The sequence below is a fragment of the Solanum pennellii genome, chromosome 7 (genome assembly GCF_001406875.1).
Source record: "Solanum pennellii chromosome 7, SPENNV200".
In the NCBI taxonomy this organism is placed as follows: domain Eukaryota; kingdom Viridiplantae; phylum Streptophyta; class Magnoliopsida; order Solanales; family Solanaceae; genus Solanum; species Solanum pennellii.
The window spans coordinates 42698083-42770171 of record NC_028643.1 but is presented as its reverse complement, the minus strand read 5'-3'; the positions used below and the strand labels follow the sequence as shown (position 1 = coordinate 42770171).

The 72089-nt window shown below is 35.1% G+C and overlaps 2 protein-coding genes across 4 annotated transcripts in view; one reads left to right on the top strand and one right to left on the bottom strand.

The window, feature by feature from the left end:
* Positions 1-8813, bottom strand: part of LOC107025014 (zinc finger BED domain-containing protein RICESLEEPER 2-like) — a 14345-nt gene extending 5532 nt beyond the window's left edge. Inside the window, exons 1-2 of the mRNA XM_015225898.1 lie at positions 8622-8813; positions 8172-8240 (exon numbers count right to left, since the gene is read on the bottom strand). Coding sequence (XP_015081384.1) covers positions 8172-8240; positions 8622-8813 — 261 coding nt within the window. The remainder of the gene's footprint in view (positions 1-8171; positions 8241-8621) is intronic.
* A 37850-nt stretch (positions 8814-46663) lies between these two features.
* Positions 46664-66951, top strand: LOC107024166. Of its 3 annotated transcripts, none has more exons than XM_015225079.2 (7): positions 46664-46813; positions 48994-51033; positions 51119-51173; positions 51463-51611; positions 57628-57714; positions 65051-65179; positions 66665-66951. In XM_015225079.2, the coding sequence occupies exons 1-7, from the start codon at positions 46745-46747 to the stop codon at positions 66755-66757; spliced, it is 2622 nt and encodes an 873-aa protein (XP_015080565.1). In that variant the 5' UTR covers positions 46664-46744; the 3' UTR covers positions 66758-66951. The 3 variants fall into 3 exon arrangements, with proteins under 3 accessions (XP_015080565.1, XP_027774487.1, XP_027774488.1); XM_027918686.1 differs by lacking the exon at positions 66665-66951 and adding an exon at positions 65864-66384; XM_027918687.1 differs by lacking the exon at positions 65051-65179.
* Positions 66952-72089: the final 5138 nt, after the last annotated feature.

The window sequence follows — 72089 nt, the reverse complement described above, 5'->3', positions numbered from 1 at the left end:
GACTTCATTTGTTACAGGTTATGAATATGAATCACTCTTTTTTTAAGTATGTTAGTTATGGATGACATAAAAGTAAGATATGTATGATGTCGGTGACCAAAATACGATACTTAGAATTGGTTAGGGTTATAGGATCTTACCTTTGCATTGCAGTAGTATGGCTATAGAATGCTAATATATTGGTTTGACTTATGTTTCTCTATGCATGTGAATAATGGATTTTAAACTTTATAAATGTGTGATTTCAACTGAATGTCCCATTTATGCATGTTTTAAAGATTTTATGCATGGCTTCCATACTTAGTACATTATTTGTGCTAACCCATATTTTCTACATTCTATGAGTGTAGGTTCCGATCGTTGATACGTACTACTTCCTCAAGTGAATCTTGGGTTGACTATTCCCTAGGCTTGGTGAGTCCTCAAGTTCAAGGAAAAAATGTTAATATTTCTAGTTTCAATTGTACTTCCCACGTTGAGACTTTGTTGATGTAAAAGGACTTTTGACCCTATTTGTACTCTATATTGTATAAGAGGTTAATGATACAAGTGTAGACTCTTATGTTCGTTTATGAAAAAAAGTTGACTTTGATTGTAAAAGTTTTTAATTTTTCCGCATTATTATATGTCTTGATATTATGATTATGTTGAGGGATTGTATGAGACCCCTTCGGGCTCAGGTACTCCATGTTACTCCTAGGGGATAACCCCGGGTCGTGACACTCAATAAGTGGGAACTCAACATCAATATCTATATATGAGCCAAATATGTGAAAAACCCTGCCCCACCAGTTTCCTAGTCAGGATGAAAGATATGATCTTAGTTGTCTTAGGTTTGTTTAGCCCTTACCACTCTAAGGTTTCCCTACTCGAGATCTCTAGAGTCACAGTCTTAGAACTACAATTAAGCACAACATAATAGGCGGACAACTAAGTCTTGTATAAGATTACATCTAAGTTAGTCATATCCAAAATAACATAAATCAGTCCAAATCTGAAAACCCATAATGAAGACAGAACAAGCACTATATATAAGGGTGAGTATGAAAAACTCCCCAACTACGTAGAACCATGGATGGGGGAATCAAGCACATCACAAACTATATCAAATCCCAAGGCAAATTTTACTAACACATAATATCAAGTAAAACCATAACAAGAAAATAGTAGCCATCCGGAAATAGAAAATAATAGTACCTATGATCACTGTATCATATGCCTCAGCCTCGAACTTTCCCCGAAAGGCATAAAATTGAGCCATGTCATCCAGACACGCAACATCATTGCACAACTCCCCTACCAACATTACTATTTCCCTAGTTTCCTATAGTTTGTGGATAGACTTTCTATCAGAAGTCTCATGTGTGTGTTATTTTTCATCTTACATACTAATTTTGGGGGTTTTATGGGTGTGTGCAATCATGACCTCTACTTTTAGGTCATGACAAATTAGTTCGGACCTCTAGCTCGCCGGTTCTATAAATTAAACAGTAGGATGTATAGTAGAGTCTAACTGATAGGTATGTAAACATTCTTAGTTAACTTTCAGAGGTTATAATGTACTTAGTAGGAGAAATTCCTTTTCTTTCATTCTTTTTATATGTGTTGCTCATACCAAGTGTTGCATACCTCAAAACTATTCTCTCTATATAGATGTCGAGTACTTGAGCCAGTACTTCATAGGGCAAGGTTGTATCAACTACTAGATCCCAGTTGGTGGCTGATGTAGAGTTAGGGTTTGTAGCCAACCAAGAGGGAAAACATGTGCATGAGGAAAATCTAGAGAGGTATAATTTGAGCTCATACTAGAACATGTTGATGTTATTGAGCAACAAATTGAGGTGAAGGGACCACCCCAACCTCTTTTGGTTCTAGACTGTAGTTCGATGATTCGTAAATTAATCATCAGGTTATTGGATCGATTGGATAGTGTCTTTCATTCTGGTATTCTTCGGGGTACTTCCTGTTCTCTTATTACAGTTGATGCTACTCCTCAAGTTATGGGCCTAGTGTGGGATTCCAGACTCCTAGTTCAACTTCAGCACCTTCCTTCGCACCTCTGAGATTTGCAGTACTAACTATTTATACTAGTGTATCCATGTCTATTGATGAGCAGACGAGTTTTGAAAGATTTGTTAGATTGGAACCCCAGGTGCGAAGACACAATTGGAGAGAAAGTTAATGATTTCTTGACTAAGTGCCAGGATAGGTTTTTAGCCTAAGTATTCTATAGGCTCATAAGGTGACTTATACTTCTTATAAGTTATCAGGAGTGGAAAAGGAGTAGCGGATGTCACTTTTTGCTCGTAGAACAGTTGATTCTCCAGCTATGGATGGGAGCAGTTCACTGAGGTGTTCGATAAGTTGGAGTAGGGCGCTTTATCAGAATTTGAGTATGAGGCTCCTTTCCATGAGTTTTCCCCCTATGCCATGTCTAGCATCCCCAAAAATTTTTAGTGAATTCATAAGTTAGTAAAGGGATTCACCAGTTATCTTCACGAAGGCACAATATAACTCGTATTATCAGGTGGTACGTTCAAGAGTATTATTCATAATACAAAGATGATTGAGAGTTTTTGGCATGCTAGGAAGGATAGTGGTTCCAAGAGGTTCCTCTGCAAGGTCACATTAGCGGCCACTCATCCAGAGGTAGAGATTATTCAGAGTAGGGCTTATAAGGTTATCATGGTAGACCAGTGTAGGCCTCCATTAAGAGTTCAGATAGTTTAGTGGGTCTCGGCCTTGTCAGACTGATAAGGGTATGCACAGTGGATCCTCAAGATAAAGAGGGCTTGTAGAATCTTTTGGTTACACTCACAAAGGTACTGGTCCCCGAGGTTTTTTTTTTTTTTTTGAGGATTTTGGGCTTAAGGGAAATGATTTCCCTACACGTGCTTCATGTATTATCTAGTTAGGGTCATATGCTACTTATACTACACTAGCTACAGTGGAACGAGGTACTTCATTGATTTCTAGGGGCAGTGCCAAGGGCACTATGGGTGGAGCTTTAGTAGCTCGAGGAAGTGCTCGTACTAGCCCTAAGACTAATCGTGACTGCAGTCAGTTCTATGTAATACTGGGTAGATCCAAGGTAGAGTCTTTTGAGAGTTTTACATACTCAAATTCACTTCCAAAATTCCTTACGAATTCCTTAACTTCTTAGCTACTATAAAATATGATACGAGTGATACGCTAAAATTACACCTCCCTAAAGAACCATAAGTTATCGTTATTAAGTAAAGAACCCAACTTGGAGGTTGAGGTCGATCTCACAAGGAATATGGCTTAGACTTAACTTTAACCCACGATCATATCCGTTTAGTCAAGGTATTTCTGAAACAAGTAACTTAAAAAGGGGGCATTGTGAAATAAATTCCTTCAATTATGTGACTATCAAGTGAACAAAATTTAACTTCGGTTGTTACCAAGATGAGAAAAAAAACTAGGGTAAATGTGTTCCCCACAAGCTCATAATGCGATAATACTATTAATAGCAATCCCTTCCTAATGTATTACATGCAAAGTGATAAGTTATGTATCTCTAAATCCTTGGTCCGGCATCTAGAGAATTTCACCCCTCACCTTCGTCTAGCTACGTGTGTATAATTAACTAACCCTTACCTTTATCTCACATAACCCTTACCTTTCTCTCACATTAGACGTCGCATTGATGTATGTCTTAGTTTTCACCCTCGCACCACTCGACACTAGACTATTAGGTATTATCAAACTAAATCTATATTGATAATTCTTTTTTTATTAACTACCTCAGCAACAGGGTAAGGTTTAACGCGTACACTCATTAAAAAGACTTCTAAACGGAAGAATTATTAATGCATGCACAACACTATTCAAAGATTGCTTCATTACTATTCATACGTTGTTAATCCCTCATGATCCCTACAACCTTAGTTCTGGTTTTAATTACCCATGCTAGCAAGAATACAATTCATGTTTTTAGAGGAATTAAATTTTATACGCTCAAATTACACCTCCCTACAGAAGCATAAGTGATTGTTCTCAAATAAAGAACCCAACTTGTAGGTTGACGTTGAACCCACGAGAAATATGGTTTAGACTTATCTTTAACCCACAATCATATCCATTTAGTCAAGGTATTTTTGAAACAAGTAAGTAAAAAGGGGGATTTGTGAAACAAATTCCTTTAATTATGTGATTATCAAGTGAACAAAATTTAACTTCGGTTGTTATCAAGATGAGAGAATAATTAGGGTATTTTGTGTTGCCCAAAAGCTAGTAACGCGGTAATCCTAGTAATAGAAATCCCTTCCTAGTGTATAACATGAAAATTGATAAGTTATGTATCTCTAAATTCTTGGTCTGACATCTGGAGAATTTCACCCCGCACCTTGGTCTGCCTACGTGTGTATAATTTACCAATCTTTACCTTTATCTCATATTAGACGTTGCATCGATGTATGGCTTAGTTTTCACCTTCTCACCACTCGACACTAGACTATTAGATAGTATAACACTAAATCTATGTTGATACTTTTTTTATTACTAACTACCTCCTTGGTCCGACAAGTGGAAACAAGGTGAGTTCTAACGCGTGCACACATTAAAAGGAATTAAAGAATTATCAATGTATACAAAACACTATACAAAGATTGCTTAATTACTCTTCATACATTCTTAATCATTCATGGTTCCCACAAACCTAGTTGTGGATTTAGTTACCCAGACTAGCAAGAACACATTTCATGTTTTTAGACGAAGAAATCATGTACTTACGTATTAAGATGATAAACCCAGAAGTCAACTTGAATTGCAAAACCGAAATCTTCAAACCAACTTAAAAAATTAACAACTGCTAAAGTTGCAAGTTAATCCCCCAAGAAAAGAACTTAAAACAATGTAATAGTATCTAACCCCCCCCCCTCCCAAAAAAAATGAGGTTTCCATCCTCTATTTATAGAAACCAAATCCTACGATAGAAGGGAAATAAAATAAGGAAATAAATTGCAGGTTGTGTCTTCATTCTACGGGGTTGACCTACGGTCCATAGGTACCTTCCACGGCTCCATACTTAGCCAATTTTCCATCATCAAAAATCTCAACTTCTCAGTCAGCTTCTAAAGTCCAATAGTACGGACCATCATTGAGACGACGGTCAGTAAGAGCCTCCGTCACTCTATACCACTTCTCAAATCACTTGTACAGAGCTGCAGTACAAACCGTAAGTCATTCGAGGATCCGTAAGTCACCCTCGTAGTTCCACACTTAGTCAGATTTCCTTGAGCATCCACATTGCCTTTGCATGATCCTCCCACGATCATCACCTAAAGGTCGTAACTCATTCCACTACCCATAAGGTGTTTCTAATTAAACAATAGTATGCACTCATGGACGATACAACACCCATGGTCAATACCCACTCCCGATTTCCAAAGAATTTAACTATGAACCAAAATTCAAGTTTTCAAGAGGAAATCAGTTCCCTTACACGAGACAAGGAGTGGTGTGAATGTCCAGCAATACTAAGACTTCAATTAAGCAAGCACAAATTCGCCAAACCCAGACACCAGAGTAATATGTAAAAGTAGGTTAGAATATTTCAGCATCATGCACTAGAACCACTTCTCAGATCAATTCTACGTAGCTGCAGTATGGACCGTAAGTAATTCGATGGTACGTATGTCACCCTCTTGGTTCCACACTTAGTCAGATTTCCCTGATCTTCCACACTGTCTTAGCCTAATCCTCTCACGATCATCACCTACGGGTTGTAACTCATTCCAGTACTCGTAAGTGCCTCCGTAGGTGACTCTTTTCTGCAATTTCTTCAACAATCTCTTCAAATATCTGCGCCTGAGTTTGTTTTTTGAATCACAACAAAACACATAAAACTAACACAAAATGACCCTCAGACATGCACAAATCATGAGTGAAAAGTTTTAATAGTACCGTAAACTCACGGTACATCAACACCCTCATCTCAAAATCGTTATTTGTCCTCAAGCAACATACTTTGACTCTAAATGGCACTTGTATAGAATCAAGCACTTTAAACCCACGTAATCACATGGCTCTCCATCCTAACTCTTATTTTGGGTGCATCTTTGTTCTCTTAGATTCAAACAAGCTAATTTGTGCGGATACAAACATGACACATTAGACCAATTAACACACCAATATACTATTATTTTATCCCTAGAGTATCAACTTTCTTACAATATTACCAGTGCCCTTACTTCAACAAATAACCCCTTTTTCACACAATGTCAACGATGTTTTGAGTATAGGGATTCATTCAACTCTAACTCTCAGAAATAATTATCAAGTACAGATACTGCTTAATAACATAGGCTTTCCCTTATTATCATTGCCTAGACTCTCCAAACTAGACTTTAGGATCACTATAGGACTTTATTAGATTGTAACGTAGGCTCAGGGTCAGGTGTGGTACATTCGGGTACATTTAGTGACTTTCCACCCTCCTCGACATTATATTTAGGCCTTCAACCTCTTTTTCCCTATTTTCGACGTCCTACTTCTTTTTCTCTTCTTTCTTTTGATTCCTTTCAACCCTAGATGTGACTTCCACTTTTGTATCTCTTTCATTTTGTTCACTCTCTTTCTTCTTCATGCAATTCAGTCTTTCGGTAAGTCACATCCTCTTTTTCACTTATTCTTTACTTTTCTTTTCAGCACTCAACTCTTTTCACAACCATTTTTCTTTAGATTTTCTCTTACATAGCCACCCTCAACTAATGGTTTATTCGTGAGTCAAGGTGAACAATACCCAATGTTGGGTCAGGGCCAAGAACGAGGTCTTTTTGAATTAGTCACCCTCAACTTAGGCTTTTGGCCTAAGTCGAGGTGCACATGTCCAAGGAGGTACCGGGGCCAAAACATTAAATTTTGGAAGTGAGTTAGTTAGTTAGTTAGAAAGAATTGGTCTCTTTTAGGCTCAAAGCATTTGGACCAAAGGGAAAGTTTATTTCATTTGGTCAGACACTTTTTAGGCTATTTGTGGACTAGTCAGAAAAGGGCCTCTGATCAATTCCTAGCCTCTAGAGTAGATTATCTTAGAAGGTCTAATCGGGGAAGTTCTAGATTGGCACCACACTATTTTGATTCATCTACAATTTTCACACACTTGGCACCTAGTTTCATCATTAGATCGTTAGATCACTCCATTTAAGTTGTAGCTTAAGTCATGCAATCAAATCAGTTTTTTTATGTCATACCCAGATCTAGCACATTCAGCTTATTCTAAATCCATACTTTCAGCATATATACACAAAATTTTGGATGGTATCATTTTTGTGTTAACAAGTTCATGCCATCATGATTTCTTTTTATTCGTGCTTCTCACATACTAAATATGTCGATTCAACAGAAATCAAACAGTCTCTTGGGGAGAAAGAACAGAGGAAAGAAAACCCCAAGAGGAGATTATGAGTTGGGTTACTCAAACTTCACCCTATCACTCACAATCCATTTACCACACACCCTACAAAATAAGTGTAACTTTCCCCAATGAACAAAAATTTGGAAACATTAATGGATTCGGGTGAAGCAAACATATGGTGCATCTCGCCCAAGAATCATCAACAAGTGGGTGCGTCTGGTTTCCCAGATACCACTACAGTACTTGGGTCACTATCAGTAGTACCCTCATTAGTAATCAATGCACCAGGAGTGGGTTGTGTCACTACGGTCCGTAAGGAGACTTACGGTCTGTAGATGGGGTCTCATAGGTTAGGTATGAGATAGGGCCAAGTTGTGTCATGCTTTATTGACCAAAATTTTGAAACACTTAAGCACATGTCCTATCCTAAGCACGTATTTCAACAATCAACCATGGGAATTAATCATCCAAAAGCTTCCAAGTACTCGATTTTAACTTTGTACAGACACATTATGGAACCCTAAGTCCAAACTCGCACATAAATCATATAGTTCTTTTATGGTATGACCACACTAACACTCTCAATCGTCCCAAAGGTGTTTCTAATTAAACAATAGCATGCATTCATGGACGATACAACACCCAAGATCAAGACCCACTCTCGATTTCTAAATAATTTAACTATGACCAAAATTCAAGTTTTCAAGACCCCGCTTACGGTCCTAAGTCGAGTTACGATCCATAAGTCTGGACCATAACAACTATGATACTTATAAAAAATTCAAGGACATACCTGGGATCTATGGGCACCATCTACTGTCCAAAGAAGGAACAACGGACCATCAATGGTGTCTGTAGACCACTGCAGCAAAACACTTTTTGTAGATTTTTGACATCGCACACCTGCACATATAGCAAACCTTAGACCATTATTTTTGTATTTTTTGTACACTTTTTAGACACGGACCCTATGTTATATCTAGCCAACACTAAAACCAAAAGTTAACAATTAACTACTTTGATACAAGAAATCAAATAAACAAAAGGGAACGACTTGATCGGAATTGTAAACCTATAATTAGATAGATTTACACCTTAGGTTTCCTCCCAAGCAGCGCTTGATTTAACATCGCGGCATGATGCAGGCTTCTTGAATACTCAGACGTCACAAAGATAGTCGGCCTCGATCAATTGTTGCACTCTGCTCATTCTCCAGATAAAGCTTGATCCTATGCCTATTCACCTTGAACTTTGTTCCTTCACTATTCTCAAGCTCCAGCGCTCCATGTGAAAACACTTGCTTGTTTAAAAATTGTTTGGACCACATGGACATGAGCTTGCCCAGAAATAAGCACAACCTAGAGTTGAATAGAAGTGCAAGATCTCCAACTGCAAATTCTCGCTTTTCAATCCTTTGATCATGGTACTTCTTCATCTTCTATTTATACAAGGAAATACTTTCATAGTCTTTAAGTCAAAACTCATCGAAAAAATTCAAGTCGTTCTCCCTTTGAGTTTATGTAGCGCCCCAATGCAAGTTAAGCTTCTTCATCGCCCACATGGCTCTATGCTCTATCTCTACCGGCAAATGGCAAGACCTCTTATAAACCAGGTTGTATGGAGACATACTTATGGGGTCTTGTATGCGGTGTGATAGGCCTTTAGAGCATCATCAAGCTTTCTTAACCAATCTATTATGTTGTCATTCACAGTCTTTGCTAAGATTTTCTTTATGTATTTGTTGAAAACTTCGACTAGCCCACTAGTCTGAGGATGGTACGGGGTAACTACCTTGTGGCGAACCCCATACTTCTCAAGCAATGTATTAATCAACTTATTACGAAAGTGGGAACCTCCATTGATAATAATTGCCCTTGGGGTTCCAAATCTGGAGAAGATATTTTTCTTCAAGACTGCAGTAAAAGTCGTGCCTTCATTGTTGGGGAGTGCAATTGCTTCTATCCATTTCGATACTTAATCATCCGCAATAAGAATATATTCCATCCCCATATGAACTCACAAATGGCCACATACATCAAAAACTTGATTAACATGATTGGGTTCATAATAAGCTCTAACCTCTTTGAAATCCCACCCTCTCTTTGGCAACATTCACAAGACTTGGCAAAATCATAAAAGTCTTGGTGGATTGTTTGCCAATAGTATCCACAGTCCAAAATTTGTGCGCATTCCGAAAACCACTATGGTTGTCACGACCCGCACCTATACCATAGAAGTTAGGATATTCTTGGATCGTGGCACGGCGTACTTGACCTTCAGAGGTCTTGTAAAAGCCCTTTCGTATCGTTCATCGTATATATGCATATGAAAATTAGTGTGGAATTAAATTTTTCGCAACATTCAAATAGTATTTAAAATCTCTTTCATATAAAATCCATAGGAAATACTAAGTCTCATTTCATCAAATCTTAGATACAAGAGTACTTGGGACACTGCCCATACAATAGAAATATAGTACTATTAAGTCTATTACAATACTTCAATAAGAGAAATAAAAGACGTCTCTATCCTCGAGTCAAATGAGGACATACTTCAACTTGCTTGAAAGATCCTATAATCCAAGCTTTAGCTCACAAAAGCACTTTCACCTATGAATCACTTTAGAGATAGAAAAAATAATGGAATTAGTACAAATACATGTACTAAGTATGGCTTAATGCATAAATCATGAAAACAAACATTTAATGGAAATATGCATCTTTTGATTTAAATATCATATTATAAGCATAAGAACAACATTTAACACCTTAGAAACACAGAAGAAGACACTTAAGCAATTTATCCCATTTTTAAGAACAACTTTACAGTAACCAAGTTCACTGTTACAGTGAACTCCTTCACTATTACACTGATGTCTATCAACTTCACATAGAACATTTTGTAGCATGTAATTCCCTCACTAAAGTTATCCTAAGACTCACTTAAGTAAGACAAAGAGAGACCACCCATACCCCGTCTCTAGGCACACCTAAATGATCCTTAAGATCACCTATAATGAGATATACACACTTATTATACATCAATCACATAACATGAGATCCTCCTTCCAAAGGTGATTCTGAGGTTCACTTGAGTGAGTTGTGAAGTGACCGGCCATAAAATATCTTTCACACACACCTAAGAGATCCTTTAGACTACCTAGGATAATATCATTTTCACTTAACACAATAGCATTCATAGAATATGACATTCTCCTCACAAAGGTCACCAGAAGCCTTACTCAAGTAAATCAATAAGAGAATATCCATACTTGACCTCCTCAAGATTACCTAAGTAATCTTTAATACTACCTAAGTTTGGATCATGCCTACATAATAAACCAACTTCCCTAACTAGAGTCATTCTTAAACTTATCTAGGTTAGATACGAAGTGACCATTCTGATGTTCTCTTCACACCTTAACTAGACAACCCTTAATTATTAAAGATAAGTATTTATTCATTTAACATTTTTCTTAACTTAAGTCATGACATTCATTGTTTAATTTAAGACTCATTCATCACATAAGGACATTCAAGTAATTGTCTTGGAGAAGACCTAGGGATTATCACTTACATCTTCAAAGCCTATTGTGCAATGTCTAGATAGCATCTCATACCACCACCTAAACTTCATAGAACTTCTACAATACTAGTAGGTATCCCATATGATGAGAATAGGAAATAACAGACATAGACCATGGTATAAAAGCATGGATTTCGGAGTTGTAACCTACTCTGATTGAGGGTATTCTACTTGCCAATGGTAGAACTTGGAAACATCCCATGTAGGAATATGGTTAAGGAATATGAAGGGTTTTCTTTGTACTCTAGTCTCATTCTTCACTAGAGCTACTCCCCAAGAAATACTCGCTCGGTGCTAGATTTTATTCTCATAGAGTAATTTACATTAAAGGATCATACGAAGGGGATCCATATCTAGTTCATAACCCAATCACATTCACCGTACCAAGAAGGTCCCCTAGGGCTCCATTACAATGGAAATGAAGATAGATTAATGACTTTTGAAAGGATGATATGATGTCGTTCCAGCCAACAAACCTTAAGTCCATCATTCATACAAGAAGGATACCATTACGGCTTTCCACTTCAAAATTCATAACTTCACCACTAGGTTAAAGGTTCCACATAAATGACCTTCTTAACATCATTAAAGATCTCATGTCATTTATACATACAAAACTAAGAGGTTTTAGCATCCTAAGTCAAGACATCTCAGATTCACATTCATACATGTATCAAGTAAGGCACACAAGTCAACCACACAAGACACCAATACTTTACTTTAGCACATATTGCATATCATTCTAGAAGCACATAGGAATAACCATTATCATTAAGTCACGCTATACGCTACTATATCATCATCAATATAGCCATCAAAGACTCATATAGTCGAGTAGGAATAATCATGCATTAACTCTAAGATTACACACATAAGGACATAGTCATAGTCTAACATGATCACCTAATAACAATAGAAGAAACACATACTTTCACATTACTCAAATGTAGATAGATATGATCATACATCGCATAAATCACAACACAAAGCATCATAGTATATCAAGTAATTTGCTAACAAGGCCATGATCATCATAAAACATAAAGTAACGCCGATAAGGCCACATCATTCACGCAGCACTGCCACCATAAGTGGAACATTCCAATCACAACATAATTCAAGATCTACATTACATAAAATAAGGAGAAACAGGTCATCTTACAACCAATTCATGTTCGAAAGGTTTGCCTGGAAACGACCTTATGTGTCTAAGCATGTTTCATCGAGTTTTATGTGTACGTTTTGGATGAAATTCATGTGATAGGTGCTAAACTCGTATACGAGTATGTTTGGGTTTGAAATGTACGAGCAAACATCCCCAAGGAACATCCAATGGTCCTTGACGAAGGACCCAAAAAGTGGTGCCAAGACTGTCCAAGGTAGCCCCAAACGATTGAGGCAATCGACGGCTCATGGACCAGTCGATGCCCCGTCGATGGGTACCGTTGGTGGAGACTTGGTCTTGGGATATAATAGACCCATATTGAGTCTGAACTCAACGACAGAAGGATAGGATGGTCTGTTTGTGGACAAATGGTCCATCGACTGCCAACCATCGATGGGGTCTGTCACCTGTGCAGGTTCACTGTAAGTTAAGGGGTGAATTTGTAATTTCACACCACTTCAAAATAAGAGGTTTTGCGGTTCCTTAAGGTTATTTTTTGTATTTTAAGTGTGTACATAAGTCTTTAACACTTATAATATTTCATTCTTCCAAATCAATACCCCAAATCCCTTAGAATTCTCTCTAGAACTCCATTGGAGTCAAAACTCAAGGAAGGGCTTGGATTGGAGAATTGAGTAGAGATTCTTAATCAAAGTGAAGAATTATATTTATAAAGGTATGGTTTTGAACCTTGAAACTCTCATCATCAAGGAGCCCAAATTCAAAGATATTTCTAAAGTTTTCAAAGTAGAATTGTCCAATCTTATGATCTATTCCATGGCTCTTGCATTAATGATTTCTAAACATTGAATAATGATTGAATTGTTATTGTATTGATGATTTTAACCTAAAACAACCTATGAACCCATTAATTGGATGAACCCTAGTTTTTGACTAAGTTATGGGTTACTTGATATTGATCTAATGTTGATGAATTCTAATGTAGTTTTATGTAGGCTATTAATTGATGTAATAATTTTAGTAAATTGATATCTGGGTTGTATTGGATTAATGAATATGTAGTAATTTGACCTAGTTTCATGAATTTTATTATAATCATGTTGAATTGTTGGTTTTGGCCATGGGTAAGGGCCTTGTGATATCGAATGTGGTGATTTGGCATTGGATTGAGGTGTTGAGGATGATGTGGTGGTAAGCTGCAATATTTACTTTATTTTTTGTTGATTGGACTTCAATTAAATTTTGATTGTTATGGTCCACTGATGGTGGTGGTGCTATGTGCTTTACTTGCAATTGATGTGGCCTTGTCAGCGTTATTTTAAGTAATATGATGATCATGGTCGTCGGCAATCTACTTGAAGTAATGTGGTTATTTGTGTAGCTGATTATGTGAAGTATGATGATATATATCTACATGTTAAGTAATGTGAAAGTATATGTGTTTTTCTATTGATGTTATGTAGTTGATCATGTTAGACTATGAATGTGGCTTTGTGTGCATAGTCTTAGGGTTGATGTACATTTATTACTACTTGAATATATGAGTCTATATTGGTCATATTGATGATTATATGATAGTATATTGGATGACTTGAAGATATTAAGGGTTACTTTTATGTGCTTCCGGCATGACATGTATTATGAGTTAAAGTGAAGTATGTGGTGTCTTGTCTTGGTTGACTTGTTTCCCTTGCTTGATGTATGTATGAATGTGAATATGTGATGTTTTGACTTAGGATTTTATGAGTTAAAGTGAAGTATGTGTTGTCTTGTCTTGGTTGACTTGTTTCCCTTGCTTGATGTATTATGAATGTGAATATGTGATGTTTTGACTTAGGATGTTAAAGTCTCTTAGTCTTGAATGTATGAATAACATGTGATCTTAAATGAAGTTAAGAGGGTACTTTATGTGAAACCTTGAACCTAGTGGTAAGGTTATGAATGTTGAAGTCGTAAGTCGTGTTGGTATCCTTCAAAGTAAATAATGATAGACTTAAGGTTAATTGGCTTGAACGGCATCATATTAATCCTTAGGAAATTCATGATGAGCTTTTTGTCGCCATTGTGAGGTAGCCCTAGTGGACCTTTCTTTGGTAGGGTAAATGTGATTGGGTTTTGAACTTGATATGGAACCCTTTGATATGAACCTTAAGTGTAAATTACTCTGTGAGAAAGAAGGATAGCACTATGTGAGTACGGTAAGGGAAGTAGTCCTACTTAAAGAATGAGACTAGATTACAAAGCATGACCTTCATATTACTTAACCATGTACCTACATGGGATGTGTCTAGGTTCTACCATGGGCAAGTAAAACACCCTCATCGGAGTAGGTTAGAACTTCAGATTCCATGTCTTGATACCATGGTCTATGTCGGTTATTGCCTATTCTCATCATATGGAATACCTATTAGCATTAGAAAAGTTCTATGAAGTTTAGGTGGTGGTATGGGCCGCTATCTAGAAATTGCACAATATGCTTTGAAGGTGTTAGTTGGAGTTCCTAGGTCTTGTCCAAGACCATTACTTAAATATCCTTTATGTGTTGAATGTATCCTAAATGAACTAGTGAAAGTAATGACTTATGTTAAGAAAGTATGTTAATTGAATAAGTACTTATCTAGAGTAGTTAAGGGTTGTCTAGTTAAGGTGTGAAGGGGGCATAGGAATGGTCACTTCGTGTCTTACCTAGATGAGTCTTAAGAATGACTCTAGCAAAGGAAATTGGTTGATTATTTGGTAAGAGAATGCAATATTATCTATATGTTGATGTGTTTGATGTCTTGTAAGTATGTATGTGTCTTGTTTTAAATATTCTTGAGGGTCATTTAGGTATTCTTAGAGGGGTTGTATGGGTGGTCTTTATTTTTGTTGCTTAAGTGGGTCTTAGGATAGCTTTTAGTGTAAAGAATACATGCTAGACAGTTTCTAAGGAAGAAGTAGACAACTTCATTGTACAGTGAGTTGAGCTTACTATTAAGTTAGCTCAAAATGTGTTAAATTGTTTAGATGTTATCTTGTGTGTTTCTAAGTTGTTAAATGTTGCTCGTATGATTATAATATGATTTTTCAATGAAAAGATGCATACTTCTAATAAATGTCCATTTTCATTATTTTCATGCATTTGTCATACTTAGTACATGTGTGTACCAATCTATGCTTTTATCTATCTCTATAGTTGTTGGTAGGTGATGAGCATTTGGGAAGGAAGACTTGGATCGTAGCATCATTCAAGTGAAGTCAAAGTATGTCCTCATTTGATTCGAGGGCATAGATTGTCTTTTATGTTTCTTTTCAAAGTATTGTAATAGACTAAGTAATTCAATATTTTGAAGTATGGGTCAAGTCCCAAAAGTATTATCGTGTCTTTAGTTTGATGAGATTGAGACTTAGTATTTCCTATGACTTTATATGAAAGAGTTTATAAAGATTATGAAATGTTTTGTGAAAATTTTTAATTCTGCACTACTTTTCATTATGTATATGTGATGAATGATATATAAGGGCTTGTACAAGACCTCCGAGAGGTCAAGTACGCGGGTTGCAATCCGAGATTACCCCTAACTACTAGGGTGTGGTTTCGGGATGTGACAATAGGGTGAAGTATTTTATCACACCTTTTCCTTAAACCACGCCAAGTGCCACCCCACTAGCATCACATATGACTTCAAATGGTTCTCCCCAATCTAGAGCAATAATAATGGGGGGATAGACCAACTTATTTTTTAACTTTTCAAATGCTATTAGACAAGCCTCATCAAAGTAAAATTTACTCTCCTTTTCCAGCAGCTTGCACAATGGATGAGCAATTTTTGAGGAATCTTTTATACACCTTTGATTAAATCTGGTATGCCCAAGAGAACTTCGAACACCCTTTAAGGATATCGGTGGTGGAAGCCTTTCAATTACCTCAACTTTGGCCCTATCAACCTCAATACCCTTTCTCCCAATTTAGCACCAAATTGCAATTTTTGCATCTTTTGAGGTCCTATTACCCCCTTGAAATTATTTTATTAATAATTTCTACCCCTTGTTGGCCTACGTGACACTATCTTGGGGTTCCAACGTTGGTTGACTTTTTTCAAGGTAGTGTCACGTAGGCTTAAAAGGGGCAGAAAATTACTTATGAAATAAGTTTAGGGGGGTAATAGGACCTTAGTATTGTATAAGTGTGTTTCTGAAATTTCGGGCATAGGTTGAGGGGGTACTTGTGCATTTTCCCTTTAAGAAACTGTGATTCCTTTTATATATTCAGATGTAGAGAATTTTAAGTTTTGATATATTCACTTAGAGAATGAACGTGACACCTACATTCATATATATTAAAATTATAATTTTATTTTTTTGGCTAATTATTTAGGTCTCAAAGCAATGATAATTCAAAAAGTCGTCAAACCTTTAAAACTATGTTGAAGGAAGCTATGTCGAGCAGGTATCAATTATTTACTTTTTTATGTAAATAAGTTTGTTTAGATTTCCCCAAAAACTATTTTGTTTACATGTTCAAATATTTATTTATTTGAAATTCTTCTTGTAGAAAATTTATTATATTATTTTAATATGAATTATTTTATTCAGAGATACTATACATTATATTGTATATTAAATGGGAATATCATACATATCACTTCCAACATGTTTGCTTTTTAGAACTTAGACTGAATTCGGGATATTTTTATTATTATATAGTTTTTTACTTGATTATATTATTTATTTGTTTTAACAAATCAAGACAAGTTTGTTGTTTTCATTCAATACTAGTTTTATTATTGAATAACTACATAAAGTAATAATAGTAAAATTTAAAAAATTTGAAACATAATCATAAGATTAGTTTGATAAAATATTTTTTTCAATTAGATTAAATAATGGATTCTATTAAATATTTTTTTATAAGTGTTGTTGCATTAGACGAGACACTATAAAATTGTCAACACATATAAGCATTATTTTTTTAAAAAAAAGTATTAGTTCATGCTAATTTGCGCAACTTGAAAATAAGAAAATTCTTCTTTCGGCTATACCTCGTAGGTAATAGCTCCGATCAACAAAATTATGAAACAAAATAGTAAAAAGTTATTTGTTTTAAATAGTTATTATTAGGCACCTGCACAACAAGTGGTGTATTTTACTAGCTTGGATATACATGGAAAAGTTATAGTATATATATGTCATAATGTACTGTGTAGATTTCTGTCAACTAAAAGTGTAAGGGATACTTTTTAATAGATTATTATTTATAATTTAAAATATAGATTAAACGTTCAAAACTTAATTAATATCAAAGTGTTATGTTAATTCATATTTATTTTCTGGCCTAAATGAAAAATTAGAAATAATATGTTAATATTTTCATTTATATATAGATTGAGTTATTAATTATAATATTTTTCAGTTTTTACTTGTTTTTTGCTATTTACAGTCTAATTAAATAGTTTGTTCTTAGGTATGAGCTTATTGAACTTTCAAAAGGTATATTTATTTGACTTTTTTAATATTTTTATTTTATAACTTTTTTTTAACCATCATTTATTTTTTATATATAGGAAAAGAATGTGAACCTCACTAAGGATTTTGATCGTCAAGTGCCAAAAAGTTCAAAATGTAATAAACAAAGGGTATGTGATGATAAATTATTATTATTATTATTATTATTACTGTTATTATTATTATTATTATTATTGTTATTATTATTATCATCATCATCATCATCATCATCATCATCATCATCATCATCATCATCATCATCATCATCATCATCATCATCATCATTATTATTATTATCATTATTATTATTATAATTATTAGTAGTAGTAGTAGTACTACTACTACTTCTACGTAAATAAATGCAGGATAGCTACCATACAGTGGAATGCCAATAATACATTCTTGTTCTAATGTAAGTGTATATTTTATCCCTGATTTATTTTTAGTATTTTAAATGGGCTTATATTTAAATAAAATTAATTTTCAATAGATTTGTATATAATGTTTCTAAATTGATATAATTGTATATTATTTTCAATTCAAATGAAATTATTATAGAGATAAAATGTTCAGAAAGAAAATGGACATCGAAAGAGGGAGCATCCATGGTTGACCAGGTAATAGTCCTCTTTTTGGTAAATTTTTTTTTTTAAAAAATGTTTCTTAAGATTTAAAATCAATTTATTTATTTTTTGAAATAAATTTTCCAATAATATACTTGAATCTTACATAAATATGTCTTTCTTAGTAATTATTTGGCAACTTATGAAACAAATTGCTTAAAAAATAAATTATCTCATGAATCAAATTTGTAAGACACATAAATACAATATTGCATTTGTGAAAATACTAATAATTTCATCCAAGCTTTGTTGTCAAAGGTCTACCAATGGACCCTCACTTGTATATGCTTAAGGAGAATCCGGACTTTAGTAAGTTAAATTTTTAAATATAATTATAAACAAAATTATTATCATACGGTTATGTATTATATTTATTTTTTATTCTTACCAATTAAAATTGCAAGCAAGTCTTGAGGCTGATAGTAAAAACAAAGTGGTGTTGGATTTGAACAATTGAGAAATATTGTGCTGGTGTTGGACGCTTATCTTAATAGTGCAAATTATGCTATTAAATAAATCATCCGAAAATATTGTGGAGCATTCTGAATATTCTTAGTGTTGTCTTTTCATTAAGTCCTTTCAGTTTCATACGTAGAGAAGTGTAACACCCCCGAAGTTCAATAAATTATACTAGAGCCTCATGTACTGAATAATGATGATTCATGACTTAAAATAATGTATTTAACTTGATTAGGAAGTATCAAAGTCTAGACGTAAAGGGACGACCACGACGTCCGGGGATTTGTGAAAATGACCTAGTTGCCTTAAGGTATTTCAAGGGCTTTGAAGAGTCGTGTAAAAGTCATACTTAAAGAAAACTCTTACAGTACACCTTAGAGTGTATTTAGGGTCTAAAAGTCTGGGTACGAATCCCCAAGGACCACCCTAAGGGCCATCGAGGAGTACCCTAACATTTGATCCTAAAAGCAATCAAAAGGCAGTGTGCATCCACGAGAGGAACGACGAGTCATCAATTGAACAACGCTCCGTCGTTGATGGTCGTTGGTCCACACTTATCCATTTTCCCATGGACTTCAAAAATGAGGTCTCTGTCCCAAACCATGTTTGACCAGTATGGTCCGTGGTTTGGTTGACGGGTCGTCGACCGGATCTCGTCAATGGACCACTGTCTTACTGCCACTACACTGATCAACTAGGGGAGGTTAGGTTATTAAGTAATTAATTAATTAACACTTAGTAACGGTTATAGTTAGTTATTATAGGACTATAAAAGGTTTCTAAGTCATTAAACTGACCTAACACTTCATAAATCCCAAAACCCAAATAACTCTCACTTCTCTCTAGTTTCTCTCACTACTCCAAAGACCCCATTAAAGAACAAGTTCAAGCTTCACTATGGCTTCAAGATCAAGGCTTTATTCTACATTTATTAAAGAATTAACAAGTTATGGAAGCTATTCACTGTTGGGACTCCTATCCCCAAGAGGTTCTTCAAAGTTTGGTTTCCAATGTTCTTGAAAAGTCTAGTTTTCATCCGATTTCGTGATTCTACTTTCTAACTTGAATTTTTTAGTATTAATTCGATTGTTAGTGATGATTTATTTATGTTTATGTCTGGATTGATGTAACCCTTAAATCTTTGACATAAATTTCTATAAAGACCCATAAATACTCATTTTCTCCCAACCCTAACTTGTGAATTAGATTGATTGATGATTAGGGATTATGTAATTTGATGTATTACTGTTTAATTTACTATTATATGATGATGATTATTGGATTGATGGACAAATATGGTGAAATTGGGGTTGAATTCTTGAAGGATTGGTAAGACTTTATTGGTTATGAACGCTTTATTGATTTAATGTTGGTCTATTATTAATAATGTTGTTAAATTGAAGTATGATGGATAAAGTTATGGATGTATTATTATGACATGAACATGATGGATGTGAGATAATGATAGGTGTGTTGTATAAGAGATTGGAGGTGATTTATCATGTGCATTCCATTGCTATGATTATTATATGATGTTTTTGCATGATGACGGTTTAGTAATGAAAGGATTTTCTTATCCTAGACCTTATGAGCTATTGACATGATTATATGAGGTCATAAACTCCTAAGACCTATATCAAGATTGATGATTAATAAATACTAAATGAGATTTCAGAAAGGGAATTTAGCTTAGCACCGAGCGAACTAGTTTATGAGAGGTGTCCCTTCCCAAGAGGTAATATAGGTTTACTAATATTCTCATGAGATGGAAACTACAACGCGAATTAGCATAAAGAGAGATTCTAGTAACAATCTCCTAGTTCTTTAACTATGTTCCCTAGGAAGACTAACTAGTGGATCAACCTAGATGCTACGATTATTGTATAAGTTCTACCTTGGAAAGTAGAACACCTTCTTTTGGTATAGGGTTTCATGACACCAATATTCATGTTTATATCACATGGTCTATTTTTGGTTATGGCGAATGTTCCTGAAAGTAAAAGAATGAACGGAAGTAATAATATGGATAGTAGCTAGGATGACTTAAGGGGTACTACTTAGTATAGGTAAGGGTATGGGACTTTACCTATGCATTGCACAAGTAGGCCTTGAGTGGAGTCCTAGGAGGAGTTCTTATGTACATATGTTATGAATGAAATGCATAATGTTGGTTCTATATAATGTTTATCTTATATGATGTTGGTTTCATTTAATGAACATGATATTGTTCTAAATTGCTATGCATGATGATTACACATGATCTGATTTTATATGAGGTAAAGGCATTACTTATGGTCTCTTTACTAGTTTACTTGGTTCATGTGGGGTTATGGGGCTTCACATGAGCATTGCACTGATTGGCTTGGATTGGGATTGTGAGTGAAAGTCTTGTAATGCTTTGATGAAATGAACTCTAGAACATGAAATGTTGAGATGACTTTATCATGATGTTACTCTTGTGATTTTGTGGCTATGACCGTGTATATGCTAATGGAATGTGCATGAAAGATTTTAAAATTAATTTAGCATGATTATATACAAAATGTCTCTTTGTGCATATTTTCAAAGGTTTTACTTGCATATGTTTTCATAATTAGTACATGTTGTTTGTAGTAACCCATATCTCTTCTATTTATACAATAATGTAGGTTCGGGTTATTGAAGAGCTTCAAGGACATTTTCAAGGAAGACTTGGATAGTTCCTAAGTTGTTGGTGAGTCCTCAGTCCGAGGATGAAGCCTACCATTCTAGCTTTCCTATTTGATTAGTCTAAAGACTTTTTTCTGTTTCCTATCTTGTAAAAACTATGTTCTATTGTCTTATGAGACTTTATTGAAATGTAGTAAGGTTTATGTCCCAAATCTTGTACTCCCATGATAGATTGTTTTGTGTGACACAATTGTAGACTATTTTCGATATATGATAAGTCTATGTAAACTTCATATGTAAAGTTTTAAATTTTCCGCATTTTTCTCTACCTATGATATGCAATGATGTATGCTAAGGGCTAGTCTAAGACCTCTTCGAGGATGAAGACGCCGGTTACGTCTAGGAAGTGCTCCTCGATCGTGACAAGAAGTGTTGAACTTCTTTATTCAAGTTTGACTTTTGCAGTATTAATTTGTAGTCAATTTAAAGTAATTAATAAGCTATATTTCTAGGTGAAACTCCCTCCATGTCTAAGTACAAACATCATATTTCTTATTTTGAACATCATATGTTATGATTTAATTTATTATCTAGAAGTGTTTCCTCCGTCTTAATCCACATGTCATGATATTACTCTCTTAGTTTCAGTTTGTTTATTATTAACTTGACACGATATAAATAAGTAAAATGAATTTATGAATCTTGTGATGTTAAATGATATGTAGAATGTATCGAAATGCAATTTAATTTCATGATCTCCAAAATGTCATGTGAAAAGTTAAATTTGAAAATTGTAAAAAAAGAAAAAATCATGCATTTGAAGTAGGGTGGTATGATTGTAGTTGTTTATGAGGCTAAGTTCCATGTCTTGTCCAGATATGCTACACAGTTGATGACTACAAAAAAATAGAGGATCTTTTTTTTCATCAAGGGATTGAATCTCGAGTTGCAGGTATTATTTCTTCACATGGCCACTGTAGGTAAAAGCTTTAATGAAGTGACAAACTTTGTGAATAAGGTAGAAGGAGTTCACTAAACGGCCAGGCCAAGGCGTTGGCTTGGAAGCCTAAGAATACATCTAACTTTATTTTCTCCTACTCCAGAGGTTGGCCGTCTATTGAAGCCAACCAATTGAGTCAGCCATGTCCCTAGATTTGTTCCTGATGAAATAAACTATTTTAGGAGGCATGATTCTATAAGCGCGTAGAGAAAATAATAGAATAGAATAGAATAAGTTTTTATAGAGTCAAACTATATCACATGACTGAGAGAATGAAAGGATAAAAGTATTTCATGAAATGTTTCATGGCCTCTCATATATAAATATGGTGTGTTACATACCCATGAACAAGGATCTACTTAGTGCGACTTTTACACACTCTAGGACACTTTAAACATAATTTTATAATACAAAGTTTGTAACGACTCGAGACTACCCATAGTCGTAACATGGTGCTTAAAGCCACAATTGACCCAAGGCTGACCTGTGGTTGAACATGAAACTAATAGGCGTTGGTCTTGCGGTACCATATCACGATGTAATATCGTGAGATAAAATCAATGTTTGGACATGCGATTTCACGTTGATTCCATCTCATTATTATATGTCATGAGATGGAATCTCCTATTCTTAACATTTGATTTGGGAATTCTATATCATGATTTGGGATGTTTTAAATACAAAAATTGACCCACAAGTTTATATTTTACTAAAATCTCACATTTATATATACTAGTCATTTATTTCATATCTAAATAAAATTTATAATTATATCATTACTTTTTAAAATTCATATAACCAACATAAAATTTATTATTACTTTAAATCAATTTCTACTTTATCATCTATAGTTATCAAATTCATTATTTTTTATCAATCAAATTTACTACTACTACTTTAATGTTTAGTAAAAAATAATAATTTGTCATCTATATTGAGTGAACAAGACTGAACACAATGACTTTGAATAATTTATTATGTGATTTTATTAATATTTGTTTGGTAAGATTGTATAAATAAGTGGGTGTACCACCCCGCTTTTTCGAAACGTATAAAATACTTGTATATTCATGGAAAGACCAGGAGGCTGGTAATAAATTAAAAACGATATGATATGTCCTACTTTAAGTTTTCAAGAGTTGTATCTCATGTTTTTAATTTAGTTAAGTTGCAAAATGAATGTTGGAGAAAGTTATGTAAGTTCCTTTTTAGAGATTTCTCTTAAATTTGGGTCAAATGTCTCAAAAGTTTTCTCCCAATATTTAAATATATATGGGTCCCAACACCTATGAAATCAAAGTTCTACGACTCTAGTTTCCAACGTATCAAACCATTTGTTTATACGACTTCAGAATATAGAGACATTCACGTTTTCGTGAGACTATGCAAATAAGCATGTGAGTGTGGATCCCCCTAAGTTGGTGGAAATTTTTATAGATAATATTCTTCGAATTTTCTTCATTTTTCTTAGTGAAGAACCAGAAAACTCACAAAAACCACTTTTAGGATCAGTCAAGTTACAGATTTTCTTGACTTAAGTTATTGACAAAAGTTGTTCTATGTGTTGAACTCGTTAATATGGTATAATTTGTTTTATCGATATTGTAGCATATCATACTTTGGTGTTAGGACAGCAAGGGTTTTGACATATTTTAAGGTTTTGAGGTGTATTACAAACTTAAGATCAAGGTAAGACCTTTCTTTCATTGATTCTAGCATTAATAAGCCACAAATAGCAATTTGCGACGGAAATATATATTTTTATCGGATTATCGTGGTACCCTCAATTCTTGTGTGTTGATTATGGTTCTGCCTTGTTGTAGTATCGAGGTGGTTGTGATTAAAAGTCATTAGTCCACGTGAATTCAGCGAAAAGTGTATGTTAAGGTTGTTCCCTACTTACGGCATGTTTCCTTAAAGCTTAGAAGTATTGTAATTGGGTTGTTCTCCTTGTTATACTTGTAACCATTATTTTTTATTGTTGGCTGCTCGAGTTGATATAATCCTCCCCTGTTGGGATTCTTATTTAGTTAGTAGTGTCCCCATGTTGGAAAAGACTTAAAGGCTATTTTTATAGGTTGCTTATAACTACATTGCTCACTTTTAGAGATTGGATTGTTATTTTTGCCCTTGGGGATATTATGGTTAGCTGCAGGAATGTGATGTATGGCTATGTTCTGCCACGAGTCTATGAGCTGCCTACGGGGCTATATGTATGCATAGAAGGTTATAAGTTGCCTACATGGCTATATTGACGCCTAAGAAGGATATATGCTTCCTACTAGGCCATGTTGTTGCCTACGAGGGCAATGAGTTTTCTATAAGCTATGTTGATTCCTAAGAGATCTATGTGCTGCATGCGGGGTTATATTAATTCCTAAGAGGGCTAGGGGACTACAAATAGGGGGATATAAACTGATTGGCACCTTCCGGTCTTATGGGGGCCTGAGTAGGTGGTCTTGTGTGTTGTTTGTACCTGCTGAACTTATGGGGGCTTGGTTAGGTGGTTGTTTTTTTTATATAAGTTTAGATTTAGGAGAAAGTCAGTACACTTATGTTATACTTTATTTATTTATCAGATTATTCCAGTATATTAGGATACCTGCTCAAAGTCTATTGTCTTTCATACTCTGAATATTATTTTGTACAGATGGCCCATTGCCTAGGGCGATGTATTCATGCATGCAGATTCCGACAGAAAACCGAATAGACCTCCTAACAGTAGGGTTGACTTCTATCTGGTTGACTAGACCCTTTCCTCAAAAGCAACCAGAGTTTGGAGGTTCGTTAGATTTTGTTGTATATATTTTTATTGGTAGGATTGGGCCCTGTTCAACCAATCTTTACTACTCTTAGAGTCTTGCAGACTAGTATGTGGGGTGTATAGCTACGTTATGGCCATGTTGGCCTAGTTTTTCGGTTTCCTTAAGCTTGTGAGCTATTTGATGTTTTCTCTTGATATATACCTGCTTTTAATTTTGGTATACATATCATGGTGGCCTCGACGGCCTAATAAGTACTTCTGTGCTAGTTGGATATTGGGTAGTTATTTCATTTATAGATGTGTTTACATGGGCCTTGCCGGTCGAGGGCTTATTTTTAAGCCGAGATATACTTGGTTGTTTTCTTGATTGCGTGTGGATGCCATGCACTAGTAGCAAATGGTTCAGTAGGTTCAGCTCGAGCCTAAGTTTTTACATTAGGAGCTAGTTGCGCCCTTGAGTTTGGGGCATGAAAAACTTGGTATCGGAGCAACATCGTATCATATGGAGTCTGCAAGTCGTGTCTAGTAGAGTCTTGTTTATAATTGTGTTATACACCACATTCAATAAGCAAGAAGCTACCGGACATGTTAGAATGACTATCCTTCTTTTGCTCACCTCATGCAATAGAGCGGTATCTTAAGCCTTGAGGTTTAAGGCTTATAACTGATATTTGTATGCAGATAGAGATGGATGATACTTGACAGAGTAAACTACTGGCGAGGGTACCAGTAAGGTACCACAAGTCGAGGTAGCCTATTGTGAGACCTAGGGGAAGACATCTTCTCAACCCCCTATAGTTTATCCGTCACTTCAGGATCCTCCGAAAGCTATAGGGAACCTGCCTCAACCAGCAATACCACTTCTAGTCCCTCATATTCCATCTGATTAGGATTTAAAGAGTGTGGTGTGTATGTTAGCCCAGTTAGTAGCTGCATAGCGCAAGCCAGTTGCGCCAGATGTTACCCGATCTTCTAAAGGCCCCAGAAGTTCAAGAGTTCGTGAATTTCTTGCCTTGAATCATCCAAAGTTTACAGGGATAGATCACATAGAGGACCCTAAGCACTTTGTTCATCAGCTTCATAAGATCATCAAAGTCATGCATGCCTCAATGACTGAGCCAATTGAGTTAGCAGCATTTTGATTGCACGATATTGCATTTTTGTGGCACAAAAGTTGGGAGAGATCTAGGGGAAAAGATTCAGCTCTACCCATTTGGGATAGATTTACATAAGCTTTCAGAGATCATTATTTGCCTCAAAAGATTAGGAATGGCTGGGTGGACCAGTTTTTAAACCACTGACAGGGCAGCATGAGTGTCCGAGAGTACATGCAGTGATTTGATTCATTGGCTAGATATGCACTACTATTTGTTGATACGATGCATGACAGGGTGCATAGATTTGTGGGAAAGCTTGACTCAGACTATATCGATGATTATTCTACCAGTACACTAAATAACAATATGGATATCTCCCAAATTCAGGCCTTTGCAAGGCATATAGGATCGTAGAAATCTACAGTATATGAGTGACATGGTCGAGAGAGAGACAAAAAAGGGACAGGCCCATTGGTTCACATAGAGATTCTCAGTGTGGTCCCAGTCCCCAATATTGTAGTAGGCCACCTAGACCTCCACCACAACAGTTCCAGGGTAGTATATTTGATCGCCAGGGATAGTCAGGCCCGGGTGAGGGTTCACAAGCATCATACTCTCAGCAAAGGGGTTCAATCCAGTCTAGGACAACACCTCCACTTTTTGCTACTTGTGGCAGGATCATTTTGGGAGGTGCAGGTAGGGCTCCACAGGTTGTTATTTTTGTGGACAATAGGGGCATGGGTGGAGGAACTGCCCGACCATAGGTTAGGGTAGTATAGGTCATTCAACTGGATAAATATTAGGTTCATCCTCATTAGCACAGTCTACAAGGCATGGACCCGAGACTTCAGCAAGTAAAGGCAGGGGTGGAGGTAGCGAGAGAGCATCTAGTTCTAGTAGTATCCATAATTGTACATATTCACTAGCCGATCGAAAGGACTCAGAGTCATTATCAGATGTTGTGACAGGCGCATTAATGGTTTGCTCCCATTTTGTGTATGATTTGATAGATCATGGATCAACTCTATTATGTTACTCCATTTATTGTAGGGAAGTTACGCATAGTGTCAGAGTCATTACATTGACCCTTTTTTGTATCTACTAAGTCTATTATTGCCAAGAGAGTCTATCGAGATAGCACGGTAGACACTATCGATCGCCACACCTATGTAGACTTCGTAGAGTTAGAGATGGTTGATTTTGACGTCACTATGGGTATGGACTGTTTAACATCTTCTTATGCTAATGTTGAGTGCTGGACAAAGATTGTTAGATTCCACTTTCCAGGAGAGGCAGTTCGGGAATGGAAAGGCGATACAGCAATGCCGTAAGGTAGCTTTATTTCCTCTCTTAAGGCGAGGAGGATGATTACTAAGGGGTTTATTTATCATCTTGTTTGAGTTCATGATATAGATTTAGAACCACCGACTCTTCAGTATATTCATATAGTTAATGAGTTTGTAGATGTATTTCCATACAAGCTTTGTGGTATCCCTCTAGAATGGAAAATTGATTTTACTATTAGTATGCTACCAGGTACAAAACCCATATTTGTCTTCCTTCTGGAATGGCTCCTGTTGAGCTAAAGGAGTTGAAGAATCAGCTCAAAAACTTTTTGGATAAAGGCTTTACCAGGCCTAGTGCTTCACCATAGGGTGCGCCAGTGTTATTCGTAAGGAAGAAAGATGTCTCACTAAGAATGTGTATCGATTACCGACGGTTGAATAAGGAAGCTATAAAGAATAAGTATTTCCTTTCGAGGATCGATGACTTGTTTCATCAGTTACAAGGTGCTAAGTGTTTCTCAAAGATTGATTTAAGATCAGTGTACCACCAGATACGAGTCCGAGAGAAAGACGTTCCAAAGACAACTTTTATAACTAAATATGGACACGTTGAGTTCTTGGAAATGTCTTTTGGATTAACTAATTCCCCAACAGTGTTCATGGACCTAATGAATAGTATACTCAGGTTTTATCTAGACTTGTTTGTTATTGTAGTTACTTATGATATCCTATTGTATTCGTATTCAAAATCTTAGCAAGCAAATCATCTACTAGCAGTACATCATGTTCTTTGACCCTGAGAACTTTATGCAAAGTCTTATAAGTGTGAGTTCTGGTTGGACCTGTAGCTTTCTTAGGTCATATTGTATCAAGTGCAGTCATTGCGGTTGATACATAAAATATTGAGGTCGTAAAGACTTTGTCCAGACCATGACTCCGGCTGAGGTTCCTAGTTTCTTAGGGTAAGTTGGTTGCTAGAGAAGGTTTGTATAGGGGTTTTATTCACTTTCAGTACCATTAATGAGGCTGACTCAAAAAACAGTTAAGTTCCAATAGACTGAGTCTTACGGCTATAGTTTCCGGGAGTTGAAGGACAAATTGACATCACCACTAGTTCAAGCATTTCTAGAGGGTTTAGATGGCTATGTGATGTACTGTGATGCTTCTGGTGTTGGTTTTGGATGTGTTCTAATGCAACATGGTAAGGCTATCGCATATGCTTCAATACAGTTGAGAAAGCATGAGAAAACCCATAATTTAGAGTTGGTTGTAGTTGTGCATGAGTTAAAGATTTGGAGACACTATTTGTATGGCGTTCATTTTGACATCTTCATGGATCATAAAATCCTTCAATATACTTCATATAAAAGGAGTTAAATTTGCGACAGTGTCGATGGCTTGAGTTTCTGAAAGACTATGAGATAGATATTTATATCATCCAGAAAAGGTGAATGTGGTAGCTAATTCCCTTAATCGTAGATCTACGGGTAGTTTATCCAATTTAGGTGTTGGTAAGCGTAAGCTAGCACGAGACCTTCATCGGTTAGCTATCTTGGGAGTCAAATTGTTAGAGGCAAATGATAGCGGGGTAACAATTTAGGACACAATTGTATCATCTCTAGTTGTAGAAGTAAAATCACTGGAACAAGAGGATCTTAACTTAGAGAAGCTCAAAGCTAAGGCTCAGAATCAATAGACTTTAGTATTTGATATAGCAGGATATGGAGTCCTTAGATATGTTGGGCGATTGTGTGTTCCGAATGTTGCCGGGCTTCGACATCGGATTATGGAAGCGACACATTATTCCTGTTATTCTTTTTACCTGGATTCGACTAAGATGTACCATGATATTAAGGAGATCTATTGGTGGCACGGGATGAAGAAGGACGTTGCTGAGTTTGTGACACAGTGCCCTAACTACCAATAGGGGAAGGTTTAGCACCAAAAGTATGTTGGTCTAGTTCAATAGATAGCCATTCCTTTGTGGAAGTGGGAAGTAAATAATATAGATTTTATCACAGTGTTACCTTGATCGCGCCGCAAGTTTGACTCTCTCTGGGTAATTGTTGATGGACTAACAAAATCAGCCCACTTTTTACCCGTGAAAGATATTTTTATGGATGAAGACTATGCAGAACTCTATATAAGAGAGATTGTAAGGCTACACTGTGTCCAGTATTTATTATCTCTAATAGAGGAGAACATTTCACCGCCAACTTTTGGAAGTCCTTCCATAAAGGACTGGGGACACATGTCAATCTTAGTACAACCTTTCACCCTTAGACTGATGGTCAGGCTGAGACACAAATTATGTTACGGGTGTGAGTACTTGACTTTAAAGAAAGTTGGGATGACCACTTTCCTTTTATTGAGTTCGCATACAATAACAGTTATCATTCCACCATCGGGATGGCACCTTATGAGGCTTCGTGTGGGAGAAAATATAGACCCAAATTAGATGGTTCGAGATAGGTCAATCAACGATGATTGGACCTGACTTAATACAGTAGACAATGGAGCAGGCCAAGCTCATTCGGGAGAGTTTTCTAACATCTCATAGTCGATAGAAGTCATACACAGATATGGGACGAAGAGACTTAGAGTTTCGCATCAGTGACTGAGTTTTCTTCAAAGTCTCGCTTATGAAGGAGGTCATTAATCACATTGTGGAATTCAAGGATGATATTTTAAGAGTCATAAATTCATTCAACGGCTCCTATTATGATACATAGATTGCTTTATGACCAGTGTAGTTGGATTAATGAAAAATCAAGTTTCAGGACTTCATTTTACGAGTTCAATCATTGGTTCATGAGCTGTAGATTGAACTTGTAAAACTGAAGTCCTTAAATTTCTACTAGAGTGTCTCTCGTAAAATAGTCATAACATTTTACTTCGAACTTAGGTTTGTGAAATATTGATGGAGTTTGAAATAAGTCTTATAAATATTTAATTTATTAGGTCATGGATCACATAATTTATATGTTGAGAGACATGGTCATTTGAAGTTAACCCTTGAATAAACTCTTGCAAAAACTTAGCTGTTAGGAAAGTTACTAACTTGACTTAGTGTTAGAGGCCCCACAAGAACCTAAACTACATTTGATACACTTCCTAAGCTTGGGAATGAACCTTAGCACATATAAGCAAGTAATACATAACCCAGTACAAGCTAATATGCTTACGATGAATGGTTCAATTCTTTAGCTTAAACTTTTGCGAGGTGTTGCATCGAGAGGTAAGACTTGTTATCCCAGGGACTTCCAAATAACAAGTTAACCCTCATGGGGAAGTCTTGACACTGCCATTTATTAAATGATCTATAACTCTTGCCTTAGAGGCAAAACTTAGTCAAAGGACTTCGAAGAATAATTTGCGCCTCATGGACAATGTTTTGCATCACTTTTACTACGTATAACTTATGGGAACACGATAACTTTTTTCTTAGAGGCAAAACTTAGCTCAAGGGTTTATAAAAATAACACATGTCTCATGGGCAATAGTTTACACTATTTCACTATGTCTAACTTATGAGACGCTCTATAACTCTTATCTTAGAGTCAAGACTTAGACCAAGAACTTCAAAATAACAAGTTACTCCCTATGGAGAAAACTTGACACTATCATATTGTGTCTTGATTTATGAGATGTTCGATAACTCTTGCCTTAGAGGAAAGACTTAGCCCAAGGACTTTCAAATAGCATGTTGCACCTCATAAACAACAATTTACACCATCTTCACTAAGTCAAACTTATGGGGAACACAATAACTTTTTTCTTGGAAGCAAAATGTAATTCAATGGGCAATAATTTACACTAGTTGAACACAATATTTTTTCCTCAAAAGCAAAATGTAATTCAATGGGCAATAGTTTGCACTATTTCACTATGTTTATCTTGTGAGATGCTTTATAATGCTTGCCTTAGAGGCATGACTTAGCCAAGAACTTTAAAACAACAAGTTACGCTCCATGGGCAAGACTTGACACTATCATATTGTGTCTTGATTTTTCAGATGGTCTATACTCTTGCCTTAAAGGCAAGACTTAGCCCTAAGTCTTCTAAATGATAAGTCACAGCCCATGGAAAGACTTGACACTATCATATTTTGTCTTAATTTCATATGCTTCATAACTCTTGTCTTATAGACAAGACTTAGCCAAAATGGCTTCCAAAGAATAAGATACGCTCCATGGGCAAGAGGTCTTGATTTATGAGATAGTTTAAATGGGAAATTTTTCAAAATGTCAATTTTAACATTTAATAGGATTCATTGTCAACACTTTCAATATTTAGTAAAAATGTCAAAATCTTAGTTTATTATGTATCTTATTTAAGTTTTTATTACGTGTTTTAATTTTAAGAACACAATTGTTAAATAACAGAAAGGGAGAAATTCAGGGGAGAGAATTTTTTTAAAAGGAACAACTGCTTAAAGTCTCATCAATTACAAAAGTTAAAAAAAAAACACAAAGAACTCATCTCACTTGTTCATCAAATTTATAGTATCGATTTTTAAATTTTCATTGATAATACTCAATTTCTGTTGAAATGAATTCTATTAAATCACATTTTTTATATCCAACCACAGTTTCAATGGATCAAATTTTTTAGCCAAAATCGACTTTTGACTGTGTATTTTTTTTAGTTTGTATTGTATCATTTCTCAAACAATGCTATTCTTTTTCCAGAATTTTATAATTTTCTTTAATCGAATTCATACGTAATGATTAGATTACATTGTGATACACTGAGTAATATTTTTGTAATACGAATAAAAGAAAAATATAGTTGTCAGTTATGTAATACAATTTTGATTATTGTGATACAATTTTTAGTTTCACTATGAAAGTAAAATATCAATTTTAATTTGTATACTAAAGTAAGCACATAAAATAGAAAAGTTGTTGATATAAAATTATGATGAAAACATAATTAAAAAAAAATACAGACTTGTCATTGGAATTGAGATTGAAATACGAAATGAGCATAATGAATACTCACATAATTTGAAATGCAAAATTGACTTTGTTGGCATGTCATTATGATGAACACAAAAAAAAATACAAACTTACCTGAATACAATGTGGGAGTTAAATACAAAATGATCATAGTAAAATACGCAACACAATAATGATATTTGAGTGAAATACAAAATGATCATAGTAAAATACGCAACACAATAATGATATTTAATTTTTATTTGAATGGTAAAGTGAGCACATAAAATATAAAAATTATTGGTATACAATTATGATGAATACATAATAAAAAAGAAATACAGAATTGTTGTCATTGAAAATTGAGATTGAAACAGAAAATGAGCACAATAAATACTCATTTCAATTAAACTACAAATATGACTTTGTTGGTATACCATTATGATGAATACAAAATAAAAAAAAGTAGAACTTGTTTGGATATAAAGTGATATTGGAATACAAAATTATCGTCATTTGTGTTCTAAGTAAGAAATTGTGATATTGAAAAGTAGAAAATTATTGATTAAGTTGGATACCTCTAGTAATTCTCTTAGGTTCTGCCATTGGAGAGTGATTAAGAGTTTATCAAACACTAACCGTAATTTCAACTAAAAACAACAATTTTAAACAACTTAAACAAAAATAAAATCATAAAATAAACCTTAAAAAACAGAAAGATGCATACCTTAATAAAAGGGATTGTGTGAATATCTTTATAAAATATATATTTCAACTTCTAAAAAAAAAAAGAAAGAAGAGAGACAGACGGGTTTTTAAATGGAAAAGAATTTGAAGATGAAAATATGTTGCAAAAAGAAAAAGAAAAAAAAAAGAAGATGAAAATATGAGAGAGAAAATATTCCCTTATATGAATTTTTGACATTTTTACTAATATTTTTAAAGTATGGAGTTCTTTAAAAATTATGATATTTTCTTAAATACATGTAACAATTTTTTCATAAATGCATAAATATTATCTTTTGGACCAAAAAAAGAGAAAGACTAATTAAGTATATAAATTAATTATGTTCTATAATAAAAATAAATTAGGATGATCGAAAAAAATTTATTAATAATAATCAAAACTCCAATAGTCATTTATACAAGTGAAAATTACAAAGAATAATAACAATACAAATATATTTGATGTAGGAAATACAAAATTATAAATTTAATTTATTAAGGTTAAATTTTATTGATGGTATTTATTTTAATTTTAAATTATTTTAAACTATAATTTATGTAATACTCCATAAATGTCAATGAAAACTTGTTTATTTATATAGAAAATAGATAATATTCCCGCGGTTATATTACTTGACCGTCACTCTAAAAATAATTGTTTATATTTACTTATCCAACTTATGAAATTAAAATATTTTTTATTTCTACCCTTAATTTTAAATAACTGCATAAATTTATACTAGTGAAAATTAAAATTTCAAAGCATTACTAATGATGTTAGTTTAACAAAATCTATTTCTAATTAAAAGTTCTTAAGGGTTGTCATATCAAGAAGGACCAGGTAAATATGAAACACATGTAACAAGAAAGTGGATAAAAACAAAAATATATGCATATATATATATATATATATATACACACACACACTTATGCACATTATATTAAAATAATGATCATAAAAATAATATTAAATTTTTTAACAAATTTATAAAAATATTATTCTACTTATAATATTGATGAACATAAAAAAATGTTATAACTAGCTAGATTAAAAATTAAATTATACATAATATAAATATCTATTACATATATTTGTTATAACAAGAATACAATGGATAATACATGGGGATAAAGGCAATGGCGTAGCCAAAAGTTTTACGAAGGGTGTTCAAAAATTGCATAGTGAATAAAAATAACTTAACGAATGGTGCACTAAAATTTTGTAAATCAAACAACGTAACATTAATGATTAAATTTTTTTAATTAAAAAAGTATACCAAAAAATTTAAAATTGAACTACATAATATTTAGCTTTAATAGTCATGATTACTTAATAGGAAGTGAACGGACAAAAAAAAAATAGTTTACAATGAAATTCATTTTATGCTTCAAGAACTCATGAGCCTCTGATGACTAACAACGGAATATGAAAAATAAAAAGTAGAACTAAATAAGTTTTATTTAAAGAAATTTTATATGGAGCATTTATCACTTTGAATAGTTTTATAGAAAAAAAAACATAGAATTTTCTAATTAACTTTAAATTAAATAATTGCTTTTGAATTTTATTCAAATTTTAAGGAAAAGAATAAAAATCAAAAGTAAATCAATTCAAAATTTATTTGGCTACTAGACTCTTTTTCCCTTGATTTTTTTAACTTCCAAGTCTCTAATTTTAGATAATTTAGTAGATAATACTATTTTTGATTTTTTTAAAAAATAAAATATTTATTAATTATGATTTAAAAGTTAATTAAGAGCTTTTTTTATTAGATTATTTAGTAGATAATACTGTTTTTGAATTTTTTTTAAAACAAAATATGTATTCATTATGAATTAGAAGTTAATTAGGAGTTTTCTGAAAATGTAAAAAAAAAAGTGTAGTTTGGGATAATCGATCCTGGGCGCAGATGGTGGCATAGGCCTTAATTTCAGCTGAGCAACAGGAACCATTGGGCCAAATGACTTTATTGTTCAAGGTTGTCCAAAATATATTATTTAACCATCTATACTATTATTTTATTTATATATACGATGGTGTAGCTCCGCCCCTGGATAAAGAGGGGGTGAGTTTGATTAGTGTTCAAAGTTGAGGAAATAAATGATTTTAAATAAAAAAACACTTGAGGTGTAGAAGGGGCAAAATGAACTTTTAAACTATTTAAAGTGCAAGAAAATAATATATTTGTGAGTAACAAAAATCAAAACCATTATATTTTGGGACACTATTGTAATTTGATGACGTTTTAGTATAAGAACTAAAGAGGTTATATCTACTACTAGTCTACTAATATAATACTCTCTCCGTTTTAAAAAAAGAATGACTCTATTTCCTTTTTAGTCTATTCAAAAAAGAATGACCCTTTTCCTTTTTCGGAAACATTTTAACTTTAACTTTTCACGTGACATTTATAAGACCACAAGATTAAAGGACACTTTGGTACATTTGACATAACTTTAATTTAGAATCACAAGATTAAAAAATCTTCTTTCTTTTCTTAAACTCTGTTTCAAGTCAAACTAGGTCATCCTTTTTTAATTGGAGGGAGTGTGTGTGTGTGTGTGTATATATATATATATATATATATATATATANCACACACATTGAATCAAGTAATTGAATTTGCAAGAAAAACAGTGAGAGTAGAATTTTGATCATTGGGATAAAAAAAAAGTAAGTAGACGTTTCATCTCTATTTTGGGTCACCTTTGAATAAATATTACCATTCAAATAAAATTGTAAACCCACTAAACTTATCAAAAACAATATCAAATAATTTGCTAATTAAATTAATTTAGGTCCTCTTGATTTCTCCTTAGTTAAATTAATTTAGGTCCTCTTGATTTCTCCTTACAATTGATTTTAAGATGGTTAACCATTGACAAACTTTCTTTATTCATCACTCTTGTGCCAACTCTTTGAATATCTTTCTCTATCACATATTAGGAATGAAAATAATTTTTGATAAAATTAATTTGGGTCTTTTCGATTTTCTTTGCAATTGATTTCTGTATGAGTAATGTAACGACCTGTTTAGTCGTTTTAAGCAGCAGATTTTAATTCTGGAAAAACTGTCTGACTCGACGGAACCCACGACGGACCGTCATGGGCACGACGGGCCGTCGAGGGTGTCTCGTTCCAAAATACTTAGAATTCTGAAATTTGGGTACTAAAATCGACTCTCTGAACTTCATAACGGAATGGCAGGACGGACCGTCACAGGCGTGACGGGCCGTCACAAACTCTTGGTAAAAATCTAGTCTCTGAACTCTGTGACGGAGCAGCAGGACGGACCGTCGCAGGCACGACGGCCCGTCACAGACTGCGTAATCCCAGGCTGGGTCGGATTTTTGTTAGTAACTTAAGGGGCGTTTTGGACTATTCCTGCTTTAATTGAAATGTTAAGGTGTAGATTGGTTGGTTCGCTCTTACTTGGGGGTTAAAAGAGGTAACCTTGAGTTAATTAGTGGGATATTATTGCCATCTTTATACTTAATTATATGTTAATTAGGGTAAAAGAAAGAGGGTTTGAATAAGAAAAACAAAAAGAACAGAGAGAGGGAGAATAACGCACGATTGAGAGAGAGAGAGACGAACGAAGAGGAAAAACAAAGCTTTGGGGAATTTGCTTGCTTGATCACGAATCTTCGGTGGAGGTAGGTTATGGTTTATGCTATTCGTAGTAAACTCTTAATAGCGAATGATATGTATTGGGTAGTATTGTAAACCCTTCTATATGCTTAATTGTATGCTTGTATGAATGTGATTATATAATTGTGATAAAATAAGCATGATGAAGCTATTGAATCCCCAAATCTTGAAAAACCCTAATCTACTTTGTTAATGAGATTGATGATGCCTTAGTATAAAAGAAGGCTTGATGAACTAAAGTAATGAGATTAGTGGATCGGGTGTCACGTTCCGACACAAGGATAGAATATATATGGATCGGGTGTCACGTTCCGGCACCAGGATAGAATATATATATGGATCGGAGTGTCACGTTCCGACACCAGGATAGTATATGGATCGGGTGTCACGTTCCGGCACCAGGAATGTATATGGATCGGAGTGTCACGTTCCGACACCAGGATAGTAGTAGTGGAGCGGAGTGTCACGTACCGACACAAGAGGAATAAAGATAATGAATCTTGAAATATGCTAATATACTCAATCTAAAGAACATGTTTCCCAAAAGAGTATGGTGTGGAGGCTTGAGTCCTCATAGATATGTTCGGTGATGTTATAAATGATTTTTATACTTGTTGCTATCACCTGTTAAGAATATTAGTTGATTTTATGATGTTATCTGAGATATATTGTTTTCTATTTTGAGTTGGCCGATGATATCTACTCAGTACCCGTGTTTTGTACTGACCCCTACTTGTATTTGTTTTCTTTGTTATTTGTGGAGTGCAGCAAACGTACCGTCGTCTTCAACTCAACCGCAACTCTAGCCAGTCTTCATTACACCGGATTTCAGGGTGAGCTAATGCTTCTAGCTTGGACTGGATCTTCTTCCTCATGTCTTGATGCCTTGAAGTTCCGGCATGGACTAGCTTTTGTTTATTTTAGCTTCTTAGAATACTCTTAGTTTAGTAATTTGATCATAGATGTTCTTGTGGTGATGACTTCCAGATTTTGGGGAATAATAGATGTTGAATTTTAGAAGTTATTGAATTGGTTTTTATTAATGAGTTTAAGTCTTCCGCATTACTTTCTGTTGATATTAAATTGAAATGTTAAGGTTTAGATTGGTTGGTTCGCTCACATAGGAGGGTAAGTGTGGGTGCCAGTCGCGGCTCGGTTTTGGGTCGTGACAAACTTGGTATCAGAGCATTAGGTTCGTTGGTCTCATCACACAAGAACGAGTCTAGTAGAGTCTTAAGGAACGGTAGGGGGACGCCTTTACTTTTCTTTGAGAGGCTATAGGACTTTAGGAAAATTCCATTCTTTCTTTCTTTCGTGCTATTACTTGAATCCAATTGGTATCTAGGTGATACAAATTGGTATCTGACCATCTTCACTCTATTTCGCAGATGGTTAGAACTAGAGCAACGACTACGCCAACACCAGCACCGGCGGAACAGGGTGCGTCTGAGCCAGCCGCTGGGGCTGTAGCTCGAGGAAGAGCAACGGCAAGAGGCCGTGGTAGAGGTCGTGGGAGGACGTCCTCTAGGGGAAGAGGACAAGCACCTGCCCCATCTGGTACTAGGGCGGTGACTCCTCCACCAACTGAGGAAGTGGTAATAGAGGGTGAGGAAGGGGAGAATGAACAAGTACAGAATGAGGGATTGCCACCCCAACCTACCCCAGAGATGATCAATCAGGTTCTGGCTTATCTTAGTGGGTTATCTGATCAAGGCCAGACACCTCCAGTGTTTTCTGCACCAGCACCTCAGGTTCCGGAGGTACAACAAGCAACTGCTGCGGCTCCCCGCATGGATGCTCCATTGGAAATAGGCACATTTCCTCGTTTGACTACAGGGCCTATAATGACAAGCGATCAGCATGAACTTTTCAGTAAGTTCTTGAAATTGAAACCTCCAGTCTTCAAGGGTGCTGAATCTGAGGATGCCTACGACTTTCTGGTTGATTGTCATGAGTTACTACATAAGATGGGTATAGTAGAACGGTTTGGTGTTGAGTTTGTGACTTATCAGTTTCAAGGGAACGCCAAAATGTGGTGGCGGTCACATGTTGAGTGTCAACCAGCACAGGCACCACCTATGACTTGGGCGTCATTCTCTAGCTTATTTATGGAGAAGTATATACCCCGGACCTTGAGGGATAGGAGGAGAGATGAGTTCTTGAGCCTAGAGCAAGGCAGAATGACGGTCACTGCGTATGAGGCTAAGTTTCGTGCATTATCTAGGTATGCCACCCAGCTTTGCTTCAGTTCACAAGAGCGGATTCGCCGTTTTGTGAAAGGGTTGAGGTCAGATTTGCGGATTTCAGCCTTACAGGTAGCGGCTACAGCGAAATCCTTCCAAGAAGTGGTAGATTTCGTGATAGAGGTGGAGGGAGTGAAGCCAGACGACTTCACCATGGCATCGACATCTAAAAGGTTTCGAAAGGGAGGTGAGTTTAATGGTTCTTACTCTAGAGGACAGGGTTCAGGAGGTTACTCAGTCCGACCAATTCAGTCTTCACTACAGACTGTAGTTGGGGGTCCACCGCAGACCGGTCAACACTTCTCTGAGTCTGGAGGTCATCCCCAGACTTCGTCGTTCTCACAGAGACCTAAGCTTGAGTCCAGAGAGTGTTATGAATGTGGAGAGATCGGGCACATTAGGAGGTTTTGTCCAAAACAAGGTTACAGACCCCCAACAGTCAGAGGTAGAGGTGGTCATGGAAGAGGCCGTTATTCTGGAGGGCGTGGTGGCCGAGGTAATGGTGGTCACCAAAACGGCCGGGGTGACGGACAAATTGGAGCTACTACAACACCACATGGTAGGGGCAACGGGCAGACAGGTGATAGGGCCCATTGTTACGCTTTCCCTGGGCGGTCTGAAGCGGAGACATCAGATGCTGTTATCACAGGTAATCTTTTGGTTTGTGATTGCATGGCTTCTGTATTATTTGATCCTGGCTCCACATTTTCATATGTATCTTCCTCATTTGCTACTGGTCTTAATTTACATTGTGAATTGCTTGACATGCCTATTCGTGTTTCTACTCCGGTGGGTGAGTCTGTGATAGTTGAAAAGGTATATAGGTCTTGTCTGGTGACTTTTGTGGGGAGCAATACTCATGTAGACTTGGTTATCTTAGAAATGGGTGATTTCGATGTAATTCTGGGTATGACTTGGCTTTCTCCGAATTTTGCAATCTTAGATTGTAATGCTAAAACTGTAACGTTGGCCAAGCCTGGGACAGATCCGTTAGTATGGGAGGGTAACTACACTTCCACTCCAGTTCGTATCATCTCCTTTCTTCGTGCTAAGAAAATGGTTAGTAAAGGGTGTTTAGCGTTCTTGGCACACCTCAGGGATGATACTACCCAAGTACCTTCGATTGAGTCGGTTTCGGTAGTTCGTGAGTTTCTGGATGTGTTCCCTGCAGACCTTCCTGGTATGCCACCGGACAGGGATATTGACTTTTGCATTGATTTGGAGCCGGGTACTCGTCCCATTTCCATACCCCCTTATAGAATGGCTCCAGCAGAGTTAAGGGAATTAAAAGCCCAACTTCAAGAATTGTTAGGGAAAGGCTTTATTAGACCGAGTGCATCCCCTTGGGGTGCTCCTGTTTTGTTTGTGAAGAAGAAAGATGGGAGTCTTCGGATGTGCATAGATTACCGGCAACTGAATAAAGTAACTGTTAAGAACAGGTATCCTCTTCCTCGCATTGATGATTTGTTCGATCAGTTACAAGGTGCTTGTGTCTTCTCTAAGATTGACTTGAGGTCTGGTTATCATCAATTGAAAATACGGGCAGCAGATGTGCCAAAGACTGCTTTTCGAACCAGGTATGGGCATTATGAATTCTTGGTAATGTCCTTTGGACTAACGAATGCCCCTGCTGCTTTCATGAGCTTGATGAACGGGATTTTTAAGCCATATCTGGATCTCTTTGTGATCGTATTTATTGATGATATACTGATATACTCCAAGAGTAGGAAGGAACATGAGGAGCATTTGAGAATTGTGTTGGAAATGTTGAGGGAGAAAAAGCTTTATGCCAAATTCTCTAAGTGTGAGTTTTGGCTAGATTCAGTGTCCTTCTTGGGGCACGTGGTTTCTAAGGATGGGGTGATGGTGGATCCTTCTAAGATCGAAGTAGTGAAGAATTGGGTAAGACCTACTAATGTGTCAGAAATAAGAAGCTTTGTTGGTTTAGCCAGCTACTACCGTCGATTTGTCAAGGGATTCTCTTCTATTGCTTCCCAATTGACGAACTTGACTAAGCAGAATGTTCCATTTGTATGGTCGGATGAATGTGAGGAAAGCTTTCAGAAACTCAAGACCTTGTTGACTACCGCACCTATCCTTACCTTGCCAGTAGAGGGTAAGAACTTCATTGTATATTGTGATGCATCCTATTCTGGTTTGGGTGCAGTGCTAATGCAAGAGAAGAACGTAATTGCGTATGCTTCGAGGCAATTAAAGGTGCATGAACGTAATTATCCGACCCACGATTTGGAGTTGGCTGCGGTAGTGTTTGCATTAAAGCAATGGAGACACTATCTATATGGGGTTAAGTGTGAAGTCTATACGGATCATCGTAGCCTACAGTATGTCTTTACTCAGAAAGATTTGAACTTGAGACAGAGGAGATGGATGGAACTACTGAAGGATTACGATGTCACTATCTTGTATCACCCAGGAAAGGCTAATGTGGTGGCAGACGCCTTAAGTAGAAAAGCAGGGAGCATGGGTAGTCTAGCTCACTTACAAGCTTCTAGACGCCCATTGGCTAGAGAGGTTCAGACTCTGGCTAATGACTTTATGAGGTTAGAAGTAAATGAGAAGGGAGGATTTTTGGCCTGTGTGGAGGCAAGATCTTCTTTTCTTGACAAGATTAAGGGAAAACAGTTTACTGATGAGAAACTGATCCGGATCCGGGATAAGGTGTTGCGAGGAGAGGCTAAAGAAGCAATAATGGATGAGGAAGGTGTTTTGAGAATTAAGGGAAGGGTATGTGTACCCCGTGTCGATGATTTGATCCACACTATTCTTACAGAGGCTCATAGTTCCGGATATTCTATACATCCTGGTGCAACCAAGATGTATCGTGACCTAAAGCAACACTTTTGGTGGAGTAGAATGAAGCGCGACATTGTTGATTTTGTTGCCAAATGTCCAAATTGTCAACAAGTAAAGTATGAACACCAGAGGCCCGGAGGAACACTTCAGAGAATGCCCATTCCTGAATGGAAGTGGGAAAGGATTGCAATGGACTTTGTGGTTGGTCTTCCAAAGACATTGGGTAAGCTTGACTCTATTTGGGTAATTGTGGATAGGTTAACTAAGTCTGCTCATTTCATTCCGGTCAAGGTGACTTACAATGCAGAAAAGTTAGCCAAACTCTATATCTCAGAGATTGTTCGGTTGCATGGAGTTCCGCTCTCCATCATATCAGATAGAGGTACGCAGTTTACTTCTAAGTTTTGGAGAACATTACATGCTGAATTAGGTACTAGGTTGGACCTTAGTACTGCATTTCACCCTCAGACCGATGGACAGTCTGAGCGAACGATTCAAGTATTGGAGGATATGCTTCGTGCATGTGTGATAGAATTTGGTGGCCATTGGGATAGCTTCTTACCCTTAGCGGAGTTTTCATACAATAATAGCTATCACTCAAGTATTGACATGGCCCCATTTGAAGCATTGTATGGGAGGAGATGTAGGTCTCCCATTGGGTGGTTTGATGCATTTGAGGTTAGACCTTGGGGTACTGACCTTTTGAGGGATTCATTAGAGAAGGTGAAATCTATTCAAGAAAAGCTTTTAGCGGCTCAAAGTAGGCAAAAGGAATATGCAGATCGAAAGGTTAGAGACTTGGAGTTTATGGAGGGTGAGCAAGTCTTGCTGAAGGTTTCGCCCATGAAAGGGGTGATGCGGTTTGGTAAAAGGGGTAAACTAAGCCCAAGGTATATTGGTCCCTTTGAAGTACTTAAGCGAGTAGGAGAGGTGGCTTATGAGTTAGCCTTGCCTCCAGGGCTGTCCGGAGTGCATCCGGTATTTCATGTGTCTATGTTAAAAAGATACCATGGAGATGGAAACTACATCATTCGTTGGGATTCGGTTCTACTTGATGAAAATTTGTCCTATGAGGAGGAGCCTATTGCCATTCTAGATAGAGAAATTCGCAAGTTGAGATCAAGGGAGATTGCATCCATCAAAGTCCAATGGAAGAATCGACCAGTTGAAGAGGCCACTTGGGAGAAGGAGGCTGATATGCAAGAAAGATACCCACACCTGTTTACAGATTCAGGTACTCCCTTTTCGCCCTTGTTTTCTTCTTGTGATCGTTCGGGGACGAACGATGGGTAAATTGGTATCTATTGTAACGACCTGTTTAGTCGTTTTGAGCAGCAGATTTTATTTCTGGAAAAACTGTGTGAGTCGACGGAACCCACGACGGACCGTCATGGGCACGACGAGCCGTCGAGGGTGTCTCGTTCCAAAATACTTAGAATTCTGAAATTTGAGTAATAAAATCGACTCTCTGAACTTCGTAACGGAATGGCAGGACGGACCGTCAGAGGCGTGACGGGCCGTCACAGACTCTTGGTAAAAATCTAGTCTCTGAACTCTGTGACGGAGCAGCAGGACGGACCGTCGCAGGCACGACGGCCCGTCACAGACTGCGTAATCCCAGGCTGGGTCGGATTTCTGTTAGTAACTTATGGGGCGTTTTGGACTATTCCTGCTTTAATTGAAATGTTAAGGTGTAGATTGGTTGGTTCGCTCACATAGGAGGGTAAGTGTGGGTGCCAGTCGCGGCTCGGTTTTGGGTCGTGACAAGTAACCACTGACAAACTTCTTCATCACTATTGTACGAATCTTTTTTAATATCTCTCTCACACATATATTAGGAATATAAAATATTTTTTAAAAAAAAAATTGAATCAGCAAGTAATTTGCAGTGAAGGTTTTTGTCGTTTGAGAAAAAAAATGATAGAGAAGAAGATGAAGAAAAAAAGGGGTTGGGTAGAGCGGAGTTGAGTAAAATGAATTGTCATTTCATTTATTTAAAATAATCTTCATTCTTTTTAGCATTAAAAAATCTATAGTTGTTGGGATCAAGTGACACATGTAATCTTTTAATTAGTAATTTTTGTCACATCATAACAAGTGTATAACACACACTTTACCTTTTTGTTGATTATCGAAAAAGGTCTAATAGGAACATATTTTGTATAGATAAAAGTGTTTGATAGATACTAGTCTTAATTGAGCTGTCTAATTGAATTATGCAGACAACTTTAACGGGCCGCAAATGACTTAAGCCTAAAAAAAGAGCAACTTACAAAAATAACTATATTTATAGAGTTAATGAATATCAATAGCTATAAGTATGTTATTTACAATAAATGACAACAATTTATATCATGTTTTTGCTGTATTTTTGTATACTTTTTTATTTTTTATTTATACATTAATACATCTTTAAGTATAACAAACTAAATAAGGAATTGACTCTAAAAATAACTTACGATCCTTGCATTACAATTTACATCATACAATGAGCAATTTCCCATAATTAACTTTATTATTGAAAAAATACTTATTTAAAGAAATATCAGATCATATTTTTCATCATTTTATAAAAATTGTGATACATCATACTCAATTTTTTGTTGTCTCCATATTTCTTATTCTAGCACCGTAAAGGTATTAATAATTTTTTTCATTAATTCAAGTTATTGTTGTAAGTAAATTGTTGAATTTGTGAATGAAGGTTAAGTATTTTGATTTTAAATAGGTGAACTACATGACAATAGATACACTAATTGTTAAACAAAAAATGAATACACCAATATAGAATACAATGAATACATTGTTGTTAAACACAAAAATGAATACGTTAGATACAACTATACTTGTATTCCCTAATCAACTTTTTACCTTCGATATAGTACTTATATATATCTAGATATAACAGTATTCGTAATTCAATATTTTAACTTGTGTTTATGTAACAATACAAGTATCTATGTATATAAATATGAATACATTGCACAACGTGCAAAAAAAGATACAATTTGTGGGTATCAAATTGTATAAGTATGAATACATTAGACAAACGAGCAAAAAAAATTGTGGATATCAAACTGTATAAGTACGAGATAAATAAGCAATTAAAAGATACCTAATGATGCAAAATCACAAAATTGTTCCTGCAGTGATGTAAAATATCTTGAATTTGAATGAATTTGGGGAGAAAACAGAAAATATGTGATGTATGAATATTGATGAAAGAAACTTTTTTGATGATGGTAAATATGGAAAAGATCACAAATGTGCCTTCAATAATTAATTAGACATTCAATTATAATTACTTTTTCTATTTAATATTTATTTATTACATTAAATATATATATATATATATATATATATATATATAAATTATTTATTTGTATACAACTAACTTTGTTATTTATAGTCTAATTATATTTATATAATATGAAAAAAATAAAACATAGCTAATTTTTCTTGAATATATATAGATGTTTGCCGTATTATAAAGTTTTTTCCTAAAAAATCAATTGATTCATATAATTAATTTGTTTGTGTCATATAAAATGAGACAAAAGAAGTAACATGTATTATAATTTGAAAACTACGTAACACTATTGTAAATCTTAATAAGTAACAACATTTGATTGACTCTTGAAATTCAATCTTTGTTACATACACTAAGACAAGAAAAATAACATATATTTTTTAAAAATTGTATATAATTGCAAACTATTAATTCAAATTAAATGTTATAAATATACTTTGATTTAACTGTACCCTATATCAAAGTATAACTATTTTCACCACTCTCCTTGGTGGAATCTCGCTCGCCAATCTCGTTTGGTGGCAATCTCACTCGCCTCTCTCACTTTTTATACAAACAAAAATGTATAAAATGTGTTTGTATTTTTATAAAGCGAAAGGAAATTATATAAATACATATATTCTCGTTCCCCTCTCTCACCTCTCCCAGATCTCGCTCGCCACTTTCCCTAATTTCGCGCGAACACTCTCGCCTCTCTCGCTTATACAAACAGAAACGAAATGTATAAATTGCATTCATGTTTGTATAAATCGAGAGAAAATTGTATATACACACTAATTGTTATACAATAAAATTACTCCCCTACCCAATTTCTTTTGCCTTTCTCTCTTTCTCGTTTTATACAAATTCAAACTGTATATAATTTCTCTCTTTCTCGTTTTATACAATTCGATTCAATTGTATATTCCCTGTCCAAGTCTCTTTTGCCTTTCTCTCTTTCTCATTTTATACAAATTTAAATTGTATATAATCGTTATATACACTTTTAATTGTATAATATAAATATTTCTTTGCCCAAGTCTCTTTTGCCTTTCTCGCTTTCTCGTTTTATACAAATTCAAATTGTATATAATTTCTCTCTTTCTCGTTTTATATAATTCGCTTCAATTGCATATGTATAGCGAAGTATACATATATATATTTGTTATGAAGCGCAATTATCCAAACTTTGCTATAACATACAAATATGAATTTTGTTTTGCTATATGTGAAAGTTGCCCTTAAAAATTACCTAAAAATTTATAATAATTAAAAATAAATAAATAAATAATCATATTAGAATTTGATTTACTCTCTAAATATGAAAACAAAAACATATGCAATAGTATATATGTTGATGTTGTAAATGCAAATGTCAATATAACTTTATAAAAATTACTAGTGTAGTATTTAATTAATTAAATTAGAAAAAAGGAGAAAAATATTTGAAAATTACACTCACACACATGCTTACAAGAGGTGAGAGGGAAGGCAAAACCAAAAAAAGGAAAAGAATAAGACCTGTATTGTTTTGTATATTATATATATACAAAATACAAGTAAGAGTTTATATTAAAAAGCGGCGCGCCGAAGAGAAAAGCGAATTTTTGCGAAGTTGCAGCAGCAGCCATGGGAGCTCTGGCTCCAGTTTTTCATTGGATTCCTGAAGATGACCTTTTGCTTAAAAACGCCATTGAGGTACTAAACCATTCTGCCTGTAACTCCATCAATTTATGTGCACATATCTTTTTCTATAATTTTAACACGTTTGCTAATTTTTCTTCTTGTGTTTTTCTCCCTACTTTCAACGGGATGAATTTTTTTGATTCACACCCATTATCTTTGTAATTGAAGTGTAATAAAATTAGCGTGTTCTTATGTCTTTCGCTCTTTTCTTTTCCGGGAATGTAAGGTGTGCAGTAGAACTCAACGGATTCAGATTATTCGTGTACTCCATCCCATCTGTTTTAGGATTAGTGCTTATTTTAGTGGTTATTTCTCTGTTTCTGGAGTTTATACTAGAAAGTTGTTGTGGGGTTTGTTCAGTCACCGGCTCTTATGTTTTTCCTCTTAAGGAATTTATAAGGAAAGTAAAGGTGCTTTACAAGCCCCAAAGGGTGTGGCCTAGTGTTCATGAAGTGTGTTTAGCAACATGAGTGTTCATATTCAAATCCACTGGAGACAAAAACACTTGTTGATTTCTTCATATCTGTCTTAGTAGCCTTAGTGAACAGAGTTACCTGATACTTGTGGCTGGTAGGAGGTTGCATGTATCGCGTGGGATTTGTTGAGGTGCAAGCAAGCTAGCCCGTATACACGGTTAAAACAATAAAGTGATGGTGCTTTACAATATAATATTAGGTGGTATACTGTTGAACTTAGTTTTTGGATCTTCAAAGAGAGCTCATTTTTTTCAATTTTTGCTTCTCTTGGTAATTTTATTGTGGTGATTTTGCTTTGTAGTTCCAAATATCTGGTACTTTTTGTTTTCCTTGAAAGTACTTGTACTTCATGATACTTGTGTTTTCTTTGGGCTCAAGAGTGAGATAGTGACTTTTGTCCTGGACTCCTGGGATAATGCTTGGAAAATAAATGCATTGTGGTCTAAATAAAGTAAATTATAGTAATCAATAGAGCTGGTACATGGCATGGCCCTTTGCTTTGCTGTAAATACTATAGGACATAAAACTAGTGCATGCTTATAGGACCATTTTGACACATTGTTAAGCTTTTTCCCCACTTAAATAAGTCAAACATTTCATTTCTAAACACCAAGTCAGTGTCAAAAGCATGTAAAAGTTGTTAATATTACTAATCCGAGTCATCGATAGTCTCATCTATCTAGTTTTTCAGCTGTCTATAAATATTCTCTCACCGATTCAAAAGCAATAAAAGATCCTTCTTATCCATTGTTAAACTGATAGGAAGATTTTACTAATCTAGGTGTTACTGCAATGCTAGATATGTTTCCCTATCAAGACATGTTCCCCTCCTTTTGGTGTACAGGCCTCTTTTTAAGTGCCAGCACTAACTTAGTGCTCTAAGACCCTTACTTATCAAGAACCAAAAAAAAGAAAAAGAAATAAAAGAAGATATGCTGCTGGCTAATTATCTTAGCTTAATGAATTATTGAAACTGCCCTAAAAGCAAGATAAACTGTTGCTCCGCTTACAGTTATATCCGATGTACTTTGGTAATTGGTGAACCTGTAGGTCTTGCTCAATCAAGGACAGTATAAGGGAAGAACTGGGTTTCTAGGGAACTTATAAACTATCTATGGAGGTACTTATATGAGAGGAATGAAGTATTTGACCTGGTCATTCTTTTTGTGAGTTGGAAATAGACACATACTATGTTGGTGGACAAGGAAGAAAGGCTTCCAATCTCAAGCGGAATGAATCATCTGGTGGACAGACCTATGATTGCCTCTCAATTTGTATAAACTAAGTGAGAAGATGGTTCTATTTGTATTGCATTAGGAAGCCACTTGTAGAAGAAAGATAAAAGGAGCTTGCATCCTTAGTTTTCTAATAATTGTGTAACATAACAAAACCATACTTGGAGTTTCTTGACATGTCACCTGAAAAATCCTTTTCAAAGTACCTTTGGTAATTGATGGAAGTGGAACTGAGAATCGATGAGATATAAGCTTAATTAAAATAAGCACTCAATTTCTTAGTTATAAATGTGTCATCAATATTTCTTTTCTTATTTTTTCAGTATCAATAATGTTTTTCCTCGAAGTGCAGAATAAGTTTAAATTGATGGATCTACTTACATCTGAGGACTACAGTGATATAAAAAAAAAGAGATAGCTTTCTGTGCTGTTTTTTAAATTCACCCTGGCATCATAATATCATCTTCCCATCCTTCTCTAGGCCGGCGCTTCTTTGGAATCACTTGCAAAAGGTGCAGTTCAATTTTCCCAAAGATTTACCGTTCAAGAATTGCAAGATCGTTGGCATGCTCTCCTGTATGATACGGTTGTTTCTGCTGAAGCATCAGCACTGATGATTGAGTTGGACCGCGCTGCATCAACACCGAAATGTAATAGGTTCGAGAATGCAAGGGAAAGTAAAAATTCTGTTGTGTTAAAGAGAAAATCTGAGAGTATCCGTTCAAGTTACTATGCTATGCGTAAGAGGATCCGTAATAACCCATTTGATTCGATGGATATGAACTTTCTTGGCGGAGCTGGTGACAATGACGAGCCTCAGTCAATGGATTGTGCATTTATGGATTCGATAAGAGATGCCTTTGGTGATCAACAATCTAATTTCGACATTGTACAAAATTGCATTTCTGAACATGGGCGTGATGATTCCATTTGGGCTAATGATTGTGTAACTGCTTCTCCTAGTTTTCCGATTGGACTCCTCAATCATAAGGGAGATGTCCCACTTAACAGCTTTAATGTTACTGAGAACTTTCCAGATGCTGTTGAAGAAAGTGTTGCCCTTGCTGAGAGACAACACACTGTTGGGGAATTGGGTGAATTGCCAGTTTGTGGATTATTTGAAGCTGAGGATTTAGAATCTAATTTTCCTATGAGAGATCAATGTGATGACAATGTGAGGAACTCTTCTCGATTTGAAAGCCAAGTGTTAAACTCACCAGTTCCAGATTGTGACTTGACATTTCACGATCTTGGTTATTCACCTACTCCACCTGATATTCCAGATTGGAGTACAATTGGAGATATTTCTGTTCCGGCTCTGCCTGATTTTGAGGAACAGCAGAATATACAGAATACATTTGTAGTTCCTATTGATGGCAATTCGAATAAAATGGATGCATCAGAATACGACGTTGTAAGTTCAAACTCCAACTTGAGAGACCATATGTCATGTGATGAACTGAGAAATTCCATACCTAGTACTGATGACTACATAGCTGGGTTGTCAGCATCCTTGTTGGACTTTACAGAAGAGGACGAACTGCTATTCAATGACCCTGATGGAAATGATACAATTGATAAGTCTTATTATGATGGCTTGAGTTCACTTCTCTTGGATTGTCCTGATGGTGTGGGAGACTTGCCTGTCAAAAGTGTATCAGAGGCTTCAAATGCTCGAGACGAAGGGCTTACCATTCTTGATGGTTGTCCCAAAGAATCCGGTGACAAATCTGTGTACAATTATAGTGATAAGCCTCCAGGTTCCAATGCAGACTTTCAAATGCTATCCTCCGCATTAACTGTCAATCCGGCTTTTCCTGAAATGCGTGGTGGAGTTATTTGCTGCGTATTAAGCACTGAGGACCCAGATGTTCCTAGCAACGATGATGTTTTTCTTCCTGTTCTAATGCCGTCAACATCATTTCCGTCAATGGCCCATTGGAAATATGATGAGACTTATCATCCATTATCCTCGTCTGCCAAAGATTTGTCAAATAATCAGAAGGGCAATGATGGACGAGCTGTCTTGAAGAAAAAGGAGCAGAATTGTCATTCAGAATACAGTAATTCATATCGGATGAATGAACCACCATCACAGGCAGAAATGTTCAGTCGTGATCACAAAGTTAAGCATGAGTTGCCCAACGAGAATAACCAACATGTGGTGCGAAGGAATCTGCAGACTTCTGATTGTCCAAGGGCAGTCATTTCGGGGAACCTAAGTGCAGTAAATGCCTGTCAAGGAGATTTTAAAGAAAATACCGCAAAGGATGGACAGGGTAAAAATCTCAGTCGGACTTATGCTGCTGATGTGTCCAAGTGCTTGGAGAAAAATGCTATTTGCACAAAGGAACATGACACTACCACCATCCTTCAAAAGAATGAAACGACACTTGCTGAAACTGTTCTCAGGAAAACAACAATCCCTGAAGCAAGTGCAAACAATACTTCATCAGATTCAGAAGATTTTCTTTATGAGAGCGATGAGGACATACCCTACTTTTCTGATGTTGAAGCTTTGGTGAGATCTTATTTTCTGGTATATGAGCTTCTTCACCATCGTAGGTATTTGTTGACTTTAACCGGTTCCTTCCATCATCCTACAGATCCTTGATATGGATTTGAGTCCTAATGGACAGGATATGTATTCCAGTAAGAGAGGTGAGTCCCAGTTTCATCATATTCATTGAAATGATTTATTTTTTTTACTTTAATGAATTTCGATGAACAACTGATCTAGTCTTCAATTATTTTGTTTCTGCTGCACCACTCAGTGTATTCTGTTTGTAGTTACCTTTCTACTCTTTCACTTCTCCACTTTTTCTTTGGCAGCTTTATTGGCTCTTTTTGATTGTTTCCTTGGGAATAATTTTCGAACTTCTGTTGGTGCATTCTTATTGTATGTCACCCATTTTCTTTTCTTTGGTCTGTCTCTTTATTTTATTTTCAGCCAAAGAGTATCAGCATGAAGATTTTGTTAGAAAGATAATCAGGCTAGAGCAGGCTGATCATGCTTGTTTACAGAGAAAGATTGCTGTGCGTGGAGCTTTTGCTGTTTTAGTTGGCTATCACTCAAAACATTTTATTAGAAAACCAGAGGTATGATAGACTTAACTCATTCTTACTCAATTATAGAATACCTTGTTAGACTATTAGTAAAAGCTTGACTATTGATCCTACTTGTCTGATCATACACGGCCATATGTTCAATGGATGTGTTTTAATAGGCTGGAGAGTGAGGTGGGACATTTAATGTAATACAGTGCAGGTAGAGGCTCAATAAACAATCCCCAAAGATTACTCACCGAGTCACCACAAATAACATTAATTATACTTTTTACTAATGGCATAAAATTTGTCACAATAAAGTATCCACAAACATTACTCAGTTGTCACTGCAAACAACATTAATTATACTTTTTACTATTGGAGGTATGATATTCCAAAAATGCATTTTTGCTATTCCATTTTAAATTTCCAAGTTCTAACATATCATTGTAGCCATTAAAAAAGTAAACTAGTTTAGTTTTACCTACTTTCTACTGTGTGACTGTTATCACTCCTCCTGAGTCATCCAATAGTTACAACAATAGTTATTTCTTTTTAGTAGTAGTTATTTTCCTGTAATAATGCAGTTTTTTAATCCAGTAATGTTAGGAAGTCATGTCCTAGTTTCTAGGGGTAATTATCTTATTAAGTGTTGTATTTAAACTATCTTTTGTCTCAGGAAATATAAGCAGAAAAGTCATTTCAGTTTTACTTTAACTCAAGAGACTGGAAGTTCTCTCTTAACGAACCAGCACCATAGGTAGAAAAAAGAAAACCTCTTTCGAGGCTCCTAATTCACTCAACATTGACTCTGATTTTGTCTTGCAACGTCCCATAACTAGATCCATAACAAGGGATAATAACAGCTTGGTATCAGAGCCGAGAGCTATGGGAGACCAAATTCAATATTAACTAGCACAATTGGTGAACTTGTTCCAAGGAGAACGTGCATCCAATTTGGCCAGGAAGTTATAAATGCTTGTTCGGATGCACTCACAAAGGTTTAGGGAATTCTTAGGTCGATCCTGATCCAAATGAAATACAAATCAGAATAGCAGTTGGAAGGGAAAAATAAAGTGGCAGGAGGGTCAGGATCAAAAGTAGGAGGAAAATTCATCATTCCTCGACATACAAAGTTGGATTTCCCATGATTTAATGGCCAAGACGACCCTTTGCGATGTTTGATTAGATGTGAATACTTCTTTTGACACCAACAAACTCTAGAACAAGAAAAGGTTGAATTTGCTTCTTTTCATAGAAGGCTATGCACAACTTTGGTTTCTTCAACTAGAGATAGATATGCCTCAAACATCTTGGGATGAAATCAAACTTCAATATAACCTTCGCTTTGGGCCACCAATCAGAAGTCAGAAATTGGGCCAATTGGCTAAGTTAAGCCTGATCGTCTCTATGGTAGATTAAGTTTTGAGCTAGTAAATTTCACGGGCTGGTACACTCAATCGCAAAAAATGAACTTTATCTCAGCGCTCTTACTTATTATATAATAATTGAGGTTGAGTTGCATAATCCTCCAGATTTGGCTATGAAGATGAGTTTATCCCGACTTTATAAATGCAATGAACGACTTGTTTGTTCGCAATTGTTCGATGCTTGCAAATCCAAGACAACAAATTTCTCAGATTTGTGAAGAAACTGACCAAATCTGAAATGGAGGAAATGCGACTTAAGGGACTTTGTTTCAATTGTGATAAACCATTTACTTGAGGTCATCAATGCAAGAAATTACTCTAGATTGACTTTATAGACGATGAGGAAGAGTTTGCTGGAAAGGGGGGAAATACTAATACTTTCCGCACTTAGCGCTTGAGGACGAGTACAACTTGAAGGGGGATAGTAATGTTATCACTCCCTAATCATCCAATAGTTACTACATTAGTTATTTCTTTTTAGTAGTAGTTATTTTCCTGTAATAGTATAGTTTTCATTCCAATAATGTTAGGAAGTCAGGTCCTAGTTTTTAGTGGTAGTTATTTTGTAAGTGTTGTATTTAAACTTTAAGTGATGTATCTATACTATCCTTTGTCTTAGGAAATATAAGCAGAAAAGTAATTTCAGTTTTTGAGTACTTGACTACTTTCTGTTATCAAAGGCGATAAGTGCAAAAAAAATTCTAAGGTCTGTGGGGGCGAGCTTTAAGCGCAAATAAAGCGCGGGCTTTAATGAAAAATGGCGCAAAGGGAGAAAAAAAAATACAAATGTATATGTTTAGTCCAAGACTAATAATAATAATTATAAACATGAATGACAAGTATAATACCAAAGAAATTGAAAAAAAATATGATTTAGTGAAATGTCAATTGCTTAGTTTCACTACTTCATAAGAGGCTCATTGGCAAGCAAAAGTTTGTCTTAGAACCTTGATGACGACACTGAAGCACACATAAAGCGAGGCGAAATGCTAAACACATTTTGAGCCTCATTTTAGGGCTTAAGCGCACTTTTGATAACACTCGTTTAACTCAAGAGATTGCAGGTTCTCTCTTAACAAACTAGCACCTAGGTCGTAGGAAGAATACTTCAGATTTTATCTTGCAGTGTTCCATAACTAGATCCATAATAGGGGACCATAACAATGAAGTTTCACCCATTTCTCGTAATCGAGCATAAGCATTATGTCCTTTAGTTCTCTCTTTCTTCATCTCAACAATTTGAGATCACAATCAGAGTGATCTTTTTTCGATTCACATCAAAACGTTCTTGGATAAAGTCGCAACATTACTGTTCTTCGTTAGAATACTTTTTTTAACTTTTATCACTTATTCTCGATGCAACAAAGTAAATGAATAAAGGTACATTTCAATTTGGGAGAAAAGATGTTTGGTTTTATGAAAAAATGAACAGCGTTTAGTGCAAAATTTTATGCAAAGCTTTTGGGTATGCCTTTTGCCGATGAGGTTCAATCATGCATGTGGCATACTCGTGAGATTGGAGTGCACACCTTTACATGACATGCACTCACCACAATCGCCTCAATTTCTAGACCTTACTTATCTTTTATTATGAGTATCATAAGTTTGTTTATATATTTTCCTATGCTAGTCATTAGGATACAATTGTTTGCATTCTACAATATATAAAGTCAGCTCCAGGAAAAAACTACTCATCGAGGATCAGATGTCATGAGCAGATAATTGGATATACATATGCTAATTGGAAGGATCATATTTTGGTAAACGGTCTATATCTGAATATGGTGTTTTAGTAAGAGGTAATTTGGTGTATGGAAAAGAAAGAAACAAAATGTGGTCGATTTATGTAGAGCAAAAGCAGAATATTGACCATGGTTGTAACAACTTGTGCGCTAAGTTTGTGATCAACCACTTGCTCGGAGAAAGGAAATTTGGAGAAATTAATCAGATGAAACTTATGTATGATAATCAAGCGACATTGCATCAAATCTGGTATTTCATGAGAAGACTAAGCACATTGAGATTGCTGTCACTTTATTAGTGAAAGATACTTTCAAAAGATATTGTTACAAATTTGTGAAGTCAAATGATTAGTTTGTTGATATTTTTACCAAGTCCTCACTAGCCCTCGTATTAGTTACATATGCAACAAGCTCAGTACATATAACTTATAGGCGCCAACTTGAGGGGAGTAATATTAACATATATAGTGTCCCAAATGGATAACGATTGTTATGTGTTAGGTAGAATCTAACTATAAATAAGGCTCCATGTAATAATGTATTTACACATCTTAATGATATTTCTATATTAACGAATTTAGTTAGGAATCTTGAAAGTGAATTATATTCCATGAATGTGATATTTTACCATGGTATATAGAATATGTGGCAAAAGTGGAATATGTCCACTGATCGTCATATGGGACTTGGTTGGACTTCCGGTTGTTTCGATTTAACATCTAAGAGAGTGCAATGCGCGCGCGCGCACACACACACACACACATATATTCAAGACATGGATTGCCATAATTCGTTTATAAGATGAAATAAGGACATTCTTATCAATCCCAATGGCTCTACTTCTAGTTTAGCGGCTCTAGTTCTAGTTTAGCGGAAAGATTAAAAATACTAAAAATTTCTTTTTGGTTGGTGTACTAGGGCAAGGCAAATCCTAAGCCCTTCGCTAGTTTGATTAGCTTTCGCTCCTTTCCCTTATTTCTCAACCGAAAGCTGAGCTACCAAACCATACAAAGCCCCATTTGTCATACGAAGAGAGTCAAGACAAGTTCAAGTCATACATGATAGAAGAAGGTCTGCCGGTGGGTTGGAGAAGAACCACCGGGAGAACGACTGGGGCCTTAATTAAGTACTAAAGTTATTGAAGTGTCTGCCTTCATGGACTTCCCACGAAGCAATCATAATTTATTATCTGTATGTATGCATGTATTTATGTGTATATGTATACATGTAAAAATAGACATGTGTATACAAGTACATGTCCTGGAAAGATATGTAAACTAGGTTCGAGTGATGCTTACTCCTATCCATATTTGGAGTGCAATGATATAGGGATCCCTGTGTTATTATTTGGATACACTTGAAGATGACAGGATCTTTACTATGGAAAAAAATCAAATCTCTTTTTTAGGTTGTAGACTAGAATAGATAACTTGTCTGGATAATTTTCATTTTTTGATCCTAGTAGTGTTATCAAAATCTCTAAGAAATTTTTGAATTGAGGCTTAAAGCTGGCTAGGCACTTCCCTGGCTAGATGTACACCTTGACAAAAAAGGAAGCGCCACCTTTTACTTAAATTAGGTCAATTTGTGAGACTCATGAGCTCTATCATGAAAAGGACGAGATTAAGTAATAAACATAACTGTCACATTGATATGTATTCAAATCAAAACGCTTCAATCTTAAGCTCAAGGCAAGAAGGAGGACCAATCCAAATTCCACTACAAGTTCTCAGAATTATCTAGAAGAAGATGTTGATTCTGGAAAGTCATAGGAAGAGGAGTTTTGGGCTATAATTCTAGAGATACCCATAAAGCCATCAAGCTATTTAGAAGAAGGGAGTTAGTATGGATGCTATAGTGTTTAGGAATAGGAATCAGGATAGAGTATAAGAAACTTAGTTACTTTACTTGCAAGGAAAAGAACAAATTTAGTCACTGGATTAAATTACAAACTTAAATTGCATCTTTTTTAGGTTTTTGAGTCAAGTTTGGAGACTCTCAAAATTACTATTTAACTACAAAATATAAACTGCATCTTTTGTAGTTGAAATGTAATTTTGAGAATCTCCATACTTGATTGATATACTCTTGCTGTGCACACTCAATTTTATGTACTTTTCAATTTCTCTGTTCATAATTGTTTTTTGTGTTTTATATGAATAAAGAAATAGCTAATTTATCTAGATATGCATGTAGATTATTCACTTCATTTGATGTTTTTCTTGAGTTCCGTTTTTAAAGATGTTTGACATTAAGGCCTTTTTAGGATTAGCTGCCTTTTTAGGATTAGCTGCTAGATATACTTTTCCTCCCAAGTCTCTCCCCTCACCCCTCATTCCCCCAAATTAAAAACAACAAAATGGGAGAACGAAGAGGTTGGGGGAAATTCTTGACTGAAATGGTGAAGGTATGGTGGGAAATTATCCTAATCATAGAAAACTTTAGAGAGCTACATAGTGTGTGGCTTCTGAATGATTTTCCTAAATGCAGGTATGTTATTTTGCCAAGTAGACTTCATCTTCTCTGTGCTTGATAATCACCCCTAGCTCATTCACTTGGAGAAAGTTAAATAGGGTTGTCACATCTTGTCTTTGGAGTATATGGAAACCAAACCAATGAGAGGAAATACTGAGCTATATTTCTGTTGCAACATGTCCAACTCAGTATGATCTACCCTTATTGTTGCAATTGTTACTGCTAGTTCAAAAGTTGAAGGGAAAGCTAGGGTACTGAATTAGTTAGTCTCAAAGATTTAGAGTAGTTATGATGTTGCCAAAAGTGTTAAATCAGCTGTTACTGTTTAGCATCCTATTTAAGTTCCAAATTTGTTTCTGTTGTGTTCCTTTAAAATTCAAAGATTCTACAGAAATTCAAACTTGGAGTAAATGGGTTCAGGTGCTGCTGGGAAGAGAATCTGCAGATGTGAAAGTTGACATTGACTTGGGCAGAGAAGGTCGTGATAATAAAATTTCTAGGAGACAGGTACGTTCTGCTTGAACTCCACCTGTATTAATCAATAGTTCCTTTGAAATATTCAATTGATCTTATATTTTTGAGTTAGTTTATTTTGTTTTTTCTAACATATAAAGAAATAGTTGATCGAACAATTGGCTATGATTGTGATAATGTGATAATTTTTATGTTTCTTGAAACATTTGCTCCATGTTTCTTGGTTTGATCATTATCTTCTGTTATGAAACCTTTTCTTCAACAAACTTGTATGTGTAAATAAAATGTCTCAATGCTGATTGCAGTATAGTTTTCCTTTTTCATTTATCCCTTACAAGTCAATTTGTACGTGCTGCAGTTTGTAAGACAAATTAAAATTAAGTATATGAACAGTCAGTCTTCTTCAATATCCTAAGGTTTTCTAATGAGAAGTACCACAAACAATACTAAACGACTAAAGAGAAGAAAAAATTTGGTGGCAGATGAACCGATGTTTATTGATTATATAGCCAGTGTATTTATTACATACAAGGCTGAAAATAAAATAACAACTTAGAGAAAATCTAGGTAACAGAAAAACCTACGTAACTACAATCCTAAAGATAAGAAAGCTGATGAGCACAAAATTAATATAAATAAACTGAACTAAAAGAGTCCTACAAATGACAAAAGCCTACAGATCTGCTAGCCGATATTACGCCCCCGTATGTTGGCGTCGAGGTCTACTACGCCCAACTTGGAGAAAATGGTTACTGAAAAGAGAACGCGGAAGAGGCTTTGTGAGAAGATCTGCAACTTGATCAAAAACATGTAAATGGGCAACTTCAAGCTGTTTGCGCCCAACCTGCTCATGGACAAAATGGAAATCGATGGCCACATGCTTCATGCGGCTATGCAAAACAGGATTGGTACAAATACAAGTGGTGCTAATATTGTTGTAGAGAACTTTAGGAACAACAATCAGAGGAAACTGAAGCTCCTGAAGAAGATGGGTGAGCCAGGTAGTTTCAGAAATAGTAGCAGCAACTGCCCGAATTCTGCTTCTGTAGAAGAACGAGAAACTGAACGTTGCTTCTTTAAAGACCATGAAATAGGAGAACAACCAAGATAGATAACACAACCAGTGGTGGAAGTGTGATCTTGACGATTCCCTGCCCAGTCTGAGTCTGAGTACGCCAACAATCTACAATAGTCTCCTTGGCAATGAGTACACCAAAGGAGGTAGTGGAACGGAGATTGCAAAGAAGTCATTTAAAAGAACCTAGTGAGACATAAATGGCTGATGTATAGCTTGTGACAACTTACTGACAGCAAAAGCTATGTCCGGATGAGTGAAAGAAAGGTAATGAAGCTTACCAATAATGTGTTGATATAAGGAACTATCAACTAGATGATCATCAGACGAGGGCAAAACAATTGCAGATGTCATAAGCGTGGAAACACCTTCGCAGTTATCCATCGCTAACCATGTAGGAGATCCATAGTGTGCTTCTCTTGAGAGAGCAGAAGACCAGCAGAAGAATGAATCACTTCTTCGTCAAGGAGAAACATTGAGAAAGAACCTCAATGATATTATGAACACCTCGCTGGTGATAACCAGTCACTGAGATAGCGTCCACATCAACTAAAATATACACAGTAAACCGACATTTATGCATAATGAAAAGTGAGGAATCAGAATGTGACTTATCAAAACCCAAAGTAAGGAGATAGTTTTTGAGTTCAGTGAACCAAACACGAGGCGCCTCTTTGATACCATAAATTGCCTTCTGAAGACGACATACATGAATAGGATTCCCATAGTTTTCAAATCTAGGTGGCTGTCGCATGTATACTGCTTCAGCAAGACAACCTTGCAAGAAGACATTGTTAACATCCAACTTATGAACATGCCAGTCAAGTTGAGTGGCGATAGTCAGGCCAAGATGAACAGTAGCATGCTTGACTACTGGGCTGAAAGTGGAATGATAATCAAGTCTGGGATGCTGAGTAAATCCCTTGGCAACCAAACAAGCCTTGTACCTATCAACAAAACTATCAGGTTTATGTTTAACTCGGAGTAATTATTTACAGTCCGCCACGTTCTTGGAAGAGTCACATGGAACCAAATCCCAGGTATGGTTGCAAACAAGAGCATCAAATTCAGCTTGCGTTGCTAAATTCCATTGGGGAATTAGCTTGGCTTGCTCATGAGTTGTGGGGATTTTTGGAGACTCGTAGTGGTTTTGAGAAACTTACTAGGTTTAAGGCTATGAGTCTGTGATCGGGTAGTCATTGGGTGGACTTTGCTGGCTTGTTTGTCCGGGGTTGGGTTGGTGGGTCAGGTTGATTAGGAGGTGATGTTGGTTGAGGCAGGAAGGAAGCCATTTGTGAATGAACTCTTCATTCTAGACGGGGTGCCAGCTGTGGAAAGTTCATCACAAGAGATCGAACTTGATGTAAATTGTTACTGCTAGTTTGTTTTCAGTGATTATTTTTAAACTTCAGCATGGATGGATAGATGCAAAGAGGGGGTTGGGATCGACCCATCAGGATGACCAAAGAGTTTGTGTCCACGCATAAGCATAGACACCTGTGCCTTCCACTATGAAAAGTTATGGTTCCTAGCAAGTTTGATGGGGAGTTGAATAACCGGACTGAACTGGGCAATTCTTTTGTACGGGAGATGTTGTCGGCATTGACTACACTTGTATTGGGGACAATTTAGGCTTGAGGTGGGTGAGCTGGGAGAAAAAAAGGAATCGAACTTATTAAAGCAATAGAGCTCTGATTACCATGAAGAGAAGAAAAAAACTGGTAGCAGATGAACTGATGTTTATTGATTACAAAATCTAGGTAATAGAAAACCTGCATAACTAAAATCCTAAAGATAAGAAAGTTGATAATTACAAAACTAATATGAAAAAACTAGCAGATGTCAGGGACAAACTAAGGATGGAACCTCTCTTTCAGGAGAATGTTGAATGACTGGGAGATTGACAGCCTAACAGATTTCTACAATACCCTGGAGCAGGCCATTAACTTTCTACCTAATGAAGATAATCTACACTGGTTGAGGGCCAATAATGGGAAATTCACAGTAAAATCAGCTTACAGACACCTTGATAGGCCAGCTGCAATACTCTTACCATGGCCTTGGAAGATGATATGGAAAGTTAAAGTACCTCACAAGGTGGCTTGTTTCACCTGGTTGGTAGCCAGGTATCCAGTACTGATTCAGGATAATTTAATGAAAAGGGGAAAACAATTATGTTCCTGATGTTCTTTTTTGTGAAAGAGAAATAGAGACAACAAACCATCTCTTCATCCATTGTAGAGTGACAGACACTGTGGCAGGTGTTTTTTAACTTGAGGGGTATCAGTTGGTCCATGCCAAGGCATGCCTCTGAAGCTCTAGCATGCTGGATAGAGAAGGAAATATGTCCGGCCACAAAGAGAGATGAAAGATTGTCCCTGTTTGCATCTGGTGGACAATATGGAGGAAAAGGAACCAAATATGTTTTGAAAACAAGAGCATCCCTTTCCAAAGTCTGAAGTTGAATTGTCTTATAACCTTTTATTTTTTGTGTAACTATGCACTCCCCAAAAAGGTGGAGGATATTACTCAGTTTCTAGATAGTTTAGGAGGGATAAAGGTGATATATTTCTTTGTTTTGCTTACTGTAAACTCCAGATGTAACTTCTGCTAAAATACACTATTGGGGTATTTTGTCTATAAAATGTTAACTTTCTAAAAAAAAAAGTCCTACAAATGACAAGAGTCCTAGAGATCTGCTAGACATTATGAATTACCACCCTGGAATTTGAATCCAATCATTTTAACCGCTATTAAAAAAATTTGAATAAGGCTGATTATGTAATTACAAAGTAATGAAAACTATCCTCTTCTAAACGGGTGATTTTATGATTGTACTGTTCTTACGTGGCTATCTTTAGATTCTATAGTAAATGATCAATCCTTACACTATGACTCTTAGAAATCAATTAAGCATAAGTGATCTAATTTGTTTCCTAAATAGAAGTCACTTAATTTCCATGGTTCTTGCTCGGATGAGAAACTAAACTACTACCACAGAAACAACATACCCAGTGAAATCTACAAGTGGGGTCTGGGAAGGATGCTGTGTACGCAACCTTACTTGTACCTTGTGAAGGTAGAGATAGTGTTTGCGATAGATCCTTGGCTCAAGTAATGCATATCCAAGTAAAACATATTCAAGAAAATACATTGCGTGTGCAATTTATGGTCCAACAGATTTTTCGCATGTATAAACATGCATTACATCGTTTTCAATTTCGTTGGCTAATATTATTACTAATGAAGAGCACAAGAAAACTATGCATGAATTACCCATGTTTGCCCTTCTTGAATATGGAGTTGTGATAAAGCCAGAGCTTTTTTGCGGAGCGGTAAGCGTGTAGGTCTAATCTAAATTTGAAGTCTCCTAGTAGAAACTAAATGGAATAGTTCAATCAAAATCCCAAATATTAGGCAAAGTTGTAATATTAAAAACTTGAAAATTTGGAATAAGAACTTGAAAACTTTGAAGGGATATCTACCACATTTCTAAAGGGAAGTACTGACAATAAAATAGTGTAGATAGATATTCAACAGTAGAGTGGTAAATTTACTCTCAGACATGAATACTCAGATAGTTCTGTCTCCTATACAACCAGACCTTGAGGTGGCCTCGGCACTTAACTAAACTCCCTGGGATTCGATGTAAGATGGACATAGAAAAGGTCTATGATCACCTAAACTGGGACAGTATGTGGAACATACTTTAGAGGATGGGTTTAGGAAATAGGTGGATAAACTAGTTAAAATATTGTGTGACTACAGTTAAATTTTCAGTATTAATAGTGGTACCCTCTCTGGTTTCTTCCATTCTGAAAGAGGATTATGGCAGGGGGATCCCTTTTCCCCCTTCCTGTTTGACTATCAATGGGAAGATTGAGTGATCTGCTGAAAACAACAGTCAAATAACAGGTCAAGGTGTTCCGGATGTATAATAGTGACACTCTTGGTTTAACTATCTCACATTTGCATTATGCTTATGACACCTTAGTGTTCTGTGGTGCAGAGAAAGAGCAACTGGAGCCTAGGGTCATATTTATCCGGTTTGAAGTTGTTTCTAGATTACGCATAAATTGGGGTAAAAGTTTTGTCTACCCAGTGATTGAAGTTCCGGTATCAATAGACTGACTGGTATCCAAGGGGGTAAACTACCTACCTAGGATGCCTCTAGCAGCAAAGAGTAAACCAAAGAACATATGGAGTGCAGTGGTCAAAAAGCATGGAGCTCAATATATTTTGGAATGGTGAGACAGGATGTGCATGAGCAAACCATTGTTGTAAAATATATCTGGGAGATCATTAAAAAAAAGAATTCTTAGCCTATTCTGGGAGAACACAATTCATTAAGAGAATTATTTTTTATGCAAAATAACTGGTCACAGATCCTTATTTTACTCTTACCTAAGAGGATCACTCTTTTCATTGCGCGAATGTGCAAGTGATTCCTCTGGCCTCGTAAAGCTAATCTCACAAAAAAGCTCTAGTTGCATAGAGAATACTGTATCATTGTCAACCCACTTCTGCTGGAGGCCGCATTCTCATTAACATTGTGCTATGGAATAGAGCTTCTATATGCAAGCTCTTATGGAGTATGTGCAGGAATATGGATAATTTATGGGTTCCATTTATGGGAGGGGCAGAGATGTATGGCAACTTGAACCATAAGAAGCATCCTGTGTTGTCCAGAAAATATTCATGGCCAAGAAGCATTTTGAAGAGGCAGGGTATTCATGGGAGGAGCTCCTATCTCTTACCTCTCTTAGCCTTTAAAACTATATACAAGAAGCTGCAAGGCCAGTTTGAGAAAGTAAGCTAGAGGAGTGTCATATGCAGAAACCAGGAATCTCCCAAATCGATATTCTATTGAGATTGGTTCCACTAAGCACAATATACGTGACAGATTAACATTTTTGGAAGATGTATGAAAACCAGCAGTGTCAATAATGTACCAGGGAGCTGTAAATTGTTCACCACTTGTTTTTCTCTTGATCTTAATCAGCTAGCATATGGTCCAAACTCTTACAATGTCTTGCCATCATTAGAGAGTGTATGGATTGGAATGAGGAACTAAAATCGGCCGAGAGACGTTGCAAAGGCAGAAGCAGCAGGGATTAAGTGTATATGATTCTCTTGGCTGCAGCTGTAAACTACATATGGAAGGAAAGGAATTTGAGGGTGTTGTTAAGCAGATTGTACAAGAGGTTTACTTCAGGGCCACTTTGAGACCTAGTAACAGGTCATTCTTGCAAAATCTCAATTGGTATCCTTGAGTATTGACTGTTGGCAATATTGTCTTACTGTTTGTCGTGAGCCAAATAAAAATTAATTAAAAATGAAATTAAGTAGAGTACTGAAAATAACGACATGAGTCCAAAGTCAAAGTCTGCTTAAACCATCATGTATTGATATTTGATGCTACAAAGTTCAAAAATCCAAGTATTAAAATTTAAATACAAAATTATGTTTATAAAATATTTAAATACCAAAAGCACAAAATCCTAAATTTTTGAATGGTATTATATTAAAGAGCTATTCATAGAAGCTTTATGTCCACCACCTGTTTCCTTGTACGACTGTATCCAATATAGAATGACAATGATTTCAGATTGTAGTCATACAACCAAATCCTTACTTGAAACCAAACTTAAATAAGTATTATTAGGGACTATTTTGCTTGTGAATGTGAGACTTGGTTAGCAAGTAGTAACACCATGTACTTTTTGGAGCCTTGATGACGACACTGAAGATCACGATTACGAAAGCAAGATGAAGCACTCAACATGTTTTGCACCTCGCTTTAGGGCTTAAGTGTGCTGTTAGGGTCCTTTGATAACAATGCTTTTAAGTCCCTCAAATATCAACAAATTCTAATTGTCCTTATAATTTTTGGTTAAGTGCATTTAACATTCAATTAATTGATTAGTGCACTTTTGACTCTAAATATGAATGTTCAGAAACTTTAATGAATTATCAAGTGTTAAAATCATTTAATGATCAATATTTTATGCTAAATTTCATTGTTACTCCATATTTGTGGTAAATATATTTCTAGTGATGGTCTAAATGCCACATATTCCTTTGTAGAGTGACCACTCATTTTAGTTAATTAAATGTTAAATATGCTTAGTCAAATATTACAAGAATATGAAAATGAAAATTAAACAATAACTGTAGGACCAAAATGCAGTTATCCTTTTTTTGCTAAAAATCCTAGAACAATTTGCATCCTTCTATTCCTTGAAATGTGATGAACAGTTATAAGTTGATGGACTGACACCTTTACATGATTAGGCAACTATAAAGATGGACATGCATGGACTATTCCATTTGCAGAACATTGGAAAATATCCAATTCATGTGAATGGTAACGAAGTACTTCCGAAACAAAGTCTAACCCTCACTTCTGGTTCCTTAATTGAGGTATTTTTCTAATCTGGCACAAGATTAACTAGTAAAATATCCTGGTTAAGGTTTACAGATTTTGATTTGGTACTTTTGGAAGTGTTGCCTCCTTTCTCCCTTCCGAGCCCTGAGATCTTGATGACAATTGAAGGCTCTAAGTCGACTACCTCTTGCATCAGTTTGCAAGGAAATTGTGTATTCTTTCCATCATTGATGAGTTACATATCTCATTAGCTTGTTCTTTAACTTAGCTTTTCACATGACCTAGTTATTTGTTATTTTTATCATTTTAAGACTCATTTGCAGTTTGGGACTAAAAGGTAATGACTTATTTACTTCAATTCAAGCCTAGGTAATCATTCTTTTATGATCAAGTATGTCAAACCTAGTAATCCCTCTTTTTTTTAAAAAAAATCAAGTAAAGTATATCAAGCCTAGGGTGTTATCATCTAGTGTTATTTATTGAAACCGGGATGACAGCTTTAGAACCGTTTTGTCAACCTTATCCTATTCTTGTTTCAAAGTACTATGAGTCAGGCCTCTGTAATTTTCAATTTATGGGTAGACATTAGGAGCTGTTTGAGCTTTAGCTATTTTTTAGTGAAAATTACTTTGTTCGAAAAGAGAATTTTCCACTCAATGAATGTTTTATGTTGAATTTTCCGAAAAAAGTTGATGAGCGTGTGCTGGATCCTCCAAAAGTAGTACACTTTTGGAGGATCTGACAAGGTACGGCAGGTGCTTTGGAGAGTCCGCAGTACACAGGTTGGGTGGTACACAGGTTTGAGACTTCAATCCACCGCACGGGGAATCAGAAAAGCCCATTGCCCTTTAAGGGTGGGGGAAGAGAGCAAGAAAAAAAGCACATGGCATGTTATGATAAATTTTCATAAACAACATTAGGCCTTAATTAAGATCCCTAAGCTACAACCTACAGTTTTAATATTTACAATCCGCAACTACATTTTTGGTTTGCTATCTGGTGTATCCATTGTATTTTCGATTATTTTCCTACAAAAATACAAATTCAACTTAAATAGAATAAATCACTCCCTAAAACTACTCATGTTTCAAATTGGACTCTCAAGTGTGTGATTCATATGTCAAATTTCTTGTATTCATTATATGAGTAATTAGTATTCAAATGCTGCCACGGATGTGTGTGTAAATGGTGTATTTGCTACAGATTTGATAATGTAATGGCGAATGGTAATATTTTGTAAGTATAGTTGTGTTCCATAAATACATTCACATGTTTGCTATGTTGTGTAGTTTTCCCAATTTTTTCCTGTTCAGGTTGTGTGATAATGATTACTTTTGGTATTTAATATTGACTTTTGATGTTATTAACTGAAAACACAATTAGAAGCTTTTTGGCAAAATGGTGAATAGTTATCTTCTTTTCATTTCTAATGAGGTTAAGAGCAGTGTGAAAATTATATTGTTTTGTTTTTCCTGTAATATCCATCATGATATGTTTTCACGTGAGCAAGTAAATTGCAGGTGAGAGAAGTTAGGTTCATATTTGAGACTAATGAAAGTCAAGTAAAACGATATATGGAGGAAAGCCAAAGTGAGGATATGAAAGAAGCTTGAGCAATTCTTGACAGAGTATGAGCCAGGAGGAAGTGCTGTCTTTTATCATTGCACTTTCTGATTACAAAATGTGTATTCTTCCTATTTTCTCTCAACTTTACTTTTTTCACTCTGAAATTGTCTATAAGCAACTCTCACAACTTTGAAGACTTGTTTCTGGTCATTGCCAATAAAAGTTATCCGAGATTCTATAAGTGAGGTAAAAGCCTAGTGGCTTTTTAATTTTATAAATCAACATAGTACAAATAAATATTTTAAATGGGATAATTAATGACATAGAAATGTTGAGCAAATCTCAAGTAAGGAAAAATGTATATACAAGCTATTCGTTTATAATGTTGATTTATAATCAATAATTGAGTAAAACTATTTAGAATTGCCTCATCCAAAAGAAATGATCTAACTTCGAAAATATTCAGTTAATTTGTAAACTAACTTCAAAAAGAAAAAAAAAATTAAAAAGAAAGAAAATCGAAGGACGAACCTACAATTACAAACACTGAGCTAAAGCAAGTGATGAAGGAGAGTTTTAGCCTAAAATCATTCCTCAATTGTAACTTAAATCTGACGTACTTTCTTATGTTAATTTAGTGTGTAAAAATATCCTTAGACTATTTAAAAAATAACAAGAATTATACTTTAGTCTATTTTTGTTAAAAAACTGATTCGAACAATAAAAAATATATTTTTATTTAATTTGATCATGTCTTATTCAAGACGAGAAGATCAAAATTACCTAATAAGAATATGGACAAAAAATAAATCTTTCATTCTCAAAATTTAATTTTTGTGTTAGTTTATATGTGTTTTGTATCATCAAGTAAATTGATTTGCAACAATATATGTACAATAGATTCCGATGGTTAGAAAGATTATGTAAAAAAATTTATTGTAAAAATATTACGTCTCAATATTTAGAGATTTCCTTTAATAAAATATCTAATATGTATGTACTATATGTATCACGCAATTCACATTTTATACAATGTACATAAACACTGGAAATTTAGTGAAATCATGTTGGTATTTAGTTATGAAAATAAAAAAATAAATACTTTATTCGATATTTTTTTAAGTTGGAGTTGTATTTGACTATACTTTTTAGAAAGAATATTTATAATTTGAATATATTTTGCCTGAGTATGATATAAACCCTAATTTTTTAAAAATTAAAGAAATTACCCAACTTGACTAGCTAACCATGAAAACATATATTCATTCGACTTGACACATTTTTTGTTGGTGGCGTGAGTTTTTAAGAAAATAGATAGAAGGATAAATCTTGCAACTTTTTAGATAGTGCGATGATGTTTTTTGTTCATTTACATAGCACAAGGATGCGCTTTAGATTTATGTTACTTTAGAGATGATTTTAGCCAACAACTCTGAAGGATGATATATTTTTGCTTTTGTAGTTTTGCAAATTGATTAGTGATCGTTTGGTTTTAGTTGATTGTAAATTTAGGAGTTAGAATATTTTATCTTAAAACTTATTTTTTTTTAAAAAAATAAGTAAGCAGTTATGTAAGTGATGAATTTGAAAATAAACAGGTGCCATGTTTGATAAAAGGGTATTACTGTCGTAAAATGAGAGGAAAAATAGAAGAATACTTGAACAATATAGGAAGACAAAATAGTGATGAAAAGTATAGAATAAATTGTATTCTTATTATCTTCAAGTGTATTTCACAAGGATGAAAGACTACCCTTTTATAGGACATTCAAACCATTCTTTACATCATTTGACAAATACGTTAGAACATATTTAATTAATACAATTAATAGATACCTTATGTTAGGATGGATTAAGAGAAACATCCACACAATTATAGTGGATTTGTAACACTCCCCCTTGGATGTTTATAGATAATGTGCCTCGTTAAAATCTTACTAGGAAAAACCCTGTGGGAAAAAGCCTAGTGAAGAAAAAAGAGTACACACATCTTGTAATACGCGTTGAATGTTGCCTCATTAAAAACCTTACCAGTAAAACCCAATGGGACAAAACCTTGGCTAAGGGAAAAAGAGTACAGCGCGTATTTACTTCCCCTGATGAAGAACTTATTTGATATCTTGGAGATGACGCATTCCAATCTTATATCTTAGCTTCTCAAATGTTGACGTTGCCAATGCCATAGTGAATAAATCTGCAAGATTATCACTTGAATGAATCTCTTGAACATTTATCTCACTATTTGTTGAAGATCATGTGTGAGAAAGAACTTAGGTGAAATATGCTTTATTTGATCTCCTTACATATATCCTCCTTTTAATTGTGCTATGCAAGCAACATTATCTTCATTCAATATTGTTGGAGACTTCGTTTGCAAAGGAAGACCGCATAATTGCAATTGTTGAGTCATTGATCTCAACCATACACTCTCTACTAGCTTCATGAATGACTATTATCTCTGCGTGATTTGAAGAAGTAGCAACTATTGTTGTTTCATCGAACGCCACGATACAGCTATAACTCCATAGGTGAATAAATAGCCTGTCTGAGATCAGGCTTTATGCGGATCAAACAAATACACTGCATCTGCATAACCGATCAATTTTGAATAGAATGCATTAGAATACAATAATCCCATATCAATTGTTCCTTGAAGATATCTGAATATATGTTTAACACCTTTCCAATGTCTTTTTGTTGGACATGAGTTGAATCTCGCCAATAAACTTATTACGAAACAAATATCTAGCCGGATATTGTTGGCAAGGTACATCAGTATCCCAATAGCACTTAGATATGGTGCTTCATCACCAATCTCTTCATCTTTTTCTTGAGGTCAGAATGAATCTTTATTTATATCAAGAGATGTCACAATCATTGGGGTACTCAAAGGGTGTGATTTATCCATGTAAAACCTCTTTAAAATCTTTTCGGTATATGTTGATTGATGGATAAATATTTCATTTGTCAAATGTTCAATTTGAAGGCCAAGACAAACTTTTGTCTTACCAAGATCTTTCATTTCAAATTCTTTCTTCAAACACTCAATGACTTTTGAAAGCTCTTTAGGAGTTCCAATGATGTTAAAGTCATCAACATAAACATATATTATTACAAATTCAGATTTTGACGTTCGAATAAAAATACAATGACAAATAGGATCATTCTTGTACCCTTTTTTTAGCAAATATTTGCTAAGACGATTATACCACATTCACGCTGATTTTTTTAATCCATATAAGAATTTTTAAAGCTTTATTGAACAAATTTCTTTTGAATTTTTATATGCTTCAAGAACTTTGAGCGCTTTAAGGATTTTGATTAAAATATTGTGGTCTAGCGAACCATACAAATAGACCATGACGACATTCATTAAACACATTTCAAGCTTTTAATGAACTGTCATATTTATTAGATACCTAAAGGTAATTGCATCTACCACAGGAGAATAAGTCTCCTCATAATCAGTGGTTAGACCTTTGTGAAAATCCTTGTGCCACAAGTCGTGTTTTATATCTTACGACTTTACCACTTTCATTGCGTTTCGCACAAAAAACCATTTTTGCCCCACTAGCTTGACACATTCAGGTGTTCGGACTATTGATCCAAAAATTTCACGTTTTTCAAGTAAAGCCAATTCTGTTTGAATTGCTTTCTTCCATTTTGGCCAATCATTTATCTGTCTACACAAGTTGACAGATCTTGGTTCTAAATCCTCATCTTTTGTCAACACTTTCAAGTGATTTCTTTGCTCTTCGTCCTCTTTTAAGAAAGTTATTAGAATATCCCTATTTTCTTTGAATTACCGTGACTTTGTTAATAAATCAAATTTGTCAACAACTTGAAAATTTGATGGGCTACTCGGTAATTATTCATTTTCAAGCCACCTAAAAAATAGCACATGTCAACTGCACATTTAAAAAATAATCGACCTGAATTCATATCAGTGTGTGACGTCCTCAACGTATCAGGATTACCACAATGAAAATTGTAAGACTTTTTTTCTTTAGATGTTTGAGACATTGTAAATATAAAGGTTTTTGAGTTGTTTATGAGGAATTGTCTTTCTTTTATACTAAAAAATAAGCAGATGTTGCCGTTCAAAAATGTAATTTGTACTTTTGTTATTGTTGTGAAATATGTATATGAAATATGCACTGATTGTTAAAAAATATATATACCTCATAAACAATCGATGCATATCTATATTTGTGGATGATCAATGAGATTTACGTTCTAGCATTAGTAAGGTATATTCGGATTTATATCTATGTTAAAGAATGATCGATACTGCAGGTAGTAGAATATGACACTTATATATAGACAAACACTAGTAGGATTTAAAAAAGACACGGATAAATTAATAATAAATTATATTTTTGAAATTAATCCGATTAAATAAGTATAAACAAGTCATATGATCATGTAAGAGTGCATATAAATTGAGTGTGGTGATTAGAGATGTATGAGGAAGAGTCATGATTATACAGTCATCATCCTAAGAACAATGTTTGTGAAAACATAAATATGTTGTGAGGAATTCACTTGTTTGACCATAACTCTTCCTCATACATCTCTAATCACCACACCCAATTTATGTGGACTCTTACATGATCATATTACTGGTTTAAACTTATTTGATTAGATAAGTTTTAAAAATATAATTTTGTTATTAATTAATTACAGTATTTTTAAATCCTACTATTTTTGGTCTATATATAAGTGTCATATTCTAGTACATTTTGTATCAATAATGCTTTAACATAGACATAAACTCAAATATATTACTAAGGTCAGAGTGTAAATCTCATAGATCATACACCACACACACATAGATATACATCGATTCTTTAAGATGTCTATATATTTTGACAACCATTACATATTTTCATACACAAATTTCACAACGGTAACAAAAGTTCAAATTACTACTTTTTTTGACAATTCATTAAAGTTTAGTTATACTTAGATTATTTTTTAAGAATCGTTTGATTTGATGCATCTAATATAGTCACAAATATCACTCAAATTCATTCTAATTCTAATGCACAATCATATTCTAATTCATCCATTCGAATTATTGCATTACAAATATCTTGAATTTTCACATATTAATAATTTTCATATATTGATGATTTTCACACACACGCACACACAATATATATATATATATATATATATATATATATATATATTATGTATGTATCCCATCTTTTGTTATTAAAGTTCCTCCTTTATTGCATAGTATAAAATCTAGTCCTAACACAAAGTCTACTCTTATATCTAAATCTCTTACCCATATTTTATCCATCTTATAGGTAGGTTTATAGAATTTTGAACAAGTATTTAAAAAACTTATTTGTGCTTTATCTATGTAGT

Coding starts and splice junctions, on each gene's coding strand:
- LOC107024166 (XM_015225079.2), top strand. CDS start 46,745: ATGGGAGCTCTGGCTCCAGTTTTTCATTGGATTCCTGAAGATGACCTT. Junction 51,612..57,627: donor ATTTTATTAGAAAACCAGAG/GTATGATAGACT, acceptor AAATGGGTTCAG/GTGCTGCTGGGAAGAGAATC. Junction 57,715..65,050: donor ATAAAATTTCTAGGAGACAG/GTACGTTCTGCT, acceptor TTACATGATTAG/GCAACTATAAAGATGGACAT.